The 72,089-nt window shown below is 40.1% G+C and overlaps 1 protein-coding gene across 1 annotated transcript; it reads right to left on the reverse strand.

Annotated features, from left to right (window-relative positions):
• Positions 1-5,222: 5,222 nt before the first annotated feature.
• SSPN (sarcospan) lies at positions 5,223-43,493 on the reverse strand. The gene is made up of 3 exons (XM_046684521.1): positions 43,167-43,493; positions 15,073-15,159; positions 5,223-9,237 (listed from the first exon to the last, which is right to left on the reverse strand). Exons 1-3 carry the CDS (start codon positions 43,443-43,445, stop codon positions 8,872-8,874), a joined length of 732 nt encoding a protein of 243 aa, XP_046540477.1. The 5' UTR covers positions 43,446-43,493; the 3' UTR covers positions 5,223-8,871.
• Between the last annotated feature and the right edge of the window lie 28,596 nt (positions 43,494-72,089).

The raw sequence follows: 72,089 nt of genomic DNA on the forward strand, positions 1-72,089 counted from the left end.
ACACAAAATATCAGCACAGCGAAATTTCTTACATGCTCAGTTTGGCTGCTGCTGTCCAGAGAGCCATGCGTTGAACTTGGTGGCCTGGTACATGATACGGAGGCGTTAACGGAAGTGGCAGGGGCAGCTGTAGCAAGGGCAGAGAGTCCCTCACCTCCTCTCTCCGTGGTGCCCAGGACACTTCACAAGGCAGCTGGAGATGACTGCACTTCACCAAGTTCAGGGACCCTTTCTGAAGGCTTTGCTGTGCACTCACATGTCACTGAGCACGAAAAGAAATGTGCCTCCACCTGAAACTAATCACGTAGCTGGTCCCAGATGAGCAAACGTCTGCTGCAGAAAGAAAGAAGTAAGAGTCTTGCGGGATCCTTGAAAGACTATAAGGTCCGTGGGGAAGAGAGAACAGGCTGGAGCAGGTTGTCCCCCACTCTCTCTCCAGCTCCTCTCCCCAGGGCTGCTCTGGCAGCAGAACCAGATGGAAATGTCACCTAATGCGGAGTGTTTTATTCATCCTGGTCTACACCCCTGCCTTACACAGTGAAAGCTCCTTGGCAACACTGTGCAGAGGTTCTTTTCGTTTTTAATTGAATCCTAAGAGGTATATATTTTTTTTCTAGAGGTGCCAGCTTAAAGTAATTACTAGAATTCCCAACAGGGCTAATCAGAGATTCATAGAAAATAAAGATGGAGGAGAAGACCTTACCCGGTGGGTTTCTCCCATTCTGCTCAGAAGGCTCTTGCAGTCCAGGGCAGCCATCACAGTCCTTGGATTGTGGGCTATTAATAGGAGCCTTGAAATAAATCTCTGCCTAGAGAGATAAACTGAGTTCACTGCCTGGGTATCTTTCCCCTAGTGACCAGACACCTTCCATTTTCATCAGCTGTTTATCAAAATCAGATTAGTAAAAGAATAGTCAGATCAGAATTGTTGGTGCCTGTCTCAATCTTGAATTACCAATGACTTTCATGTGCTGCTTGACCAAAGTACTGTGACCTATAGATGAACTAGTCTTTGTATTTCCTGCTCCTTGTCCTGAACTTAGAATTCCCCAAAGACCACAGTCATTAAGTCTCGTCGTTCATTATTGATCTAAGTAAGATAGGTGAGGCTCGCTCCTGGGGGCTGTGGGTATGTGGGTAATAGATTCTATCTTTGTGATAAGTCATAAGTCACTAATGGGTTATTTTGAGCTCTTGCAAGTGGAAGACAATGGAGCATTTAGTAGGTTGTGCAGTTACGTAAGACATCTCTCTCCAAACAAAGAGGAGGCAGGACACCCAGCCAAAGGATTGAGCACAGGAGGCTGTGTGGTCTGGTGGTTCCAGGGAGAGACGTGGGGCCAGGGCTTCCTGGGTTCAGCTACCAGCCGAGACTCTGACTCAGGGGGAGCAGAGCCAAGTCGCTTGGCTTGAGACAGATAGACTGTGAAACCGAGGAGAGAGAAAACCGCAGGTCTGTGCTCAAGGACTCTGGGGGAAAAGCACATTTTGGAAATTAGAAAAAAAGATCACCCTGTTAAGTTACAATTTGGGACTTTTTCAACAAGAAATGAGCATTTTTCTTTCTTATTGCCTGACACGTCCTCCTCTGGGCAGCAACGTGAAGCCAAGCCAGTCTCTGAGGGTGTTCTGTGTGGGATGAATAGAGAAGCCTGGGGGTCTAAGCAAAGTTAGTCAACCTTGGTGAGTTGTCAGTAATGCTCAGGGAGCTGGGCACTGGGGGCAAAGAGGTTCTGCATGAATTCTTCCCTTTCTTACTCATTCTGCCTTCCATAATAAAATGCCCTCTCAAATCGTGGGAGGAAAAACCCCTTCCCTCAGACTTCTGGATGCTTCCCTTCAACCAATTTGAGCAGAGATTTGCTCAGCTGTAACCAGCAGCCTGTTCAGCTGCAGACCCACACATGCTCCCCAGCCGCAGCCAGGGCTGGGGTTGAAGGGAACTGTTCTCCAAATCCCGCCAGCTCTGAAACTACAAATCTTCTGACCAGACAGAGTACTTGGCTCCCTCCAGGGTTGGGTTTGAAGGACCACTGGTTAGGTCTCCCCTCCCTGGCATCATGCCTCACTTCTCTGGACCTGCAAAGTTTCTGATCTTTAGGAATACCTTATTAAAATGAAAACAATATTTATAGGGATCTCTGTATTTAAGGCTTTAACTCCCAGCACCTGAGTTAATAATACCTTAGTCTGGGACAGGAGATGAAGGAGGGGCAGGTTTTGCTCTGGAATGAGGTATGGTGGGGAGTAGACTCTTCTCTGGAAGAGTAGAAAGAGCCCAGGAGAGAGATAGATAAATCATAGAAGTGGACGTGGCCTTCTTGGTCATTTTACACACACCTGTCTGGAAAGACTTTAAAATCTGGTGGTGGGAAGATATGAGCATTGTATCGGGATGTCTGCTCTTATTCCAACCCAGGCTAGGCCAAACGGAATTCTGGTTTTCATTTGTGGTCACCTGACCCAGCCCCTAAACAGATTCATGGTGTCGCTCCTCCCTGCATTTACCTGAGCACATGTTCCCAGCCATTGGTTAAATAGCCAAGCTCAATGTCCCACATCCTAAGCCTCTCTAGGTTAAAATAAAGAGCTCTCTCTCTCTCTCTTTTCAATTGTATAACCACCTTTTGGCCACTTTTGTTGCAATCTAAAAAGAAAATTTAATAAGAAATTGTTTACTCTTGCCCATAAAGGTACCTGAGAGAACATTGCCTATTTTGTAAGAGTACATGAATTATATCCTGAATGAAAGAATTAAAAATAATCCACTGAAGTTAGTGACAACTCTACTCACATACTCTTCAAACTCTGGTTCCTTTATATTTGACGATTCGCTATGGCCAGCACACCTCTCTCAGGCCTCCCTTGGGTAACCCATGGTCTAATAAACACACACCTAGGAAGATGCAGGACCCCACTGGGGATGGATTTCATGAGATTACAGGTATCTTCCCTGGTCACAAGTGCCACTGCCCCCTGTGGTCCTTGAGAGTCATCCTCTTGTTCTTTACAATCCCACTTGGTCAGGCAAAGACAACACAGTGAGTTTCTGGGCAGAAGGGTGTGGATAGGAAGTCAAACAGAGTAAATGGAACCCGCCCCCACCCCCAACGGCGAGAGAGGCGTAGTCCAAGGTCTCCAGGTTCAGAGACCCCAAACTGCCCACTGACATCTCATTGCTCAGCCCCCTCCCCAGGTGTTATCTTAGCCTCCTCCACAATTCCTGGCAGCAGCAGGTGGGCCTGGGTCCCATCTCAGGGACATCTGCCTCCTTCTCCAGCAGGCTTCCATGTGGACGAGGAAGAAGCAGCACAGGTCTCACAAGTGAGTCTTCAGGCCTTCTTATCCCCCAGTCAGAGAGTCTCAGCAAACAGAAGACTTTGTCTCTCAGTTGAAATCTTTATATTTGGATTATTACCCTAGTATCTATATTTTCCCAAGAATAACAGATGAGTCTATGTCCCACATCCCTTTGATTAAAGGATCTTTCTGATGACCTTCCCAAAGAAAAGAGTCTTCCTCTAAGAACCCATACTTTGGAAGGGATCAGTAAACATATATAAATATTTGTTGGAAAGAAATAAAAGGATGAATTGTTGTTCCAACCTGGTATCCTCATATATTCGTTTTATTTTCTTTTGCTTACAATCTGAATTTTTAAAAAATACAATAGCCAATATGAGCCTACACTTCATAAAGGCTAACTTATAAAAGATATGAATGTGTTAAATGAAAAAGTAATTTATAATAATTTATCATGAACTATAAAGATAGATAGACTCTATCAAGGGAAAAAGTAGATTTCCAGCTGTATAATTTCAATAATTAAATTTGCCACAAATTTAAAGATTCATGTAAGTGTTTTCATCCTGGTTACTTCCAGCCTGGAAAATGAAGCTCCATTTGGTATTTTCGGACTATGCTCAAAAATAAACCTTTTTATGATTCTTGAATGAGAATCAGTGCCCCGCAAAGTCAAGCATACTAAAGGTGCTTGATAGTTTTTAAATAAATGGGGAGTTGTACATTACAACCTAATATACAGCGGACTGATAATGTATCAAAGCCCAATAAAGTTTTATTAAAGTTGGTGGTAAACATGCATCTATGACATTATATTAGAAGTGATATGAAAATCGGGAGAAATGTCTCAGTTTCCACTTCTGCCTGGGAGAAGAACTGAGAGAAGATGGCCACATTCAAGAAACATCCAGATGGCTCTAAACAGGGATCCAGCCAGCACACACTTCTGTATGCTATCATCAATGAATTGGTGCTGTCCTATCTAAAAACAGAATTTCTGTTTGAGGCTCATTTGATAATGTTTCTGGTTTATAAAAAGGAAATCATAGAGGGGTCAGCAAAGCAGAGCTACTTTTCTGGTTGGATGTGGGGACAGGAGCCTGCATCAATGCGAAGTGTCCAGGCTGTGTAGAACCCACCTAAGAAAGGAAGAAGCAAAGGTTTATGATGCTTCCTCTATGAGCCAGTCTCTTTGCTAAGCGCTATTTCACTTAACCTTCCTGTGATGCTGTGAGGCAGTTAGGTTTTCCTCCACTTTACAAATGAGGAAACTAAAGACTAAATGGTTTGTCCAAAGTCACTTGGCCAGAAAGTGGCAGTCAGATTTCCAACCATAGGACTCACAGCCTTAACCCAAGGATAAGAAATCCAGTTCAGACCATGGTCCTAAATCCTTATCCCTTTCCTTTCGCATTCTACAAGCTTTTCTAACTAAATTAAAGAAAAAAGAACCACTGCATCTTACAGTATGATCAACTATTTAAATTGCCTCAGAGTTGGTAAGAAGGAGTCCTTGCATTCAGACTTGAAATGAAATAGGCCGTCTGTTTTTCTACACAATTAGATGTAGAATATGATTGAACATGTGACACTCAACATGTGTCCCATTCTCTAGGCCAAGCTTTCCTTGAAATTAATACGTATAAATTAAGACTCAGCATTCCAAGTACTTTTTGCAAGATTTTTTTCCAGCTCGAGCTCTCTTTGCCTGGGGAGGATTTACAACCTTGACTCCTCTGACGGGTGCAGTGCACCAACATAGAGACAGTCCCTGGAACAAAGGAGTAAAGATGAAAATGAGCTCTCCTCTATTCCAAAACCAGATTTTTGAAGTAAACACTAATCTGAGAGATTTTATGTATACCAGTCCATGTGCAACATACCATCACTTTAAAGCACATCCAAACACGGTGTTTTCAGAGATTATAAGAATTTTATTGACAAAGAAAATCTGCATTATACGCATCCCCTTTAAAAACAACCACCTCAAACACGGAGGAAACACTTTGTTCTCGATTCACGGTATCATCAATGCCAGAAGAATGAAATTGCAACACCAAAGTACAGACCAATATTTTTGACAATGAAATGATTTCTCAATATTATTTCAGATAGTAAAGTGCTAGAAAATTAGAAGAAATGAATCAAGGTATTTATTTCACAGGCTGAACTACTGAGCCTTCATCCAAATGAATGTTTCCACCGTGGCTCAATAAATTTGGCCATCAGCTCTTTTTAACACCATCCCAAATATACAGTATACGTCTAAAAACACGATAGAGTTCTTCGAGTATGGTGAGAACCAAGAGTCAGCGCGATTTACAGAAATTTATGGCCACATAGCAATAGTTCAGAGACAAACGCTAGAAAATATAAACGTTTGCTTCATGGTAGTATACGATTGGTTTTTCAGGGCATCTTGTAAATTCCTTTCCGATTATCCTTAAATAACCACTCCACTGTTGTCCCTCAGAATCTCCCTGGTAGACCCTCTACCTCCCGCCCTTTACTATAAATCTATAAACATATTCCAGATATACTGCAGCGCAAGAATATCAAAAGATTCTGATGTTCTGGACACAAATAGAAAACACACATACAATGGGCTCTCACTGTCAGAACAACACATTAACGTGTGCAGCTGGAAACCCCTCAAAAGAGATCATACAGACTTTTAATCCAAAGAGGGAAAAAAGTTAGGCCTGTTCCTTGACTACAGTTTCTAGGGCCTGGTGTAGCTATATTTTTAGGCTTGGCTCCAAGGAGCTGCCTACACAAATTTGGATGGAGCAAGGGAGGCACAGATGGTGGTCACGTGGAGGCACAGACCGATCGAGTGGGCTCGGTTACAAAGTCTGTACATTTAGGCTGCTGTATTCCTCCTATTTCAAGTACTGCCAAGTCCCGGCTGTTCCCCCTCTTTCCGAAGTCTTGATTCATGTAGTTCTCCTGAAGGAGGTGGAAGAGGAGGAGGATTGCGCAAATCTGACTGCTTTATGGTTTCGAGGAGACAGTCACCATCTTGGCTCCTTGTCAGATTTAAAGTGTAACATTTTGCTAAGTGTAAATCTGTGTGTCTGTTCCTTTTCTGTTGCCGTTATTGTAACTTCAATATTTGCAAAACACAAACTCAAAATACTTCAAATCCAGCCCAAAGCAGTTTGTTATTCATGCAACACAATTCTTATGTGTATCAATACACAGCGAGTCTGCAGAACAGGAATCTTTTGTTTCTTTCCCATTTTTCTGTTCCTTCTTTCACTTAGGATTTTTTTCTTTCTTTGGAGATTTAAGACTGATTCAGTTACACAGTAGCAAAATCCCCATTTTATATATTGCATGTATATATAGACATAAACTGATTATTATCACCATGTCTGTTCTTATTGGTTGCATTATTTTAAAAAAGGAAGCACGTAAGCTAAAGTTATTCTACCACTTGACATACCCTGTGAATTGCTTGTAAAGCATAAAGCACCTTAGAGATGTGTAGAATTTCAATTTTCTAATATAAAAATCTGTAGCATTTACTATAAAAAGTTGTTAAAGGTATTCAGCGTGTGTTTCTAGTAGCGCCTGATTCATAGTAATTAGCATTAAAGCACTAGTTTCTCATTCTTTAAAGAACAGCCTACAACCTTTCAGATTTTCAGTCATTTTCTTCTTTATGTAGGAAACTGGCAAAATCAAAATGGATTCAGTTATTGGGATTTGTTTTTTTTTTTTAATGGGGCACAAAGTATTTTTCAGGTCATCATCAGGATGTCTGGTGTTCTGTCAATGTAATTTTTGTTTGTGATCAAAACTGCCCCAGAGTCTTATCCACTAAGCATTCCAGTGTGCCTTCTTGGCCTGAGCCAATATGTAGGAAGGACACTTTTAAAGCAAGACAATACATAAAAAGATTTTACCATCTGTTAATCAGGTGTTTTATCTGGAGGACACAAAAGATATTTACAATCCTCCAATTAAATGACTTCGCGTTATCCCTTTTATTTGGGTATGTGTAGAAATTGACACTATTATCATAATCAATGGAATTATTCATCTATCTTCTAAGGCAAGGAAGAAAATGATTTTCTTTTAGGGTAGAATTTCATGATTAGTAAAGCATATCAATAGGCAATGTGGAGAGGCAAATCGAGTTCAATTATCTTGAATTTCTGCTTTCAACAGAGGATACTAATAGAGAAAGTTCTTGATAACATTTTCGCTGCATGAATTTGCATTCTAAGCTCCTTCCTTAAAACATTGATATTGTTCAAAATTTAATAATAAAAACAATAAGAGAGAAAAGACTCCTACCATAGGGTATGTGTGCTTTTTAAAGTTAAAGTCACCTAAAAACAAAACAGTACAAAACTACCCCCCGAGTCAACGGGCATATGCTCGAATCAGGACTTCAAAACATTAGTTGAAGTCTGTAGGTTGAATGTGCATACAAATCAATAATAGGATTACATATCAGATACAGTTTCATGAATGGAACACATCAGCATTACCCAATCTTTCTCAAAAGTACTTAGCTGCCAAGAGAGAGACTTCACAACATATCACAAATGTGCTATTTGTATAAACGTTTCCCATTACATATGCTCTTGTTTTCACTTAAATGAGTATTTTTAACCTGAGCTATTATTAAAAAAAAATTTTTTTCTCCCTTGTAAAGCTTGGCTTTCAGAAGAAAGAATCTTTACGCCTCCTCTCTTGTGAGAGTAATTTCTCCTAATACCGACAGTGCTACACAAGCACAGCCAGGGCTCATTAAATAGACTTCTGAGCATAATTATAATTAACAATTAGCTAGAAATTAGTTTTAATGATTTGTTTTAGATGATAGAATAGAAGCATAATGTAATTATTCTTAAACCTTCTACATCATTAAGAATACAGCTACCACCAACTTCCAATTATTGAGAAGCAGACAATCATCCAAAGCATTAAGCAAGTGATCTACTTACAGAGCCAATAACGGGAGCTGAGGAGAAAAGGCCCCCGCCCCACCCAGGCGTTTATAATTATTTAGCCTTTTGCAAAGTCTCTTCCTTTTCCACTTTGCTCCTTTAAGCTGTCTCATGCCTTGAAGACACGTCTACCAGGGAAAATAAAGTCAACCTGGCTGTCCAGAAATTCCCCAAAACATACTGAGGATAATGGTGGGAGGTGGGAAGGCCTGGGAAAGACTACAGAATTTAGCAAGTGGGCCTGGAACACCAATTCACACCATCAAACTGGGCTAACAGGAAAGAAGATTATATCAGTAACGGATAAAATGAATGTTAGGAATAAACTCCAGACTGTGAAGATAGATGTATGCCATTCTTTCCCTCTTCAGTGTCCTTTGAATATCTCAAAGTCAATTTGGACCTTATTTTCCCCATAAGAATTTTTGAAAATACTATAGAAATGCTCTTTCATTTCCTGAAAAATATAAAAATATTCATTTAGAATGGTGAATATTAATTATTGTCAAAAGTTTTATTTTCTTTCTTCCTTTTCTTTCTCTCTCTCTTTTTCTTGAACCTCAGCTAGTTAGTGTGTTTTCTCTCCCACCTTTGAGAAAGAATGTTAGACTGTTTGCTGCTGGCCTTCGGAAGTTGTTAGGGAGCATATCCTGTCACCCACATAAAAGACCTGGTACCTGTGTTTCCACATCACAAAGCAGGCCAACAAGCACACAAGGCTGCAGACCACGTTAAGAATCATCTGGATGAGTAAGAACAGTTTGAAAGTGCCAGTGATGCTGGCACAGTCAGTCACATCCTGGTACACAAAGGTCCTGCTGAATGTCTCTGAGGAGAACAGTTTGCACTGGCAGGAGTTGAGTGCGGTTTCACAGGTAAACCGTGTGAGCTGCGAATAGTGGTGGGCAGCAAACGCCACAGCCAGCACACAGACCGTCAAGCCGAGGGTGCTCAGCAAAAAGTACAACAGCTGCAAGAAAATAGAAGAAAACCTTGCCAGTTACAAACAACATTGGATGGCTATTGACAAAGCTAATTAATAGAAGCTGTTTTTCTTCTCTCCCAGGAAGTTCCCTGATGAAGGGACTGTCTCATCAGAAATGTAATACCAAAGACAGGGAAATGGTTCCATGTTTATGTGTTAGTGAGCAATCCTTAAACCCTGTTCATATTTTCATTTGCCATATAGATGTTGCGTGCTTTTCATGAATTGAACCAACAATACTAGCTTGATGGTGGGATATTTGTGTTTGGATGTAGCAAGCTGCTTAGATGAATCCCAAACACAAGAGAGCCAGCCCTGAAAAGCATGCTGGGCTTATTTTGACCTCGAGAACTGCTGATACAAAGACTGAAACGAGACTAGGAAGTAAAGAACAAGTTTCTGCAATGTAAACACTCTTTTGGCCAAAATTGGCAACAACTGGTCAACCAGCAACATGGGTTAATAAAAAAGACTATGTTCAATGTAGTAGCTGCCAAACTGTGTCCAGGAATGCCAGAATCACCAGTAAGAAGCTGCTGGGAGAAAAACAAATATGGCTGCCAAAGGTAGACGACTTGATGTCAGCTTCATCACCTACAAGTCTCATCCGAAATCCAACTATGCTCATGTAGTTCCATGTAGTTCCTGAGCATGCAAATAAACTCTAAATGGTTCCTCAGCCACCAAGGTTCTGAACGCTGTCGGCCTTTGAATGGCAAAGTTTGGTTAAAGTTCTAACTCTGCTGCTAAACAACCATGGAATTTCAGAACAATTTAGACATTTAGCCTACACCTGAAATACTTTGATTAAAAATTGTGAGTGCTCGTTGACATGGCCACAATCTAAACCATCCTACAGAGCAAGAAATGTTCTTGTGATTGGGCTCATCTACTGGAAATGTTTCTCTTCATGGTCTTGCCACTGGGGGGGTCTAGATAAGGAAGAGAGTCCCCAGCTGTTGGGACCAGTGTATTGAACCCCGTTCTTAGTGCAAGATTTATATTACCACAGTCAAAAGTTGCTCATAGAGCAGTTCTGGTGAATGTGAACTCCCCAAACTAAGATTAGTTCCAGTCATGGCCAGGTTCAGATTAAAGCAGCTCTGAAAAGATTATGCCCTTTCCCTACCTCCAACTATAGGTAATTCAAAATAAAAACATACATGCAAAATTACGAAATATATGCACAAAGCTCCTCCAAATTTGTGATTTTCTACACAGTGACAATTTCAGTGTTTTCAAGTCTTAAATATAGAATAATTAAAAATTTATTTTTTCTTTCATGAGTGTAGTGTGTGTGTGTGTGTGTGTGTGCTGGTGCCCTAAGCATGTGCTGGTTTGCCTGGAAGCTTGGCTGAGCACAGGAAGAGAGTGGAACTGGTTAAAGGCATTTTGTCTTAATATGGGCGGACAACAAAGGAGTGAATGTATTCTTTAGATCTTCTCATCAAAGATATCTTCAACACACACACTATTTTTCATTTTCAAATAATTTGAAAGATTGTCAAATATAACCCAAGTGGCTTCGTCTGTGAAACAGTTTATTGAAACATCTTATATCTCAGGAATATAACAGGGATAACACATTCAACATGTTTAGTCTCCCTTGGAGGAAGGGAACGAGATAAATACAAAGCGGAACACTTACAAAATTTAAAAAGGAAATATTTAATTTGTGATTTGAATGCAGCACCTTGGTCCTGTCTCCCAAACTTTCTGTGGCCGTATTTAAACTGTAGTGTTTAGGCTAAAAAGTATGGTCTTATTTTGTGGGGCCATTGGGGCAGAATATTTGAAATATTCTGGGTTGTTCTGAAGTATTCAGGCTTGACAATTGACTTCAAACTCTTGATGCCAAGAGCCAAATTAAATTGTGCTGTCTGTGTTGTGCATGTGTGGCCATTGTGGCTTCATTTCAGTGCAGGCAGCGTAGAACTGGGAGCTATTTGCTCTGGGAACATGAATACATTGGTGACTTTACCAGCAGGGAAGGCCCAAATTAAGGGATAATTTCTCACCTGAGAGTCATCTGCTTAGTAGAATGGCTCCAATTGGAGTTTTCTCTGCACATTTTATTGCCATCAGCAGATGGATAACCCTCCTACCTCCAACACACACCCCCACACATCCTTAGATAGCAGATTTCTATAACATTTGTCAGGGCAATATCTTGAAGCAATCTTTAAATAATCTTTAAATAATTCAAATAGGTGCAAAAAGTATTAATCTCTCTAATCATCACAAAAATCCATTTGCTTAAATGAGAATTTTGTCTATTTTTAAAAGATGACCTTTTGTCACAGAGATCCAAAGATTTGCCCAAGATTGTTTAACAAATAGAAGGGTATTGGTTAGGAACATGGACCCGGAGCCAGACTCCCTGAAGTGGAACCTTCTTTCTCCCCTCATTGGCTATGGACCTTGGATGAATTAATCAATCCCACGTGTACCTCCATTTTTTCATCTTCAAACTCGGAATGATGATCATAATAGCACCTACTTCATAGGATTATTACAAGGATCAAAAGAGTTGATATCTGTTGGGCTTAGAATAGTGCCTGGCACATAGTAGCACTATTTAAGTATTTCTGAAATAAATAAACAAATGAGTAGAGATGGAAAGAGCTGCCAGTTCTCAGGACTCTTAGATTATCAATTCTGCTGGCTTTGTCTTATTCTCTGTCATGTGGGAGTAACAATGCATACTTGGCTTGTAGAAAGGATGTAAACATTTACAGAAACACAGTGATTGCTCAGTGTTAATTGAGCATCTTAAATATGCTAGAAGCCAAAGAGAGCACAAACAAAAGCCATACCCCTTTGCTCCTCTGAATACCGGTACCTTTTCATTGGCGCATATCTCATGCATTGTGATTCTGCTTCTCCCACTCCGTGAAAGCATAAACAGGAGTGAGCCACAGAATCAAGTTTCTTAGCCATTTTAAGACATAAATATATACTTGATCCCCCAAAGCCTGTGGGCTACATCTGCAGCGTTGTAGGATTTTTCCTTCGCTGCTTTTAACTCATCTGACAGCAACAAGCTTCTGGGTTAGAATCTGTAATTTAAAATCAAGTGGCTTGTTTTACCTACATGGCACGAATAAACTATCAATGAAAGAGTTTACGATGACCTTGGGAAGGCGAGCAAATATATCTTGATAAAAGTACGGCTCGGGAGGCGTTTGTCTCGCCTGTGTCAGCCCGAACGTCTGGCGCTGGGCAGCGGGCGGGCAGAGGCGCGGTGGCCCCAGCGCTTATGCAACTGCAGCGCCCAGACGCTGCTCCGCTCGCTCGCTGCCTCTAATTGGTACCCAGCTGCAGCTTCAACCTTCGGTGACTTCGGGAGGAGGGCGGTTCGGCTTCGTTTTAATTACCTTCCCCGGTGGCAGGAATGGTAAGGCCCCTCTGCAGCGCACCGCGCAGGAGGAGACGGCAGCAGCAGCCCAGGGGCCTCCTGGATGAGGGCACGAGGCAATCGCGCCTTAAATGCCCTCATGGGGAATGTGTTCTGGAGTGTTTCTGCCAGCACATGAGCCCGACATGTTTCTGAAAATCATCAAAGTGAGCCCCGATAAAGCAGGGCCACAGGGAAAGGCAGGCGGCCCAATTCGAGGGCGAATGGCCCCCCAGGTTCAGGAGCGAGTCCAGGGAGAAAGAAGGAACGCGCTGGTGCTGTGGAAGGCCTGCCAAAGGGCCGCCGCAGAAGACCACGCTAACTTGAGATGAAAAGACAAGTCTCCGTGGCTATTGTCTCTAAGAAAAAGGGAAGGGCGTGTGTGCGCAGACTACACTGAGACGCGGTCATCACCATCTGATTGCTTGCCCCTGGCTCTCTGGGCGATCAACAGGAGGAAATAAATTCTCAAAGAAAGCTTAGGCCCGGGTATCAGGACTGGGGCACTAAAAATGTGGTTATGCTAGTCAGAAACACCACATGAAGATGCATTTTATTCCTTCCCCCCCAAAATGGTGTGAGAAGCACAAGGGAAGTCTGCTGTAACCTGTTGTACCTTTGGAAAACCTGGAGATTGACTGAAGCTCATTTTTGACCTGAAGATAAAGTAGCGGGTATCTTACAGAGCGAGCAGCAAGCATCACTAAAGGTCACGTTCAGGAGACGAGAAAAGTGCCTCCTATTTGTCAATGTCTATCATAGGTGGGAAAAAAAGATAGTTAATGAGATCTTCCTAGTGGGGAATTCTCAACCTGGCTGACATTGGCAGTGACTTTTTTATTTTTATTTTTTTGCACTTGCTCCTTATTTTAAGTGCAGATGTTGAGATGGCTTGGGGGCCTCTGTGAAGCTGATGCTTTTGCCTCTGCTGTTTCCTGAGACCATCTTGGGGGGAAATGAGGGCATTTCACATGCATTGATGAATCTAGTTTAGAGCATTTTTTACCTGGTGAATGAAGTTCCTGTAATTTAACGGGCCATTTTTTATTAGGCTTTCTGCCTTTTTTTTTTTTTTAATCATCACCAAGCCTTGTGTTTAATCAGACCTCCAGGAAAAAAGTAAACACAGACTGATGTCTGCTCTATCCGGCCTTCTTTTAAGGAACACCCTCAGAGGGAAAAAGTAAAATTCCCAAATGTAGGTATATCCACCAAAATACTAACTCTACCATTTTTTAAAAAATAGCATCCATTAATTTTTTTAATTAGAAAAGTTATGTCTCATTAAGGAGAATGTTTCAAAATTAGAGAAAAAACTACAAAACACAGCTATAATCCCACCATTCACAGATAACTATCTTTTCTATGCACATAAGAGCTATTTTTTTCTTTTGTAGGATCGTATCATATATTTTGTGTAGGCAGTTTTTTTTTGCTAGTTAAAATAATGAGAATATTTGAATTTCATTAAATATTCCTTTACAACATGATTTAAAATATGTATACATAGCAGCACATTGCTTTTCTATGTCCATAGCTTCAATTATACTAGAATATGTTAACGTCTTACTTTCTGCATCTTTGTGATTTCCAGATACTTACTCTTATGCTTATGCTTCCTTGTTTTAGTGAATAAAGGAGTATCCAGTTTTTATGTGTTTTCTTGTAGAAGAAAAGTAAACAATGTGAGTGTACAAAAAAAAATTACAGAAAGCTTTTTGTTCTCTGCTACAGTAGTTAAAAGAAAATGTAGGAATTTGATTTCTACTAGCTCTGATTGCTGAGATGGGTGTTTGTCTCCCTAATCTCCGAAAGGGTGTGTCTGTGTTTCCTTTTGGAGTAGGTTCTACTGTGCAGTGAAAATGCTGTGCACTTGAGTTGGCTCCAACCAAACCACTGTCTCTAACAGAGAAAAAAATGTGCACATGAAACACACACTCGTGCTAAACCATGCGTATCCCAACCCCCACCCTTTGCCCTCAGACTCTTGGCACAGATGATTTGGATGCACCCAATGTTCTTTCTCTGTCTAAGCGATCCCGCCTACAAGAGGAAATATACTTAGACTGCTTCATTATTAAAATATTCTAAAAAACCCCCAAGATATGGAAGTGGGCACTGAAAGAAACACCTTTTCCCTGGCCAAGTGTTTTGCTGAACTGTTGAATTTTCAATATTCCTTTTAAGGGCATTGAAGGACAGACTTCATATGCTCCATGCCAACCCAGTTCATAGAAATTAAGACAAAAAAAAATCAGTGTTACCTTTGGAGTCTGGATGAATGCCTTCCTAAAACATTTTTTGGCCAGCCTAAAAATGCAATTTCTAGAATAGTCAGATATGCAACCCCTTAAAAAGCACTTCTTTATTTTATACTTGTGTTTCTATGCAATGATAAAAGAGAAAGAAAAATGACAACTTACTTTCATAGCAAACTGGATACATGTCCGTTCGTCAACTTGATATGAGACACAAAGCATAAACAAACCAAGATAGGCCACTAAGCAGACCTGCAATGGAGAACAGGGACGAAAAGATGTTATCAGGGCAAGTCGTGCATTCTAATGACATCAATCTCAGTGTCTTTCTCCAGTAACATCCTCGTTATCAGGGTGTTCATTTCATTTGCTTATCTTTATGTGCTCTTTTTTTCTCAGCTTGTGGAACAGAGTTTTAAAAATAGTAAAATCAATTTATTTCAATTTCATCAGTCCTTTTGATATGCCAGGTGCTATACAAGGCCCTTTAGAGTATACAAGGATGTATAATATTTCCCCCACCTCACTAAGTGTACAGTCCAGTGCAGGCCATGATAAGTACACACACTATTCTAGGGAAGGGCATTATACATCAAATGCTATTCAGAGAAGTACAAAAAGAGGAAGAAATAACCTTGAATACGGCAATTAAAAAAGGCATCACTAAAGAGCTGGATTTGGAATAGTCCTTGAAAGGGATGATGATAATAATAATGATCACTAACATTTACTGAATACTTACTTTGTTCGGGGGCCCTTCTAAGTAAGGGCTTTGCATGGATTTCCTCATGTAATCATCACAAAACCCTATGAAGCAGGTGCTATTATGATCCTCACATGACAAATGAGGAAACAGAAGCACGAAGCTAGTAAATAAATGGAACCAGCACCGAAACCAGGTAGCTTGGGTGAAAGAGCACCAGCAACAGCACAGAGGCAGGACTGTACATATTGTGTGGAAAGAGGAGTGAATATGTTCCTGTAGCTGAAATAACAAAATATAGAGCAGAAATGCTAGGTTGAAAATGTGGAGTTGTAGGGTTGATTTGGTAATTAGTGGGGCTCCCTTGAAACTTTTTTGAGCAGGGGAATGACACGATTCAAGAGCTGTTTCAGGAAAAGGAGCAGCGCTGTTGGGTGGGTCAGCAGTGAGAACATCAGGATATTATTTTACCAAGCAAAGCAAGATTAATGTCTCAGGTGGGCCAGAGCTCAGATGGTGGCAGGCTAAGTAAGAGAAGGAGGCGGGGAGAAAAGGTGGAGCAAAACCAAATCTATACATCCTGGCTATTGCCTGAGTGACCAGAGAACACTGAAGAGGGAGAGAGAGAGCAATTACCAAGGTCTTGAGTGTCAGTGATGGAAGGAGAGGTGTTGTTCCTGATTGAAGGAAGGTGGGCAGGAGGAATGGGGACTTTGAGAGGAAAGATAACTCCACTGGTTAGTGAAACTGGACTTTCTTTTCTAGTGCACTGGAGTTTTTTAAACTGAGATTTAGAGCTTCCAATCTAGGCATATCCATTGACACTCAATTTTAGAAACCTTAAAATGCTGGTAAGGTCTACTTTAGGATAGAAAACACAAGCAATAGAATTGCAGTTTCTGATAAGCACAATTTTCCTAGAGACAGATGTTGAAAGGGTGACTGAGAGTCACCTAGCAAGTCATGAAATGACTGGTTTGGTAATAGTCATATTCCTCCCGCTAGGGCCAGCTTCAAACCATCAGCCATCCCTGGGACGGTGGGAGAGCTGTTTACTTGCAAAGCCGATAGCGCACATTAAGGTACCACCTCTATCCTAGTCTCCCCTTGACCATAAAATCAGTGAGTTTCTTATGCCTTCCTGGGTTCCCAAGCTGAGGGTTGTTCAGATTTCTACTGGGCTGTGAAACCAAAAGCCAAACCTTCTTTTAGTACAGCCTGTTTGCAGGGTTTTCCATCATTAGGACTGGCTGCATGGTCTAATAGCCGTGGATGACATTCCCGGTGGAGAGACACAGCATTAAACGTGTGAGCAAGGCATGGACTGGAGAGGTCTGGGGAGGACACAAAGCAGGGAGGACCCAGGGAGGCAGCTTTCAGCAGAGGGACTGGCAGATGCGGAAGTAATGACCTTGAAGTCATTTATGTAGCTCACAATGTGGCTGACATTTCCAAGTCAGGGATGAATTTCTTTCTCATAGCTCATTTTTTAAAAATATCTAATTGAGGTATAAATTTGATAGGGCCTGCAGGGGCTTACCATGTCTGTAAATTCTTTACAGAACTGAAACAATGGAAGAAGGACCTCCTTTTTTGTTTATTGGCGACAAACCAGATGGAGGCTTCTAAACCTGCTTCTCCGGGGATTGTTAGATCCCTAAGCACGTGCCTGGGCTCCCTTGTTAGTGTCTGTCTGCAGGTGCACAGGGTTGGGCTCTCTCCCGCATAACTGTCTTTGTCTCTGGAGGCCGCTGTGCTGAAGTTGGCAATTGCCAAGATTTTCCTCTTTGTCTTTGTGAGACACATTCCAATAATCAGGCCTAACTGACCAGCATCTTTAAAATCTGACTCTGTGCCTTGCTTGAACAAATTTTCCCACTTCAGGAGTATCTACTTATTTGTAGCCTTAATTTGGCCTGGTTTCCAGCAAGAATTTGCACAGGTACATCTGACCTCAGTCTAGAGCATTTCATTTTGTCAATTGACAGAAATTTTTTGAAGACATACAATAGCCAGACCCTGTGCAAAGCTCTGGAAACTGAGAAGTGAAAAGACAGAGTCTCAGCCTTCAAGGAGCCCTCAGTCCAGTGGGGAAAGAGAGGAGAGTGAAGTTACAAGACCGTGTAAATACTAGGACCATGTCTGCTGTAATACACAGAAGGGGTGATTAACCCAAAGGTGACTTGGAGAAACTTCCTGGAGGAAGATTGGTTTTGAAGGATAAGCAGAAATTAGCTAGGAGAACGATGTGAGGAAGGGTAGAGAGAGTACCAGTGGGTACAAAAGCATGGAGAAATGCAGAGTAAACATGAAAGATCCCTATAGCTCCAGCACAGAGGATGAAAGAAGAAAAGGAAAAAAAATGTGCTTGTAGAGATGGACAGGAAGTAGGTCACAAAGATCTTTTATTTCAATCTAGTACATTTGAAGCAAGGGAATGATGTGGTCAACTTTGCCTTTTAGAAGGGCCCTTCTGGCTGTCTAGAATGGATTGGGACGACCAGCTAGGAGGCTGTTCTTCATTTACAGAGAAAAGAAGAGTACCTGAGCTTAGGTAGCGGCAGGGATAGAGAATTAGTGCGTTTGAGTGAGAGGAAGGAAGCAGAATCCATAGGCTCTACGGACACACTAGAAGGAGAGGGAGGGGTCAGCAAGGTGCTCAGCTACCTGACTTGAGCTGCCAGGTGGATAGTGTTGACGTTTAAGGAGACACAAGATACAAGAGGAAGAGCAGAATGGGAGTGGAAAATGATGATGCCCACATGGACTCAAAGCTCAGCCATGTGGACCCAAAACTCAGGAAAGAGGTCTGCGCTGGAGATAAGCACTTGTTAGTCATCAGCATATGACGCAACTGAAACCGTTGGAAATACTGTACCATCTGAGAGAGTCTAGCGAAAACAGAAAAGGGCCAAGGAAACTACCCAGCTGTGAAGAACCTTTGAATCTTCTGAAGAGAAAGCATCTTAAATATACTTCTTATAATTTTGGTTGTACACCGTGACGTGTCTAAAGATGAAACTGATCATCCTTTTGGATTTTTGAAAATTTTACTTCTAGGTCCTTGTATATGGTATTTGCTATAAAGCCTGAATCAATTCAATGTATTTTAATTTCTTGGCCTTCTAATAGACGTAGACTCAGGGGTTGGCGGGGGGGGGGGGGGGGCTTCATTTTCTTGCCTACAGCTTTGCATGTTAGAACAATACTTCTTTATCAGAGAGTTTATTGGTGTTGAGCGTAAGGACCTTCTAGAAGAGTAGTATTTATTAAATACTTAAAACTGAAGGCTTTATGGCCATGGGGAGGAAACCAGATTTCTCATGCCAGACTAAGGGTCTTGTTTCCTGAGCTGGCAGGACGTGGCCGCGCCAGGAAGACAGGGTGTTCTGGCTTCCCAGTAAGGGAAGGGAGAGTTCATGTTAATGAGCAGTGAGACCCGCCAGGCCTATCTGGAACAACATTCCTGGATTCTGGGCCAGAGCTTCCATTAGATATGGTGAGGTGAGGCCCATGGCACCGGAAAAAGGCAGTTATGTAAAATTTTCAAGAAGGCACCCTTGGACCAGACACCCAGGCCTGGGGTGGACAGTGGTGTCACTGTGCACAAAGCCAAGTAAGAACTGAGTGGCATTGGGACAACGAGTGATGGAAGAGCAGCTAGCCTTTAAGAGCTTGTTAAGACTTAGTTCATATTTGGATGGATAATTATGTTGATAAGAAAAGCCTGAAATGACTTTTTTTTAATAGAAAAAAGAAAAAGACAACTACCATCATTTTTGACCTGTTTGTGGATGTGTGTTTCTACAATTTATTTAGCATAAAGAGAAAACCCAAGTCCTGAATTCTGCATTCTGTCTAAACATATTCTTTGTCTGCTTAGAGTAAAGACTGCATTTTCTCCTGTGAGTTAGAAAGTTAAACAGAGTTGAAATCTTCTCTGAATGTTAAATCCTTTTCTAGATGTACGAGTCCTGAGTCTTGTCACACATCGTCTTTGTTTTTGTTATTCAGCCTATGGTAGCTACAGTGGTACCTTTTGAGGGTTGGTATTATGAATAAAAGGTGAATGCCGGACCAGTGTCTTGGAGATTTACCTACATATTATTTTTTCCCTTTTCATTTTGGTACAGCTAGAAGGTATCACCCTAAAACATTTTGTGAGAATGTGAATTATTGGTATTTACTTCTCTCTGTGTCATACGTATTTATATTCTGGTCTTGTGACATTCACACAACCTCCCATTTATTTGTTTTCTTCTTTTTGTTGTCAACAGAGCTGCTTGACAGGGCTATCTGGGGAATACAACCTTCTCCTGTCAAATGCCTTTCAAGGTTTCTCTCCTTCCATGCCCCCATTTCATTTGTGTACCTGAAATGTGACTCTATTTCTTTAAGTTAACCAACTTTCACCTTTGTATTTAAAGAGCTTTAATTCAGTCAATATAGTAACAAGATGAACTCTCTTCTCATGTTTGCACAGCCAATCAATCAAGAAGAGATTTTGCAGAACTGTAAATGTTTCTCTGGATATTTCTTAAGAGAATTTCTATGGATTTTCATCTATTTAATAGAATTTAAGGTAGAAGATTAGAAATCATTTTCAACAAATGATAAATATATTGCAGTCTGTCAACTAAATGCAGTCTCACTCAGGAGACTTGCTGATTAACACATACTGTACCAGAGATTTAAACAATATACAAAAGAACATTTCACGAGGATCTGTTAAAGGATGTTTATTGGACCAAGATTGCAGAAGGATGGGAGAGAATATTTTAGCATAACTTAAGCATTTTTACTGGATTCTCATTGCTAGTGCCTTATGGGAAGACAAAGTCGAAGCCAGTGGTTCAGAATCGCTTGGAGGGCTTGGTAAAAACCGGCTCCACCCCCAGAATCTCTGATCCAATAGGTCTGGGCTGGAGACTGAGAATTTGCATTTCTAAGAAATTCCCGGTAACGCTGATGCTGCTGGTCCTGAGGTCACACTTTGAGGACCACTAGTCTAAGCTGAAAACATAGTCTTCTAAATGCTGATGCCTGGCGTGGGGCTTATCTGAACGGCTAGGGGTGATAAACTAGAGTGATACACTGACAAGCGGAGTTTCCTATAGAAGGGTTGCTTATTGTAAGTAATAATGAGATGTAACAACAATAGTTTCCCCATAAAGAAATTTAGTCTTTACTACGTAGGAGTCCTTAAAATTGGAGAGAAAAACCCTTTGTCTTTATTGCTACTTAAATACAACCTCATTCCAGAGCCTGTAGCCCCAGTGTCTGGCTGGTGGTTTGGGAAGCATCTCTATATCATCAATGAGTGTGATGTAGCACTCTGCTCCTGTTGACAGGCATCACTCACTCCCACTCCAAGCCAAAGCAAAGCAATCACCTCCAGAATGGGACCACCCCTACAGTGATGTGTTGGTAAATGTTTAAAAATCAGCTGCAGGGGCCAGGGCTGCTGTTTGTAGCACTTGCTAATTTCCATGGTGTAAATACTTCTATCATGGCTGATTTCAAGCTACCAAGGTGAGGTCACTGAGTGCAGAGTTGGAAAGAGAGATGCACAACCAGCTTTCACAAGCCCATCAGAGATGCTCTAGCACACCCTTGCACCTCTACCACCTTTTCTGCCTCCTCTGAGTTCCTTCTCTTACAGAATGATCTGGTTACCAAGTGGGATTAGTTTATAACTACACAAGAGTGAAGTTTGGCACATTCCTCTTTACTTATTGGAAAGACTAGTTTGGAATCCCTGAAACTAAGCTATGGAAGCAGTATAAAGATGCAAGGGAGAGAGCCAGGGAAAATCCTAATTTGTGGACATGGAGTGAGAATTGTTACAATGTAATCACTGAGATCCCGTTATTAATGGCCACGCCAATCCAGGTATCACTCCCCAACTGAGTTTGGTTCAACAACCTTTATTGCAGTAGGCACTGGGAATATGAAGAAGAATAAGATATGGTCTTTTCCCTTTAGAAATTTACAGTTTAATTCCACTTTGCAAAGGAACTGATGCACAAGAAAATTAGTTGCTATGGGTAATGTCATTTGACCAGTGTAGGCCAGGTGTGAAAATGAGCAGCCAATAGAAGCTCATACAAATCCTTCCTTACTGATCGCTGAAAAACCTTCATCCTTTCTATAATGGAAGGGACATTGAATCAACTATATTTTTTTCTGCTGTGTATATATATCTAATTTTTTTGCTGTGGAAGAGTTACCCTGAGCTAACACTTGTGCCAATCTTCTTTTATTTTGTATGTGAGTCACCACCACAGCATGGCCACTGATAGACCAGTGATGCAGGTCTGTGTCTGGGAACTAAACCTGGGCTGCCAAAGCAGAGCCCACTGAACTTAACCATTAGGCCATGGGGCCAGCCCCTGCAGGGTTTTTGCTATTGTTTTTGGAAGACTGGCCCTGACCTAACATCTCTTGCCAATCTGCGTCTTTTTGCTTGAGGAAGACTGTCACTGAGCTAACCCTCCGTGCCAAGCTTCCTCCATTTTTTATGTGGGATGTCACCACAGCATGGTTTGATGACTGGTGTGTAGGTCTGTGTCCAGGATCTGAACCCGCACATCTGGGCTGCCAAAGCAGATTGTGGTAAACTTAACCAGTATACCACAGGGCAGGTGCCTGTGTATTACTTTCTTTAAGACAATAAGTTTTTGGTGTTAATCAAATAGTACTTAAATATAATAGAATTACGGAGTTACCCCCTTCCCACATTTACTATTTTTTAATTATATTTTTAGGTAAAAGCAAGAGAAAAGGACTCAGAAATACATTTTCCCTTAATTCAATGAAGTAACAAAGGTGAAAACAACACTCAAAAGTATGAAACATTGAGTAACAGTTCATTCAACAAGCGGTAACTGCTTATTTAGTTCTGTTAAAATGAAGTATAGAGGGGCCAGCCCCGGTGTCTAGTGGTTAAGTTCAGCACACTCCACTTCAGCAGCCCAGGTTCGGTTCCTGGGCACAGACCTACACCACTTGTCAGTAGCCGTGTGGCAGCCGGCCACATACAAAATAGAGGAAAACTGGTGACAGATGTTAGCTGAGGGCAAATCTTCCTCAGCAAAAAAAGAGGAGGATTGGCAACAGATGTTAGTTAGCTCAGGGCAAATCTTCCTCAGCAAAAAAACTAAAAATGAAATGGAGTATAGAGCCATAATTATAGGTAGAGAAACATTGCTGCCTAGTGAAAAACTGTGGGTTTTAGAGTTTCACTCTTGACTCTATTACTTTACTAGCTAAATGATATTGAAAAAAAATTGTTTATTTCTTCTTAGCCTCAGTTTTCTTAACTACGAAATGGAGACAATACTGCCTTCTTTTGATGGTTAATCCAAGGATTAATGATAATATAAATAGAGTGACCAGGATTATCCTAACATAGCTGGAGAATAACTGTAGTGATTAATCTCATTGTTATTATTGCAGTTACAGAAGTTTATTAGAGTAGATCAAATATATTTAAGCACTCATTAATGTATTACCAACTTAACCATATTTGGAACTGGTACACATGTATTATCTTGGTTACAAACATCACACAGTCTACTTTGTGTTAGCACCAGGGGATACTTGGCATGATCTTTATATTTACATAAGGAAAACTAATTACCAAGTCTAGAGGGTTTGACATTTTAATGCTAATATTGAGCAGTTTTATATACCAGGCATTAAACTAAGCACTCTATGTAAATTATCCCATTTGGTCTTCACAAAAATCCTGTGAGGTAGTTGCTATTATTAGCTCTATTTTATAGATGAGGAAACTAAAGCCCAGAAAGGTTTTATGCTCAAAGTCACATAGCAAGTACAGAGCAGAGAGCCGTACCTTCCAGAGTACGGCTGGCTCTTAACCGTTACCTAGCCTGGCTGCCTCCCTGGTGGAATCTTTCCAGCACTGTAAGTGAAGTGAAAACTGCAGAGATTTGGGGAAGAGTCCACCATTTGCTCCTCTCTTGTGCTGAAGGGCATGAAGCCCCATTCCTGTGGCATAGTGTAAAGAACTGTCTTTGAGATCCACACACCTGTCCAAGCTGGGAGAAGGTGACACAGTCTTTGAGACTCAGCATCATCATGTAGAAAATGGAGAAAATAATACTTTATAATTTGTTTGAAGGATCATAAGAAATGTGCCTGGAATTGTAGGTATTATTTTTTCCATCTCATATGATCTCAAACTGTGCCAGTATAACTTACTTTGCAATTTGAGCTGAAATAAACAATATACGGAAACGTAACCCTCTATCATATCCTAGAAATAATCTCATTCTGTTCATTTAGTAAATATTCACTGGGTACCTATCATGTGCCAGATACTCTTTGGGGCTCTAGAGGCATCACCGTAAACAGAAGAGACAAAAATCGCTGCCTTGATAGGGTCGATGCTTTAAAGTGGAGAAGCAGACCATAAACACGTAATTAAGTAGATATATAATATGTCAGTTGTTGAGAACACAGCACTTATCATCAAAGTTTCTTTTTCCAACAAACATGACATATAGTAATTAGAAAAATACAAACAATAAATCCTTAAAGTGATATATTCCCCAAGAAAATGATTTGGTAATGCCCAACAACCCCTTAAAAAGAGATGGTATACTCACAGTTGTTTCCTATGAGACCCTCCCGGTTCTGTTGTTTCGACACCATGTATCCACTTTAAGTTATCTAAGACCTCACGGGCTCCATAAAAGATAATATATACATGCCCCCAGAGAAGAGGCGACACAGGGTAACTGCACAAAGTTTTACATTAAAATGGGCCACATATGTAAAGACGGACAGCGACGCAGTCTATCTTAGCTCTGGATCTGAGAGATCTGGATTCAAAACCCACCTCGACCACTTTCTAGCTTTTGGTCTTGGACAAGTTAACCTCTTCAAGCCTCAGTTTCATCATCTGTGGGATGATAACAGCAATGCCCACTTCACAAATTTGCTGTAAGGATTATGTAAAACACCATATGTAAAGGGCTTAGTATAGTACCCAGCACATATGTAGCAGTCAAAACATATCGGTCAAATAAATAAATAAGTCCATTCATTTCGTGACTTGGGCTACTCTTGCTTTCATAGCAAGGCCCTACTTTTCAAAAATCTTCCTAACAATGTTGATGTAAATACTTTGCCAATATGTAAGAGATACAAAGCTTCCTTTTCTGCTTCTTTTCCTTTCTGCTACAAGCCTGTTTATTATCTACTACCAGGAAATACAAACCTTAGTAACCATGCCAAGCTGTATATGTTTCTTTGATTATACTTTTGTGGTTTTACAAAGATAAGCATTTAATTTCTGAATAAAACGCTGTTAAGCTAAAAAATATTTTCTGTCTGGATAACAGATCCAAAATTAATATTCCTTTTTCTTAAAAAAAAGAAAAATTGTTTTAGTCAAACTTAGGGCACAGATATTAATGGGAAATCCCAAAAGTGATAGGCATGTAAATAAATATAAAGATTCAAAATCAACCAAAGAGGTTATGGCAGAATTGAACATCAAAATGAGGCGGGAAACTGTAACTATTTATCTCTAAACACTACAGACATTAATGTACAGGCATTAAAACCCAGAACACTAATTATAATTTTGAAAAAATGTTTTTTCTTGTTTTTTATTAAATGAAGCTCAAAGTAGTAGCTTCTTTTCCACTACAAACAACACTATAGCTGGAAACAATTTTTTTATAGCTAGCAAGTATTGTTAAGGAGGGTTTTATTTGGCCTATCATATATCAGGAAGATGTTCAAGGCCTTTTCATTTGCCTTAGGATTCTACAACCCCAGAGCTTCACTCTTTTACTCTTTTTATATATATATATCTTTTCGTTAGAGTAAAAGCTGCCAATGGAGAGCTCTAGCACAGAAATCCTCTCTTCATCTAAGGGCTAAGTTTCACCTGGCCCAGGCAGTTTGAGTTATGACACACAATCCCCATCTGTGCATTTCACATCTTTTTTGGTGAGGGGGTTGGGGGGAACAATTTGTAATATTTACTTTGCAAAAATGACCAAGGAGATTATTCTTAAAAGAAGCTAGTAGAGATCCAGAACAATATTTCTCAGGAAAAAGGCAATTCTAGATGACCAGTTCTATCAAAGAAATTATTTCTTTTCAGGGTCTAAAGAGAATAGACACTTGTTCAACCACACCTAAGTATAGCCCATCTGTAACATCCACTCAATCTTTTTCTCCCCCTTTATTATTACAATTGTCCTTTTGCCTGAGGAGTTGATATCTGACAGATCTATGTCTGAATTACTATTAATGCATAGGCTTTTCATATATGAGTGTGAAAATACATTAAAATTGAACAAAATAAATGATTTATGTGCTAATTAATTAAATTGAAAAAAGCAGGCCTGTCATCACCTAGAACTTTGCTAAATCCACATCTCTTTGGAAAATGAATTCTAAAAAATAAAATTTCTCAGAATTTATGATGCAATTCTTAAGAAAATTATTGTTCATGCAATTGCCAGCAATGAGAGTGGATTCACCTGCTCCATTGTGATAAGAGCTCTGATTGGTTAGTAAAAAGTATGGAGTATTAAGAAGCACTTACACACTAGGCTGAAGTCTTTTGTATGGTAAGATCATCCTTTCTAATTCAAAGTGGCGGGTTTTATTATGATTTGAAACTATCTGATAACCAGATTATTATATACCAGATATAAATATATACCATATATATAATACCAGATATATGTATATCTTTGATTTGTTTAAACCAATGTTGTGTTGTAATTTGTATTGCTGTGTGGTTTAGCCCGATCTGTTGTACAAGCACAGAAAGAGTGAGAAGGAAAATGCACTTGTTAAGTGATTGCACTAATTTCTCAGCACACCTTGTGCTTTGCAGATCTTCACTTGTATCTCCTATGTTGCTTTATAAGATATTAGATAACTATCCTGATGGAATTAACAAAAAGGAGTTAGAACTTGTGACCAGCAGCTGGATGAATGGAGCACGAATCCCCGAAATCCTATGGATATAGTGTACTTTCATTGATGTTCCTGCCAAAGTAAGGCTGGAAAGAAAGATAGGGAGATCGAGAGATGTGCCAGCACAAAGTTGTTACAATTCATAAGTTCCAAAAACCTTGCTTGAAAATGATTGCAAATAGCTCCTCATTTTAAACCAGTGAATCCCACAGCTGAGTGTTTCATCAATTCACAGAACACTGAGAAGAAAAACCTGACAAATAGTCTAGTGTATGACTTATCATGAAGACATTCAAGTAGAATCTCTCAGTTTGGGTCTTATTTTAAGATTATAACAGATTTGTGTTTCTATGTTAAGATTCATATTATATAGGAACTGCTGGGAATTTTTGCAATTTCTTTCTCAAGACTGAATAAGCACAAACAACAGAATTGTGAAGCAATAAAGTTGGTTGTGGATGAAAACTAGGCTTCATAGTCATGGGACATGAATTGTGCCTTTGACCTAAAACATCTTTTACTTCTTTATCCTCCTGGTATAGTACTCCTCCTTCAACCATTTTGAATCCAATAATATTCATTCTTCAAACTCTGTTCAAGGAGATCCTCCATCGAGAAAGGGTACTTTTTAGGCATCACCCACTTTGTATACATTATCTCATTTATTCCCTAAAACAATGCAATAAGTAAAAAATATTACCCCATTTTATAGAAAATTGTGACTCAGAGAATTTAAGAAACTTACAAGTTGATCCAAGAAGATTTTTAAAAGCATCAAGAGGTTTTATTTTTGCATAATATTAAAGACTAAATTATATGAAGCCCTTCTCCCTATAAAACAATTTAAAATGCTCTGAGCTTCTACAGGCAAGAGATGGAGCTAAAACCATGGCACACAGGTAGGCCCCTCAGATAGCTACGCCCTTACATGGCTAGATAACAATTAACCCCCAGCACTGAAAATCATCAAGAAAATTGTTTTGTCTCAGGTGATGGCGGGTGGAGGTTTTGAGGGTTTTCTACTACTTATATGGTCCTGAGATCTTTTCAGATGGAAAGTAACAAAGAACAGATCCTGAAAAAAAACCTCTGGTTTTTTCCAACAAAAAATATTGTAAGTGAGAGAGAGACAGAATGAGGTGGGGGAGGGGAATAGAAAGGAAAGAGAAAGGGTGAATCTTTGAGTAAAGGAGATGTAAGAAAAATACGAACCAATTGCAGTGTACAGATCTTTTTGGGAAACTTTGAAGAAATATTCATGAGTTAATCATGGATATTTGAACACTGATTTGATCCTATTAAGAAATTGCTAACTTGTTAAGCATGATTGGTATTTTGATTATTTTCAGTCTTCATCTTTGACTTACATACTGAAATATTTATGGATGAAATGATATGATATCTGGGGTTTACTTCAAAATGATTCAGTGTGTGGTGTGTGGGTGTGGAGGGACTATAGGAGCAGACAAATGAAGCAAGACTGATCATGAATTAATAATTACTGAAGCTGAGTGATGGCAACATAGGAGTTTACTATACTATTTTACTGACTTTTGTGTATGCTTGAAATTTTCCGTAATAAATAGATTAAGAAAAAAGGGTGGTTCTAGGTTCTTGATGCCATTGGGACAACTGCCAAGACAAAACCATCTAAAAGTGTTACACCTTCAAATAGGCCACACCAATTATCACATACAAAGCCTCTTGGAATAGGAACTCACAAATCAGTTATAGCAAACACATGAGGAATCAATTCATTAGTGAAGGCCATCACTTGTGTGCATGTAAGCATGTCTAAGAATTATACTCTGTCTGAGAATTAGAGCCACATTAATTTCAAATAATGGAACTAATGAATAGAGCCTATAAAAAAGTAACATTCAAAATAATTAAAGACACAAAAGAAGGAATGGAAAATATGAATAAAGAACAGGGCACTTTAAAAAACACCAGGGATATATTTAAAAGCCATCAATAACAACAAAATAGAAGCTCTAGGGGCCAGCCCAGTGGAGTAGTGGTTAAGTTCATACTCTCCACTTCAGTGGCCTAGGGTTTGCAGGTTTGGATACCAGGCATGGACCTATACACTGCTTATCAAACCATGCTGTGGCAGGCATCCCACATATAAAGTAGAGGAAGATGGGCACAGATGTTAGCTCAGGGCTAATCTTCCTCAAAAAAAAAAAAAAAAAAAAGGAAGTTCTAAAAATGAAAAATAAAATCATTGGAATTAAAAACTCAATGGATAAGTAATAGGCAGACTAAACTCAAATGAAAAGAGGACTAGTGAACTAGAAGATTGATCTGAGGAAACAATCCAAATACAGCACAGAGAGGTAAAGAGAGATGAAACACAATACAGAGGTTAAGAAACAGGGAAGATAAAAGAAGGTCTAAAATACATCTGATAGCAGTTCCAGACAAAAGACTTAAGAGAAGAGAGAGACAATATTTGAAAAAATAAATAATGATCTAAATTTTTCCAGAATTGTTGAAAGGCACAAAAATCTTAGATTCAGGAAACATAACAAGTACCCAGTAGGATAAATTAAAAGGTGAACCCACATTTAGATACATTGCAGCTGTGATACTGTGATTTACAATAAAAAATATACATTTGGTTTTTATCCAGTTTCTGGCACAGAACTCCTAAAACCCTAGAAATTTCCCAAGTGACCAGAGTGATAAAAGTATCTTTTATTATGTTAATGAGGTGACTTTTGGACAAAAGGATGGAGGCTGGTTGCCAGGAGAACGAACCATGTGATTAGAGGGTTGGAACTTTCAGTTCCACCCACTGACCTCTGAGGAGGGGGGAGGGGCTAGAGGTTGAGTTCAATCACCAATGGCCAATGATCTAATCAATCAAGCCTATGTAAGGAAGCCTTCATAAAAACCCAAAAGGACTGGGTTAGGAGAGCTTCTAAGTTGGTGAACATGTGGAGGTGCTGGGAGAGAGAGGTGCACCTGGAGAGGGCATGGAAGCTCCACACCTCTTCTCACATACCTTACCCTATGCATTTCTTGCATCTGGCTGTTCCTGAGTTATAGCCTTCTATAATAAACCAGTAATCTAGTAAATAAAATGTTTCTCTGAGTTCTCTGAGCTCTAAGATATTAATCAAACCCAAGGAGGGGGTCGTGGGAACTTCTGATTTATAGCCAGTGGGTCAGAAGTACAGGTGATAACCTGAGCTTTCAACTGGTGTCTGAAGTGGGAGGGAGAGGCAGTCTGGTAGGACGGAACCCTTAATCTTTGGGATCCGATGCCATCTCCACGTAGAGAGTGTAGAATTGGGCTGAATTGTAGGATACCTTGCTGGTGTCAGAGAATTGCTTGCTGGTGTGAGGAAACCCCGCTCCCAAACCACATTGGAATTGTGATCAGGAGACATAGTAGTAGTTAATCTGTAGAACATCAAAAACAAAGCAAAAATCTGAAAAGCAATCAGAGAAAAGGGACATGTTACCTCTAAAGAAACAACAATCAGACATCAAGCAGACATCTTAGCAATAACAGAAGTCAGAAGATAATGGAATAATATTTTCCAAAAAATGAGAGAAAATAGCTGCCAACCTAAGACTAGGGGAATATTTTATAATCATTAACTTGCACATAGCTACTAAGTAGACTAAAAATGTTAAATGAAAATGGGCAGAATTGTAAGGAGAAATAAACAAATTCACATAATATTGAGAAATCTGAACACACCTCTCTCAGTAATCTTTAGATCAAGCCAAAAAATACTAGTAAGGATGAGGAAGATTAAACAACATGATTAAGAACCTTGATTTTTAAGTTGAATATAGAACCCTAAACTCCAAAATGAAAGAATCCACATTTTTCCCAAGCATAAATGAAATGTTTATAAAAATTAATCACATACTAGGCCACAAAGTAAGTCTCATAAAATATCAAAGAATTGGTAGCATGAAGAACACATGAACTGAGCACAAAGCAATTAAGTTGAAATCAATAATCAAAAAATAACCCAAAAAAGGCATTAGAGAAGACCCAAATAGATGGAGAGAGATTCTATGCCTATGTATAGAAAGTACAAATCCCATGAAAATACCAAAAGTATTTTTCTTGGAACTTGAAAAACCAATTCTAAAATATACAGTTGACCCTCTGTATCCACGGGTTCCCCACCCACAGATTCAACCAACGGTGGATCGAAAGGCCTACAATGATTGCGTCTGTACTGAACACGTACAGACTTTTTCTTACCATTCTTCCCTAAACAATACAGGATAACAACTACTTACATAGCATTTACATTGGATTAGGTATTATAAGCAATCTAGAGATGATTGAAAGTATATGGGGAGATATATGTAGGTTCTATGCAAATACTACACCATTTTATAAAGAGACTTGTGCATCTCTGGATTTTAGTATCCGAAGTCCAGGTATCCGGGGAGACCTGGAACCAATCCCCCTCGGATATCGAGGGACGATTGTAAATGGAAGAGAATATGACTAAGATTCGTCAAGACAATTTTGAAGAATAATAAGACGGGGGTGGGAGGGATGGGGGTGGGCTGCTTATGCCATCATCTCTGTAACAAGAAGTATTATAGTGCTACTTTAATTTAGACAATGTGGTATCTGAACAGTGATAAACAAAGAAAACAGTGGAATTGAAGAGAATCACAGACACAATCCTCAAATCTAATATGGAAACTTGATGATAAATGGACACAGCAGATCAGTGTGGAAAGGACCAATCATTTATGGTATGAAAACAACTAACACTCCATATGAGAAAAAATGAAATACAGACACTACCTCACATCATATGCAAAAAGTTAGACCACTTACAGATATAAATACAAAAGGAAACCTTCGACATTTTCAGAAAATGATATGGCAGATATCTTTTTGGCCCTGGAGTAGGGAGAGTTTTCCTTAAAATACATCAAAGCATATACCATAAAAGTATCTGATAAATACAAACACACTAAAATTATGTCTTTTTTACAACACAGGACGAAAAAAGCAAAAGAGAGAGTACCAACTAGGAGAAGATATGTGCAGGAGTTGAAACCACAAGCTTAAGTAATAAAGATAACAAATCTTATAAATCAATTAGTAAAAGATGAACAACTCCTAGAAAATATTTTTTGAATAAATGATAGAAAATAAGATAAAATGGCCAACAAACATATAATGTATGTTCCTGCAGTAGTGTTTAGAAAAACATAAAACAAGATACTGCACACAAATAAAATAGGCAAAAATTAAAATTGTGTGCCAGTAACTAACGTTAGCAAGTATGTAGATCAGTGGGAATGCTGAAGTAGCGTTGGTAGGAGGGCAAATTAGTACAACTTTGGGTTTGTGGTACTGATTTGGCAACATCTGCTAAGCGGAAGACCCTATATCTTATGACCCAATAATTCCGTTTCTGGGAACATGCCCTAAAGAAACTGAAATACATGCAAAGGGAGCCACGGAACAGTGTCCATTGCAACACTGTTTGCAATTGCAAAAAAAAAAACCTTTTTTGAAAACAACCAAAATTTTCATCAGCAGAATGAATAATTGTTGTATATTTCTATAGTGAAATACAGTAAAGCAAAAATGAATGAATGGTACCCATGTACTATTGTGAATAAATCACAAAATAATGTTGAGCAAAAATATTATACTACCATTTATATAAAATGTAAAACATATAAAACACAATTAGTTATTGGTTATGGATATATACATATAAAAAAGTATGAAAACATAGACAGCCATGACAAATATCAAATTCAGGATAGTATATACCTCTGCAGAAGGAGGGTGGGGACGGAGAACGTGATTGAGAAAGGAAACAGGCAACTTCAATGTATCGTAATGTTTTCTTTCTTAAAATCTAACACATTTATGACAAAATGTTAAAACTTGACAAACCTGGGCATAAGTAGGTGGGGGTTTTTTTATTATTATTATTGTCTATATGCTATTACAGACTTGAAAATTTTCATGATTAAAAAATAATGATAGAACTGCCCATACTTGTTCAAACCCACACAAAAATGAAAATAAAAATCATAATCAAAAGTTTTGAAAATAGCTACAAAGTGGTAGAGACAGGGTTCCACCCATATTTCTTTTTCCCAAAGCTGGAACCCCTCCTACAATTTCAAGCCCCCTCTCCTTGCCTTTTCTGATGCCCCCAGGCAAGTTAATCACACTCTTCTCTGTACTACCTTCTCCAGGGCACCTCCTTAGCACTTGGGTTTTTAAGCTGCATTGTAGTTAGCTGTACGTGTGTGTCCTCTCCCAGACACTGAGCTCCCGGGGGCACTGTACCTGGCACAGAGAAAGACAAAGGGAGGGGCTGCATGTGGCAGAGTGGTTAAGTTCCCGCACTCTTCTTCAGTGGCCCAGGGTTTCACTGGTTCGGATCCTGGGCGTGGACATGGCACTGCTCACCAGGCCATGCTGAGGCGGTGTCCCACATGCCACAACCAGAGGCATACAACCATGTACTGGGGGGCTTTGGGGAGAACAAGAGAAAAAGAAAGATGAAGAAGATTGGCAAGAGTTGCTGGCTCAGGTGCTGCTCTTTGAAAACATAAAAGAAAAGAAAGACAAAGGGAGACCGGCTAAGGTGTGAAAAGTTTCTATTTTACTAGTAAGGATTCTTTTATAGGCTTCTGTTCTGTTGCTTTTCCACCACCTAACTCACTCTTGTGGTGATTTATCAGAAACAATTGACAAATTCTATAAATACCTACTTTTGCAAAATAATCCATTTTCAAAGAATGTAAGAGAAACAAAGACTGTGTTCCAGCATTTCTCGTGAATCAACAGGAGGGGGAGAATGATTACATCTTTGTGGGAAAAATAAACAACCTACAGCTCATGGGTTTCACTTTGGGATTTTTTAAGTCTTCAGAAGGAAAGGAATCTTGTAAACATGGATTTAGCCTACTCCAGCCATATAGTTAAGTAGGTTCTCAAATTAGGTCCCACTTCAGAAATGATTGCAGAGATAATTCCACATTGATACCCCTGGGTTCATATATCTGAAGTAGTACACTAAATAAAAATATATGAACTAGTAAAGCATATAGAAATGATGCAGTAAATCAATATAAAACTATATAACATTTTAACAGGAGCATAAATGACAGAACCATCCTGTTCAACCTTAAAAAATATCAAGTGGCTTTTCTAATTGATAGCACTTTTTACAAAAATGAAAAAGAAACAGGGTATAATGGAATGTTAAGTAATATATAGCAATATTACTTCTCCTTTGAAAAGTGTTTTGTCCTCTTCAACAGGAGGAGGTCAGTGTCCCCAAGCAGCCTGTGGCCTCTCCAGAATTTCTGCTCTTCCCTACCATGGCAACATGGGTTAGCTAGACACTGAGCTTTTTGTGATGTGTGTGTGAGGACCGAGAGAAGGGGAGCGAGGCTCCGGGGAGGTCTCGAGGTGGAAAAATTTGTGACGCACAAGATTCGGTGACTGAGTGAGAATTATTTATCGAGGGTTCTATAACACAATAGTTACGGTCACCTTATGTTAATTTTAAAAATTATATTTGGTCTCAGAGCCCTTAACTCAGATCGAAACCCTTTCATAGGCGCCCCACACTACTTTTTCATGAAAAGATTAGGAGAGGACACCAACCTGCGTGGGTTTGGTCCTCGTGTTTCGGAATCTGACTAGCTGAGAGCATGAGAGAAATGCATGAACTTAATGAACATGTAACGTGTTTACTAAAATGGTCGATTCTGTCTTTCATCTGTACGCAGTCACGGAGAAATTATTTTTCATTGATTATAATGTGTTCGCCTTCTGGAGTCCTGGTTGTTCCTGTCGCTGCCTTGGACGGTTCACCTTTCAGGAGGTAGGGATGGTCATTCTGCCTTCTGCTCCCTAACTGAGCAGCACCTCCACCTTCCAACAGAAACAGAGAAGACTGAAATGCCGTTTCCCTTATCTTGGAAAAGGCCTCCTTCCGAGCTTTCCTGGCACAGCTAAATGTGAGATAAGGCTCAGCCTGAGCCTAATGGCCTGTTATGTGTGCCACACCTGATACTTTAGAAGGAACCTGGTGTTATTTTTCTCAGCCTAAGTAATAAAGCTAAAATTCTCTCCCTAGTCAGAGTCTGGTTAACACATTAGCAATTCCCCCTCTTTTCTTGTCACCTGTTATTATCTTCCACACGAGAAAGAGAGAGAGAGAGAGGCCTTGATAATAACCTATCTTAAAGGGGTTTTTAATGACTCGTTACAATGAATGCTGAATCCAACACTTTCAAAACAACAGTTGAGTGCGATGCCACTGCAACAGCATCCTCAAGGTTTCTCGCCGCCTCTCCCAGCCCCACGGCACTCCCAGCCAGTGGGGAGTTGTTCATTTCTGCAACAACAGAAGCAGGCCCAACAGAACTTCTTCAGCAGACTCTGAAAATACTTATTTGTGAACAAACCCTTTGCTTTCTAATGTCCTGTCACTTACTGGCCTTTTGCCAGCACCCAGGAAAGCACTGAAACACGCACCTTCACGACTGGGTTAGGCAGGGAATACGGTTCTCACCACATTAGATCAGAGAGCGTCAACTTTATTTTTTCATTTATTTTATTTTTTGAGGAAGATTGGCCCTGAGCTCACATCCGTGCACATCTTCCTCCATTTTATATGTGGGACGCCTGCCATAGCATGGCTTCATAAGTGGTCCGTACGTCCGCACCTGGGATCTGAACCAGCAAAGCCCGGGCTGCTGAAGCCCAGTGTGCAAACTTTATCGCTATACCACCAGGCCAGGCCCAGAGAGCATCAACTTTAAATATACTTGAAAATCAAACCAGAGATATTACAGGATGCCTCTAGAACAACAGCCATGGCTATTGTTTGCTACTCATTTTGGAACTAGGATTGAACCCCTTGTTGAAAGGTGGCATATTGGACAGTCTCAGTCGGTCCTCTTTTGTCTTTCCCTCTGGGATGGTTTGAGTTTGTGCAGTACTTGATAAAGTAAAGCAGAGCCTAGGTCCAGATTTCTACCCTGGATGAACAGGATCATACGGGAAGCCCTTAAATGTATGCCAAACGTGGAGGGATCGATCAAGGAGGTGCAGCTCCTACTAGAGCCTGTTATATCATGAGGCCCAAAGAGGGAACACTCCAGGGTTTTATTCTGACCCATTCCACAGAACAAAGAGCATTAATCTAATTTTCAGAATCACCATCAAAAATGAAAACGGCTGCATATTATAAAAAAAGACCTTAGAAGTTGCTTTCCTTAAGTTCTAGAAACTCCAAACATGAGATCACTGCCCTTCAGAGGACAGCAAGCTCATCTAATTGCTGAAAATCTGAGCATCGCCCAATGGCACTGCTCAGCCAACCTCCCTCATTTCCTTGCCTCGGAAGCCAAGGTGTCATTTAGCTAGATCCTGACAGCGAGACACTCCCGCAGCAGTAAAGGAAGGCTGGGATTTACTAAATGGTGGTTCCTAAGCCTTAAAGAGCTAATGCAGCAAATGAAATGCCTAAGTTATCCTTAGAACTGTGTTCACTAGCTGAATCGCCTTGATTTTATTTTTAAAGAAATTTGACAAAAGAAGCAATCTGTAAACACATTGAAAACAACCTCCTCCTTATGTTTCACTGCTGGCATGAGCACAAAGCCACGCCACCGCGTTGCACCGTCACGTGTCAGTTTACCAGCTCGGAATTCTCATCAGAAACATTCAGACTTCTGGCTGTTCCATGAAAGCCAGAGGGCCTTCATGGATAAGCTGAGAAACAAGCTTAAGAATCACTGAGGTGGTTGTACGAATTTATATCCCTCCCTGAAAGTGCTATGTACTGAATTGTGTCCCCCCCGCAAATTCACCTTTAAGCCCTAACTCCCAATGTGACTGAATTTGGAGACAGGGCTTTTAGGAGGTAATTAAAGTTAAATGAGGTCATTAGGGTGGAGTCCTAATCCTACAGGACTGGTGGCCTTATAAGAACAGGAAGAGAGAGAGATCTCTCGCTCTTTCCAGGCACAAGCATGGAGGAAATTCCCGTGCGCACACAGGGAGAAAGCAGCCATCTGCAATCCAGGAAGAAAGGCCTCACCAGAACCCTACCAGGCTGGAGCAGACGAAGACAGAAAGAAAAATGCATTTTAGTTATTGCCATATGTGTAGGTGTACACACATGAATTTTAAAATTAACCAGGGTGATTGAGTGAGCTGCCTCGCTCAGGCATCTGACAGTTACTCCTGCCAAGTTTTATCTCAATACACTGAGATCTGAAGCAGCATCCAAACCATTTGAAAGAGGATACGCCTCTGAAACAGGCTTTTATATAGTTTATGCTATAAATACTGTTCCCAACATCCATTTTATAAAAGAAGTTCACCTTCAGCTTATGAACTCACTGTAATAAACCTGGACTTGAATATTCACAGCAAGTAATAGCTACAGGGTTAAAAGATGACATCCTGAGGTCCCATCCAGCTCTGGATTTTGATGGGCTCTTTTGATCAGCATTTCTCTAGTGTGCCAGGATCTAGGCCCTAAAAATGAACTGTATTTTGCAGTGAAATGATATCTAATGAAAGTTTAATAATTAGATTCCATTCCTGTCTACACAACACAGAAATCTGTATACTGACCTCTTCACATACCCTGTGTGTATCCTCTAATGTTGATGCTAACCCTTCAGGAAACAACACAGGAAAGTAGATCCAGTTAAAGAACACCCTAAACAGAAATGTCCTGGGCAAGGCTAATGGCAAGAAAAAGTCTAGAACATCCATTTCCTCAGGCCAGATTGAAAGTGGACACCATATTGGCAATCTACAAAACTGCTGGACCTACTGTTAGGAAAATCTATGCCATTGCTTTCTTTGTAGAAGGTAAGATTGATAATATTGACATCCAGCATTCAGCCACTTCAATTCTAATTTGTTCTAATTAGGAGAATGCATAATAAGTCAAATGACCTCTTCTTCCTCTTTTTTTTTAATCCTGCAGTCATTTTACAAGATGAAATAACACATCTCAGTAATGCCAAGCTGTGTTCTGAATATTTCTGGAACCCAAGAGCCCAAAATGAAGTAATAAAACATTTCTTATTATTGTCTCTTAGTTCTTTCAAATGTTATTAATAAACTTAAATTTGTCTGTATTGGAAAACACAACCATATGTCATTTCTCAAACCATAGTTTAAAAATGGGATACACGAGTTCAACCAGAATCTCTGATAATGCCAAGTATGGAATAGACAGAGTCCAATTCAACACATACTGGGTACCCATTATGTGTCAAGGGATACAGAGAGGCCCCATGGACATATACTTAAAGACAACAAATTGCTTTATTTTTTATTTGATTATCCCCAAATTCTACATATGTTATTACTATTATAAAAAATAAAAACAAATGATAATTGACATCTCAAAAGTTTCTAGAGATTAGCTTTCTGAATTGAATATATCAACATTACAAGATTAAAAAATATCAGGACCACCCCATCTCCTCCTCATTTTAAAAAGAGAAAGAAGATTCAGGGATGACTTCCTCATCATATAAGCACTCCCTTGGCCTTTGCATCTCTGGCTTCGTATAAGGCTAACAGTAGAAGTGAAAATATATTTCTCCTAATGATTCTGAGCATCTAAAGATTTCCTTCAATCTTGACCTTCCTTATTCTTTATTCTATATTCTTAAAATTGTTACAGGAAACATGTCACCAAATTCTTGAATATTCCCTTTTATGTTCATACAGTTATTAAAATTAATTTCTTTTGCCAAATTAATCAAATTACATTCCAATTTTATAGTTATAGGAGAACTTCATGTACCTATAAGATATTTTTCCTACCATTATTTATTATACATACTTACTGGAGATTAAGTTAGGCCATGTAATTATCACTCCTCAGTTCCTAACAATCCTGTGACAGTTGCTATAATAAAAATTATTCCCCAGTGGTATCAGACGTGCAACATTAGATTTTGAATCATAGCAAAGTCCTGATACGAAAAATAATGCAATAGTGTGCAATATATTCCTAAAAATATAATTCCAGATTAAATTTCTCAAATGTCAATATACCTATGGAGAAAATTGACACTTTTAGCTTCTTGACTTGTTTTAGGGTCTATCCAAAACCCCAACGCCAAACCTCCCTCACTTCCAGTTTCTCTTCATAAATCCATGATCAAATCATTTAGCCAAATCATCATATCTCAGTTTCGTTACTTACAAATTGTGGATAATAACAGTATCTGTTCCTTCCTTTCTATATGTCATATATCTACTTGTGAATTTCAGGGTATATTCTGTTTTAAAATAAATAACCACCAATTTCCCTTCCATTAAGTCATGAATTAAAAATAGATTTTTAAAATCTGAATACACCTGGATTTTGAATTCCTTAGAGTAAGTTAACATATGAAAACTGTTATTGAAATTCTTGACAGGACTCTTAATCATTACAGATTCATATGATGAATTTTATGAATGACATTAAGGAAAGGAAAGATTCTTCCTTCCTTTAAAGCCCTTTCCTTAAACTTTCTAATGTGATTAATGTAGTATATAGCTCAGGATTTTTATTCCAGCTGGGTGGGGTATGAGAGCAATGGAGAGAGAGTGAGGAAAGCCAAAAACCACAATAAGACAAAGAAATTCCCACTTTCTATGGGAATAATCCCTACAAGGGCCAAGAGACTAACACTAAACCCCCACTGGGGATGAGAGGTAAGAGTTTGCTCTTAAATTGACTTCAGAGTAGAGATGCCAAAGCAAATAAATCAGTTTAAGTGAAATACTTTGAAAGGTAAATGGGCTTTAAAAATATTTGTGTAGGTTAAATTTTCTAATCAGAAGTATTCATTACTGTCAGATATGATAATGGCACATGTCCATCAGGATCTCTGGAGATCTGCTCCTAGTATATGCTTCATTATTTTTAGACTAATGCCTAGTGTGGTGGACAACCCCAACAAATGTTACTGAATGAAGAAAAATAAGCCAAAGTTCAAACATGTTATGCTTCACGTGAACCAAAACTATATTCGAGTACGAAGTAAGTAAAGGCCCCAAAGTTCTTAGATTCCTTCAATCCATACACATTTGTCATCAATAAGAATTCTGGAATGACAAGCAAACTTGAATGCCTATTTGACCCAGCCACTCAAGCCATTAATAGAGCAAAACTCAAAGCAAACTCCTATTTCGTAGGATCCCCTGCCCCTGGCCAAGTTCATCCTCAAAGCCCCTGCTTGACTTTGTATCTTCATTACAGTGTGACCCTCGAGCCCTTTATAAAGAATTTTGAGAGAAGAATGGCACTTTTACAGGTTATGGAGTCTCTATAGTGACTCCATTCTTTTTTTTTTATTTTACAGGAATCTTTTGTAACTGAAGAACTAAGACTTCAGTCATCTCTCTGATAGAGGGTGAGGGGAGTCATACTTATGGATAGTAAGAAATAACCTGTTTTCCTAAAATTCCACTGGACATATATCTCTGATCGTAGATCACTAAGGACTTTCAGTCTAGAACCAGAGGTTTGCTGAAGATTCATCAAGTCACCCAGACTCTAGTCAACAAGAACTTACCTAAGTGGATTTATCCATATACTCAGATTCTATTATGGGAATGGCGAGGCCCAAATCCCAAGATAATAGGATAGTAACCCTTGTAAAATGAAGTAAGTAGCATACAGTAAGAGGCAATCAGTATAGAGAGAAACAGAAAAGCGAAGCATGTAGACTGTTGATGGGGTCAGTGCATCAGTCCGGGGCCCCCCTTGAATTCAGCCTCAATTCTGGAAGCAGGTTTGACTCTCCCTCAGCCCCAGGGAGTGACCTGTACTGCCTTGGTTTAAAGGATTGCCCTTAAACAGGGCAAACGTTTCAGTATTCCTAGGGGACATACCAGACCAGAATGACTCCATATTCCTGGATAAAATGACCCTGAGGAGGCCCCTTTCATCCAAGTTAATTTGTATAAACCTCCAGAGAGATCCAGAAAGTACTGAACTAATCTAATATCACTCAGATTGCTAATAGTGACATGGCTGAGAAGAAAAAAAGGTGAGATGGCTGGCCAAACTGATACCTCTTTCAGGGTTCAAACTGGTCTGAAAAACATTTCAAGTCCAAAATGGCTGTTCTGCAAGACTAGAGATAAAATAGAGCCACTTCTAATTTGAAGAGTGACACCACCAATGATCGTTTCACTAATTGCTAATAAAAAGAGCTAACTCACTGAATGCTTACCATTAGCCAGCACTGTTCTAAGTATTAGAATGTGTGTTAACTAAATCCTCAGGACAACCCTAAGTGGTGGGAATGATTATTACCATTCTGAATTCAGAGAGGTTCAGTAACTCGCCCAAAGTTACTCAGGGAATAATGGCCTAGCTGGTGCTCAGCACCAGGTCCAGTGGTGCTAGACCACAGCACTTCCCCACCCTGCCTCCCTGTCTTCTCCGTTCCCTGAAAGCTTGAAAGAATGCCCCAGGACCCGCCACAGACAGCTTCATGAGGACAACACGCACAGTGTTGATGGGAGACAGCGACACACTGCCTGCAGCTTTGGCCCAGCTGGGATGAGGGCATTTCCTCACCTGGCTCCTCAGAGACCCTCCTCACTTGGCTCAGGGCATCTCCACTATCTGCTCTGCTCTACACATATTCTCTGTTGAAAGAAAACTTCAGATCACAGGATCATCAGTACAGATATCACTACAAGCAAACCTCCAAGTGCATCCTACACCATAAACTAGAAAACTGGAAAGAACAGAGACCTGCTATAGATAAGGCTCTTTGTACCACACCCAGGGACCTTCCAGGGCCACTGGGAGCCTGTGACGCTCCTCACAGGAGCTCAGGAAATTTCAGAGTTGCTCAGTTCACAAAATTTCAGAGTTGCGTGATTTGTATGTTCATGACTTAAACATGAAGACAAATTTTTTCCTATCTAATTTGCTTTTTGGGTACTGTGTTTTTTTAAAGTTGAAATAAAGAAACTAAAGAAAACAAATTCGCAAATGAAATTCCAAACCATTGAATGAAGGAATTTCATTCCTTTTTTTCTTTTAATTTGCCTAGGCTTAAAGGACAGACATTTTTTCCATCTTGACAGTCATTGAGGTGACTAAAATACCCAGTATAACTTAGTGAAAAGCTATTTTTAAAATCACTTGATTTAGAAAACCCCAATCATGATAATTTCATGGGAATTTGTAGTACACAAATTAAAAGTTTTAAATTACTCTGCAAGAATTTGTGAGTTCAAATAATCTTAATTAGAAAATACCTGCCTTGCTGCATATGCATCAGGTCTTTTTTACATCTGCCCTGATTCAAAATTATTTTGAGGGTGGTTTCATGAGTTACAGGTCCTGTGGTCAGTAATAGCAGTAATGGTGCAATATGAGACCCGGAGCCAGAAGTGTCGATTCTAGTCTTGCCCAATGCCACTACTTTTAATCTCTGGGCCTTGAGAATGTCATTTAACTTCGCTTAGCCTATTTCCTCAGGTCCAAAGAGTAATTACAGGTCCCACCTCAAAGTGTTGTTTGGTGGATCAAATGAAATAATGCACATGAAAGAGGTTTTCGTAAGCCACAAGGCACTATAACATAAAACTACAATGCAAACTAAATGTGGTGGCAAGTTGGCTCAGGGAGGAAAATGCAGATGTAGTCTGGTGCAAAAAGGAATCAACCTGGCTGATTTGCCAACCTGGCCAACTCATGACCCTGGGTGAGTCTGCCCTTGGGTCTCTCCTTTGAGAAACGGAATGATAAACTATCTCATAAGAATCATGTGGGGATTAGAAATAATATATGGAAGGCCTCGAGCAGGACAGGTACACTGTAGGCGCTCATAAATGCACCCATTTCACATGTAAGAATCCAATTAACTAAGCCAAATAGGCTGTGTGTTTCAACACTTACAACAGCTGAGCAGTGTTCTGCTTAAAACAGTACATCCAATAGCAGACTCCCAAATATACTTCTGCTATGGCCAGTACCCCGGGTTTATCCCACTTCAGGCTCCAGTGGATTATGGCTGTGCTGGCCGTATTCGCATTTCCTGCCTTAGACCATTATCTTATAAAACTTGAACCTTAAATGTAAAAAATAAAATGAATACTATCCAACGTGGCAGCTCCAAGTACAAGCTTTTCCCTAACCTGCTTTTACTAGATGAACTTACTTCACTTTTTGTTCCTTATTTAGGGACAAGGGTGGGGTCCAGGGACTAGGATAAGAAAAAAGCCAAAGAAAATCTGTGCTGTTATGGAGGATGTTCAATTTAACCAAAAATAAGCAGACTTTGACTCGCCTCCCCAGCTCCAGCGCGTTCGAGTCAGGCCCATTTGGAGGCGTTGGGAGCAACAACAAGCAGGAGGGGGGGGCGAGTCCTACCGCGCCCAGCCCTGCCCCGGGCACAGGGAGTGTGGCAGGCCCCAGTCCCCAAGCAGAGCGTGAGTTAGAGGAGTGGAGCTGGGGAAGGGGGCGCATGCAGTTGGGTTAGTCTTAACTCCACCATGCGGATTTGCATTCCTGTTTGGCAAACGCTTAGGCAAAACAGACTTGATGCTTACAATGATCCCAGCCCAAAATGGAGTGTCTCTGACTAGCAGGGAGGAGCTGATGCTCGCCATGAGAAAGCCCACCACGGTCACGGCGATGCCCAGGGCCAGCTGCAGCAGGGCGGGCAGCAGTGGGAACCGGCAGCCGCAGCACGTCCGGGCCTCCTCCTCCCCGCACTCCTTGGGGGCCCCCTTGCCCTTCTTCGGCCCCATGTCGTCGGGCCCGGCGGCGTCCGCGGCCGGCGGCCCCCCCTGCTTCTTCTGGCCGCGGGGCTGCCGGTCCTTGCCCATGGCCGCCGCCCGGGTAGCTGCGCGTGCAGCGCGAGGGCCCGAGCGCGGCGGGGGCGGGCCGAGCCGGCCCCGGGCTTCGGATTACGGAGGCTGAACAAATATGGAAAACATTTGGAGCCGACTCGCCGAGCCTCCAAAGGCCACAGGGAGCCCGGAGCAGAGGGGGAGCCGAGGGGGGTCGCCAACTGCCAACGCGCCGGCCCCAGCGCCTGCTGGCCCTGCGGGCAGGGTTTGCCCAGTGCCCGCAGGAGCCGGCGGGGTCCCTTAGCCTCCTGAAGCTTGTGCACTGTAGACAGGCTGCGTGTGTGCGTGTGTCTCTGTGTGTGTGGTGTCTGTTTTCCTCACTCAAAACCCCAGGATGTTTTTGTTTTTGTTTTCCGAGAGGTGCAATGCAAGGTGATGAATGTTGAAATCATTTGAGTTTAATTAATAGACAATTTAAATCCAAAATAGGCATTGCTGGGCTCCAAGCTGTGAAGTCATTTCCAGAAGTTAAATTGTTCTTATTTTCCAGCAAAAGCATAGGCTCTTCTCTTTTTAAGTTTTGCAACCCAGCTGACAAATAAAGGCATTTTTCCCGTTGAGGCATTTGCTTTTGAAATAACTGTTTATAGAGATGCTGGGCTAATTGTGAACTCTCACATGTATTTGTTTTTCAAGGATCTTTTAATCGTTTATATGGAGTCCCCAGCCAGTCTTCACTAATTCCACAGTAGTGCCTGGGGGATTATCATTCACCCTTGGACATGGACAATTTAACTCAGTCCACATTGGAGATATTTTTAAAGCACCTACTGTGTGCTGCAGTATAAGGATGTTCAGGAGCGATTTGGTCCCTGCCCAAAGTCACAGAACAAATCAATAAAACCGACTCTTCTCCTTCCCACATACCCCTACTCAGTAGCACTTAGAGCAAATTTCAGTGAAACCACTAAGAAATGATCCCATCACTTTGGAGTATTTATATCTACTTTGGTGTGGTCATTTTAACATTCAGAAAGCTGTATTAAAAAATAATTGATGTTGCCAAGATGCTAGGATAGATAAAGCCCACTCCTAGATTGTTCACAATCAACTAGTTTAAACAAAGGCTAACTGCCTGCTGTGTTTCCTCAGAATTCTGAACTAATCATCAGCAGCACTCCTTGTAAATGGCCAAGTCCCCACGAACTTGGGCGTTCAGTGTTTTCCTTATACCTTCCTTTGGGATCAGCGAGAAAAACGTGGTCCATGGAACAAAAGTAGTAGCTTAAAAAGCAGAATCCAAACTGCACATTCCCGCGTTCCACCTGAAAGCCGGTGAAGCAGCGCTGTCTCTCACACCGGGGAGCAAAGGCGCTGAGGGGAGGTCATTGTCGGCTTTGGGGCCATTACACCATTAGGGTCTCTAGTGAGAACAGACAAATAAAAGCTGGTGTTACACCAAGCTGCCCACCTGACTTGGGCCTGATTGACAACAATCCAAATGACAAAACAGAACAATAGTTGGTTTTTCAACCTAATACACATTTCTAGGATGCTAATTGACTACATGGAATTAATTATTTGTTGTTGTGAATAATATAGCCACCAACTGCTGAGGATCTACTATTCTGAAGCAAGCACATGCGAGGTGCTTTACATACTAGACTGTTTCTCCTTCCAACCACCTTTTAATTCTAGTTTCTACTTTTAAAGATGAAAAAAATTGAGTATCAGAATTATTAAGTAACCACATTAATAAGCCACTGTCCTAGTCAGGGTTGGAGGTGAGGGAAACCAAATGTGAGCTCTTGTGGATTACCTGCTTTATTAATTGCTTCCTATAGGCAGGCAGAACCGGCCCTGGTGGTCTAGTCATTAAGATTCAGCGCTCTCACCACCACGGCCAGGGTTCCCTTCCCAGTCAGGGAACCACACCACCTGTCTATTGGTTGTCACACTGTGGTGGTGCTTGTTGCTGTGATGCTGAAAGCCATGCCACCAGGATTTCGAACACCAGCAGGGTCACCCATGGTGGACAGGTTTCAGCAGAGCTTCAAGACTAAGACAGACTAGGAAAAAGGACCTGGCCACCCACTTCCAAAAGAACTGTCTATGAAAACCCTATGAATAGCAGCAGAGTATTGGAGCCTTGTCTGATCTAGCACCAAGATGGTGCAAAACAGACCGGGTAGACTGGGCAGGGTTCTACTCTGATGAACACAGGGTCACTAGCAGTGCCATCAATTGGATGGCACTAACAACAAATATGCAAACAAGTGGATGGACTGCTTAAATTTTGATTTCAAAGTATAGCATCTATCACAGAATTAGCTAATAGAACCTAAAGCTACCTGCATACTTTATTAAAATATCTTGATTCACTACCATAATATATACAATAGTCAATGGAGACCGTTACTTCTATTACTAATTTATAACTAGATACAGGCTCTATTTGCTGACCATACTGCTGTGCTGTCATTATAGTTAGGAATAAAATATACCTCGCCCTTTCCTCAAAACCTTAAATTAGATGTAAGTTAGAATAGTTAAGCAAAATAATAGGATATTCCCATAGGTTTGTCTTCTAAGTTTCAGAACTCGTGTGGCTTATAGTTGTAAAAGAGTTGTACATAAATTCTTCTAATAAAGGCTTACCTTTAATTGCCTAGCTGAGACAAGTTACAAATGAAACCAGGAGCAGTGAACAACAGCCCAGATAAATTGTAATCCTTTTAGTCTGATTACAACTGCCCACTTCAATTTTCAGCTTCCAGACAAGGCAGTCGTATAGGGAATCTTACATCCGCTCAAATTCCCGACTGCATGCTTGAATCTGTGTCTGAGGGACCTCATCTTTGGCAATACCACAAGTCTGATGAGGATGGTATTTTTGCATAATTGATACAGAAAAGCAGAAACAGAGAAGATGGTGAAAAAGTAGTCCAAGGTTTAACGATAGAGAGTAACCAGGCTAAGTGGGATCAGAGGGTCCTTAAGGACACAAAGAAAGCTCCTCCCTTAATATGTCCTTTCCACGGAGAAAAATCACCATTTCCAGCTCGTCACATAGTTTAACAGAAAGGAACAGGGTTTTTTTTTTTCATATTCATAAATTATAATATCTGTTTTATAGGTTAAGCAATAATCTCTTCAGATATTTATATTACCGGGGAAGAAAGGCAAAGTAGAAACAAAGTGTTTTTGGAAACTCTGTTGGCTGCTCCCATAACTCAAAACTGACAGAGACTATAAATTAGAAATTGCGGGGGAGAGGTTAATATATGGTTTTGGATTATTTTGATCCTCTAGGGAAAATAACAAAATTAAGCTTAGTATCTCTATCTTTGCTGTATCTCAAATTCAACATTATTTGGAAGTGTTTATACTTCAGAAGTTCAGAACCAGGAAGATGATAACTAGTTTTTTCTTTTCCTCTCTCTCTCTCTCTTTTTTTGGTGAGGAAGATTGGCTCTGAGCTAACATCTGTTGCCAATTTTCCTCTTTTTACTTGAGGAAGATTGTCCCTGAGCTAACATCTGTGCCAATCTTCCTCTATTTTGTATGTAGGATGCCGCCACAGCATGGCTTGATGAGCAGTATATAGGTCCACGCCCAGGATCTGAACCCAGGAACCCCAGGCCACTGAAGTGGAGCACGTGAACTTAACCACTACAGCACGGGCTGGCTCTGATAACTCTTTAAAACTAGTGTCATTAACAAAATGTCCTTAGGAAATCCAACTAGAAATAATCTCTAAACCAACATATTTCTGAACACATGATCTTAGATTCACCAGGAACAAAAAAGATTTCATAGATAAATTATTACAGTACCCATGTCTGTGTCAAGTGTCTTTAATATGTAAGGAAATACATCAAAAAACATTCAATTAGATTTGATTTAAAGGAGCCTCAAATACTCTACAGAGAACAACTGAGAATTCATTTAGATATGCTGCACAATTGGCCTGTATGTCTAACTGGGTCCCATACAAAAAATGACCCTAGGAATACTGCTGATCCATTTGTGTGTGTGTGTGTGTGTGTGTGTGTATACAATAAATAAAAGAAACTTCCTGTTTGTTCCTATGTTATTTATTTCTATGTCATTAAATTCTAAAGACACATTCTAAATGCGTCTTTTGGTTCAATTTTTTTTTCAAAAGAATTGACCCATTTATGATCTTTGCATGGCAGTTTGTATTTTCAAGTTAAATGTCATATGGGCAGTGTACTCATATGGGAAAGTGATGATTTTCTCATTCTACCATGTCTGTAGAGATGATAACTATAAATCATTTCCTAATGCAGTCCACCTCTTTATACGTTTTTACTTATAATGATATCAAATTTTTCTACATGTAATTTTTTTATTGAAGTAACATTGGTTTACAACATTATACGAATTTCAGGCATACAACATTATATGTTTTGATCTCTGTGTAGGTTACATCCTGTTCACCACCCAAAGACTAATTACCATCCATCACCACACGCATACGCCTAGTCACCCCTTTCGACCTCCTCCCTCCCCCTTTCCCCTCTGGTAACCACCAATCCAATCTGTTTCTCTGTGTTTGTTTGTCATTGTTTTTATCTTCGACTTATGAGTGAGGTCATACAGTGTTTGACTTTCTCCCTCTGACTTATTTCACTTAGCACAATACCCTCAAGTTCCACCCATGTTGTCAAAATGGCCGAATATCATCATTTTGTATGGCTGAGTAGTATTCCATTGTCTACATGTAATTTTGTTCACGTAGTTTTGTCCACGTAATTTTGATGTTTCCATTCAAATGATGAAATAGAAATAACTAAATTTATTTCAAGAAACGGAGAAAAATGGTTAAACAAATTGTGGTATATTCATACCATGGAATACTACTTGCCAATAAGAAGGAATGAACTATCAATATAGGCAATGACTTGAATGAATTTCATTAACAGTGTGCTGAGAGAAAGACACCACACACAAAATAATACATACTATATAATTCAATTTATATAAAAATTTTTAAAAAGGCAAAACTAACCTTTCATAATTGAATTTAAAAAGTGATTGTGAGGGGCTGGCCCAGTGGCATAGTGGTTAAATTTCCATGTTCTGCTTCAGGCACCTGGGGTTCGCAGGTTCGGATCCTGGGCAGAGACCTAGCACCACTTGTCAAGCCACTCTGTCATGGCATCCCACATAAAGGAGAGGAAGCTTGGCACAAATGTTAGCTCAGTGACAGTCTTTCTCAAGCAAAAAGAGGAAGACTGGCAACAGGTGCTAACATCTCAGGGCCAATCTTCCTGACCCCCCCCAAAAAAAGTGATTGTGGAGTTGGGACGAAAAAATCAACTAGAAAGGAATAAGAGGGGACTTTTTGGGATATTGAAAGTCTTCCATATCTTGGTTTGGGTGGTGGTTACCTGGGCACAAACAATTGTGAAAACATTGAACAACACTTAAGACCTGTGCATGTTATAGTATGCAATGGTATCTCAATTTTTGAAACGTAATAATAAGAAAAATACAGGGAGTCATTGTATATCCATCAGTAGTAACAATTGAAGGAGTTGGGATTTTTTAATTTAAATTATCTTATCAAACTCTCTTAATTTCTCTCTTGCCTTTCTGACTCCTCTGTATTAATTATCTATTGCTGCATAATAAATCATCCCAAAACTTAGTCGTTTGAAAGAACAATTTATTATTTCATGGTTTCTGTGGGTCAGATATTCAAATAGGGCACAGCAGAGATGGTTCGTTTCTTCACGTTATCTGAGGTCTCAGCTGAAAGACTTTGAGATTGGGGCCAGGAATCATCTGAAGTTTTGACTGAGGCAGGAGGATCTGCTTTCAAGGTGGCTCACTCATCCGGCTGGCAAGTTTGTTCCTTTCCACATGGCCTCTTCATGCATTGGCCTCTCCACAGGGCTGTTTGAGGATCATCACAACATGGTGGCTGCTTTCAACCAGAACGAGAGATTCAGAGACTGAGAGAACAGGGTAAAATCTATCCTTTTCATGACACAGCCTCAGAAGTCACTTAGCAACACATGAGCCACATTCTATTATTTAGGAGGGAGTCACGAAGTCCAGCCCACATTCAAGGGGACAAGAATTAAGATCCGTCTAGTGAGAGGAAGAGTATCAAAGAATCAAAGAGTATTGAAGACATATTTCTTCATGGCCTGTACTTCCTTTGCTGATCTCCTAAATGCTGGTATTCCTCAGGGATCCTTTCTCCGTCCTCTTTCTTCTTACACTACGCATTCCATGGCTTCACTGAAGACGCCGAAATCTATCTGTGGAGGCCTAGACTTCTGTCCCTAGTTCTAGCTTTGCAAATGTCAATACCTACTCACATCCCCCATTGGAATGTCTCAAGTGAAACTTAAACTCACTCTGTCCTTGAACTCCAGAGAGAAATCAAGCAAGATAAACATAAAGTGTCCAGAGACTTTAGTGGCAAGATAGTCATTGGTTGGCTTTGCCAAGAGCAATCCCATATAGCAGTTTCAACACTCCAGTGAGTTTAAGTGTGAGTGGAAGGTGACAAAGGGGGAGAAAACGTGTAAAGTATTTATGGAAAACCTCAGCTGTGAAGGGAAGGAAAGAGAAAAAGCTGTAGCTAAAGGGATAATACAAAGTCGGGGGAAAGTTCGCCTTTCTTTTTGGACAATTGATCAGATAAATTCCTTGAGGTGGGAGAATTAGTCAGAAGCAAAGCCCCTTCACAGGCTGAGATAGGAGGAAAGAATGTAAAACGAGATAAAACGCAGTTAAGTTTGCAGGGGTGGGAGGAAGGCAGTTGAGAGAATTCATATCTTCTGGCCTCTTCTAGGATATGTACACAATGAAGGTTGTATCAATATTTTTCTTCTAAATGATGCAGATTTTAGATATAGAGCCATTCTACTTCTATATCCTATCCCACAGCACATTTTATTGCTCTATCTTGTAAATATAGATAAGTTTTAAGGAAACTACGTCATTTTCTGAAAAATTTCCCTAAAAGAACAAAAACATAATTTTCTGTAAATCACAATAAGAATAATGTCTGGAATGTCCGGAATATTTTTATAGGTTACAAAGTTAAATATTATCTCTTTAAATCTAACCAAAACTCTACCAAGTCGGGATTTCTTGAGCGGTTAAGTGACTTGCTTAAGACTACATTTTTCCTTCTTGTTCTAAGTCCAGTGCTTTTTCTATTTCTGTTTTAGCTAAATGACTTGGGTTTTTTTTAGCTTTATTGAAGTATAATTGATATACCAAAAATTGCACAAATTTAATGTATACATCCTGCTAAATTGGATGTTTTGTTGTATAGAGAAACTGCATTAGTACATTGCACATATAGGCAATCATACATGTTAAGAGCATACAGTTCTATGTGCACAGATATGACTGCCAAGTCCTGGGGTAGCAAGACAGAAACTTTCTAGAGTCTGGACTATAAGCACCAGGAGGGTAGATACCAGGCTTTCTTAATCACCGTTGGTCCCACAGTACTCAGCACAGTACAAAGGACATTGTACAGTTTTAATAAATATTTATAAATCCTAAATAGTCATACAATTTACATGCAAGATTCATCTGGATTCATATATTCCTGACATAAACAATATTTCCTTAAAATCCTAGAACTGCATAGTTTGTATGTAAATTTTTATTTTTGTTTTAAGAGTCATCTTTGGGAATAATTCAACCAAGACACTTTGGATGAGTTATAATGAGGTTTTCCCTTTTTTTCCAGCTTTATTGAGAAATAATTGACATACATTGCTGTATAAGTTTAAGGTGTACAGCATGATGGTTTGATTTACATATATTGTGAAATGATTACCACAGCAGGCTCAGTTAACATCCATCTTCTCATATAGATACAATAAAAAGAAAAGAAAGAAGAAAAGAATAAAGGAAAAAATTTTCTCCTTGTGATCAGAACTCTTAGGATTTATTCTCTTAACAGGTTTCCTATATATCATACAGCAGCATTAGCTGTCATCATCATGTTGTACATTACTTCCCTAGTACTTATTTATCTTGTAACCCAAAGTTTGTACCTTTTGACCACTTTCCTCCAATCTCCCCTAAATGATAACATTAAAAACACCACAAAGTCATTTAAAATATCCTATGTGTTATAAACAAACTATACAATTTCCACTTTGACCACTAATCTTCCTCCTTGTTAGAATGAGTCTCTGACTCTAAGCCAGATTGACATATTTTATCATTTTTATAAGATACAGTTTTCCATAGACTCCATATCCAGTCATCACCACCTTCAAAGACATCTTTGGCCCCCAGACAAATCCATGGAGGCCATGTTCTTTTTCTCTGACCATTCTTCTGCGAATTCTCTCTCATTTTTATGCAGCTGTGAGTGCAAACACTGGACTCAGCTGCCTGTGTTCCCATTGGCTCTAATTCTTACCAGCTGTGTGGCATGGACAAGTTCCTTCACCTCTCCCAGCCTCCATTTCCTCTCTGTAAAATGTGAATATTACAAGTACTTACCTCACAAGCTTGCTATGAAGTGCAAATACAATAGTTCATGAAAATACGGAGAACATTTCCTGGTATGGGTAAGTAAGAATTGTTAGCGATTATCCTAGCCCTGCCCTCTTTTCTTATTCACCTTTCCCTTGCTATACATTATCTTTCTGTGCAATTTCTCTGGCAATTCTGTCCTCCTCGTTTCTTGTCTTGTTCTACACTTTCCACAGAAAGTATGACTCCCCCGGTTCTTCTTGTATACTCTCTGCCTGATATCTTTGAAGTTTTGGCTACTGAATTAGTACTTTGTTTCACATTATAATTTTATTTTTCCTCACCACCACCCTCTGTACTCCTACCCAACTCTGTAATTGGGACTTTTCCAGAATGACCCCTAGAGAAAGGTGATACATCCCTCCTTTCTTCTAGTGTTTTCTATTTCTTTAGAGCACCCCCCCATTTGAACTTTACCTCACCTACTACTTCAGAGAAGTGACTAACTCAAAGGCTGCTTGTCACCCACCCCAGCCAGTCATAAAAGGACTGCCATTTTATTTATAATCTTTTGCTATGTAACTTTGTGAAGGTTACATCAAAATAAGTAGAAAATTTACACTTGATTTCCCCAATTGGTTTTCAAATTATTTCACAGAAGTTACTGAACTGCTGGCACTTCAAAAACAATGTTTTGATCATCTAACATTAAGCTATATTAGTTAAGACTTCACAGAAAAAAATTCACATTTCTCAAATATACTCCTAAATTATCACATGTGGTATGGTGGATGTCATTGTTTTGGGCCTAAAATCACTCTTTGTGTTGGGGAATGATTCCTTACCCACTCCCAACATGGCCTTGTGGGACTGCTGCCCACCCCGTGACCACAGAAGTGGGCCTTTGGACCTGGTCTGGCCAACTGTAGCATCCCTGTCCCTACCCTTGGTTTAAGGGTCAGGCACATGAAAGACAAACCAAAGCAGGATGGATCAGAATCCTCCCATCAGGCGTGAGATAAGGGGATGCTGGGGCGGGGTGCAGTCCTCTCTTCCTTTTGGAAGGGGGGCTGCCAATTGTAGGGTTTCTTTCCCACAACTTGCAGGGAGTATTTTCATGACAGGTGAGAATAAGGCCAATAGGCAAAGAGAAATAAAGGCTAGAAGAGCCCAAAAATAGGGAAGGTTTGATGACATCGTTTAAACCTCAGTAAATGATTATGCCTGAAGCAAGCTCATCTTTGAACATCCCAAGGCAGGAGATTGCCTTGTTCACCACTGCATCATCATTCTTGGCATACAGGAGGCGTTCAATCAATATTTGTTGAATGGTTAAATAAATAAACAAGTCAATAGATATTCCTTTTGTTTGAATGAGTTTTTTCTATCCCTTGAAACTGAAGGTACCCTGACTAATGCACCCACCCAGGTGAATCTCAGGATTGCCCTTGAGCATCCTCATCTCTACAATAATAGACCTTCAGTAGCATAAGAAAAACATATAGAAGTGACAAGTGAGCCATGAGTTCATTTCCAACAAGATAGGAATAGTAAAACAACAGATTTTTTTTCTGTCAAATTGTGTAGGAAGATATGAAGCCATTGTAGGGCAGGACAGACATTTTATAAGGTGTCTATTTACGATACTTTTGCAATTTGACATGTGGGGAAATGCCAAGTGCTCTTTTATGATCTACACCACCTTTAGCTTAGGAGTATTTGTACTAATAGAGCATCATGCTCAACTAGTTAATGCTACTTGAAACTTTTGTTGCTCTTTTATTAGCCTGAATCATAAAATTAAGTCGTATGTTAACAGGTGCTCATGCGTGCTGGTTTTTAGCAGGGGTGCAGGTAAGAATCACCTATACGGCATTTTAAACGTGGTTTTTTTTACATTTCTGATTTATTTGTGTTTGGGGTAGATTCTGGGCATTCAGTATATTTGAGATGTACTCTTGTGATTAAGTACGACTCTAAAAACCTGCCCAGAACACGCCCCAAGCTAAGCTCAACACCCTTGCCATCCCTTACAGCAATAGGAAACTCCTTTTCCAAAGATGCACTGTAATTTTTCATTTTGTTTCTTCTTGGTAACTCCATCTCAGTAGTGAGCTGCCTGTGCAACATGTTTTCTTTCTTTCCTTTTTTTTTTTTTAAAGATTGGCACCTGCACTAACATCTGTTGCCAATCTTCTTTTTTTTTCTTCTTTTCCCCAAAGCTCCCCCGGTACACAGTTGTAGATTCTAGTTGTGAGTGCCTCTGGTTGTGCTATATGGGATGCCACCTCAGCACAGCCTGATGAGTGGGGCCATGTCTGTACCCAGGATCCGAGCCAGCGAAATCCTGGCCCCCAGAGAAGAGCACGTGAACTTAACCACTTGGCCACGGGGCTGGCCCCGCAACATTCTTTCTTGACAGAGTAAACATTTTCATCCAGTAAACATTTATTGAGTGCTTAGTTTTATCACGTAACTTGGTAGGCACTGATGGTAAAAAGGCAGGGTCCTGGCCTCAAGGAGCTCAAACCCAAGCGGAGGGAGACGGACACATAAACAGAGAAGTGTAATAAAGTGTTGCATGTGCAAGGATAGAATCATGTGTAAGGCACAGCAAGGTGTAGAGGTCAAAGTGACTCCATTACAGAGTGTCACAATCTAAGGGGCACAGACCGAGTAGTTGGGAAATGTGTGGCATGGCAGAATGGTCATTCATGCCTTGTGGTTATTTATCTATGAGGTGACTCTGGAATGTGTCGGGTCAGGTGTACTGGTTCAGAATTACCACGGCACCCAACCAATGGCTCCTCCCCTATGCCTAGTCCTCGGCATAGTCCTTCCTAGTTTCACTTTATTGCCCCTCTGCCCCAGGGTAGTAAGGTATAATCAGTCCAAGACAAGGGGAGGAGGGACAGATTGACTCTAAACGCCCAACTCTATTGCCAGCCCCTGGTGGCCTGCTCTCTGTCAGCTCCCCTGAACACTGAAGAACCGAGGTCTGGCTGGAGTCCCTGAAGTCTCTCCCTGTCAATCATTAGCAACTTTCTTCAACATCTGTTTTTTACTTAGTAACATTTTTTGTTCATGAACAATCTGGGGTATTTTTTCAATATCATGCTTTTTTTTTTTTTTAAAGCTTGCTGTTGTCTTTTTTTTTTTTTAAGATTGGCGCCTGAGCTAACAACTCTTGCCAATCTTTTTCTTCTTCTTCTTCTTTTTCTCCCCAAAGTCCCCCAGGACATAGTTGTGTGTTCTAGTTGTGAGTGCCTCTCGTTGTGTCATGCGGGATGCCACCTCAGCATGGCCTGGTGAGCAGTGCCATGTCGGCACCCAGGATCCGAACTGTCGAAACCCCGGGCCGCCGAAGTGGAGCGTGAACTTAACCACTCAGCCACGGGGCCGACCCCTCGTGTATTATTTTGAAGTTCATGTATTATTTCAAGTTCTGTTCCTAAAATCCTATGATTCATATTTTAAATCAAAATGATTTAACCTTCTTGTACACCCTGTTCGGAGAGAGCAGGGGAAGCAACACAAGAGAAGAAATGGAAGGAAATGTGAAATGTTTATTGAAGCAAGTTGCTTGAGGTTTAATAAGAATGAAACTAGCACTTAGAAAAAACTTATCAAAATGTTAAAAGCGGTTGCTTGGGGGCAGTGGGACACAAATGATATTTCCCTCTTCTTCTGATTTTTCTGTTGTCCCCTCATGGGCACATTACATTATAATGTAAAACAAACAAACAAAAAGCCCTTAGTTTTTGAAAGAAACTCACTTCAACTGTTCCATGGTGCTCCCTCCCTCTTTATGAGATAAAATGTTTCCATTTTATTTACTAAGTTTTATAGCAATCTTTCCTCTGTGGATGCTCATCTAGAAGAGAAATGAATTACGCCATGTAAATGTTCTATATATTGACCAATGATGGTCTTTGGTCAGATTTCCAGCTTATGCTAACTTCCAAAGTGACAACTGACTTGGCACTCTTCTCCAATATCCAAAGAGAGATTCTACAGCCCTGGTCACAGGTCAGACATCCTCTGTTTACATACAAAGTCTACACAAAGGTCCATCTCAAGCTCCTCCTCTCTGTGAAGATTTTCTCAAACGTCCAGGCCATTGAACTATTTCTTTTTGGAACTTCTATTGCATTATATGTATCACATAAGTTTTATTTATATGATCTGTCATTGTTTCATCTGATAGTCTTCACTTAGAAAGCATTATTGCTTACCTACTATGTGCTAGAAACTGTTAGCACTAAGGAGAACGCGTAGGATGGATTTCAGAAAATAGACATTTAGAAGAGAGTGTAATACACAATAGCAATTTATAAAAATGCACAATGCTTCGCAAATCCAGAAAGGGAGTAACTTACTCTTTGCCCGTCCAGATTGTCATCTGCAAGCTATGGAGCAGCAATCTTCCCATCTTTCCACCCCACACCTTGACTGCCACCCCTAAGAAGTTGCCATGGGCGTGTTAGAGTCCAGTGCACCCACTGGCATAGTGGTTGGAAGTGGGGCAAGCTTGCTTGCTCCTTTTTTTCTTAAGTTTTCACCCATAATCAAAGGTAGCAGGCTGAGTCAGGGGCTACTTCTGTAGAAGGCTTATTTATGGGCTCCGGATGCTCTTATTTGATGACAGGTTTCTTTTTTCCAGTTTCTTCCTTCTGTGTGGCCATCTAGAGTGCAGTACGATTTGGGATGATGACCAAGAGTTGTGACAAGGCTCAGGATAGGTGCCTAACCTGGGCTTTGTGCTTCAGCTCAGAATCACAATGCAACCTGCAACGGTGTGTGGGTCCAAAGTCCAGCTAGCAACTTACCTCATTCCCTACGTGTTTATCTCCCTCGGGAAACTTATGAGGAAGGGTGACTGTTGTTTCGAGCGGATTTGAGTATTCTGAATACCCCTTTCATAATACTATCAACATCCTCCGCAATTTCTTACATTCGCCATTTTGGGTAGAGATTGGGTTTTACATTTATTTTATAGTCACCTAAACAGCAACCAGAGAATTAGGTACATAGTGGATGCTTAATTAAAAAGATATTACAACTTGGTAGATGGAGAAATTCTCTTTGGAGCAGATCTTTATATATCCATTGAATTTAGTTTCAATTATAAAATGCTGCTAATTTTTTTAAAAGAAAGTTTTGTGAAAAGAAGAGAGAGGTATAATATAGTAAGATAAAGGTAGAAATTGCTGAAAGTGTGAGGGGTCATAATGAGCCAGTGGTTCTCCTCCCTGGCTGTGTATCAGGATCACCCATGACGTTCTGTTTAAAAGCCTATGACCTAGACCTTTCTCTAGAGATTCTAATTCAGGAAGTGGGTTGGCATACAGCAACCGTACTTTTCAAAGGCTGCGTAGATGATCTTGATGCATGGCAAGAACTGTAAGCCACTGTCCCAAATTTTAAAAAGAAGGAAATCCAGGCACTAACGCATCTGAAATGAGCCTGGTCCTTCACCCTTGTCAATTAAAAAAAAAGTGAAATTTTTACTTAGTAAAGCTATAGGTGCTCAAACATTCCGAACTTTGGCAAGTTTCATCAAAGATGATTTAAGAGCTGCCCAAGATAATGCTTATCACTTATTGCTTGTGTAAACCTAGCTGTAATTTTCATTTTTTAAAAAATTGATAACAACTTAGGACAGAAATTTAGAGTCGGAGGTAATCAATGTCTCCACCCTTGTTATCCGCTCCCCATAATGAATGCTCAATAAGCCCCTAGTGAATGAGTGAATGAATGATGCTGCTTCCTCATTTTTACAGAGAAGGCTCAGATTAGTTTTGCCAATTGCCCACAGTCTCACTGCTGTGGCGAGTTGATGGCAGTGTCGGGACTGAAAACCAGGTTAGCCCTGTCATCGACTCCTCCCGTCCTGCTACATGCTTTGCTCACTTCCAAACAACTGTTGATTGTTCCAAAAGTTAAATCTGTCCTTCGAGAAGGCTATTAGCTTCCATATAGAGCATTAAAAATAATGGGCTGCACAGGGTTTAAAAGCAATTCTCAAAAAATAATTAACAAAAATACTTAGAGTGGCAGCAACACTACGTGAGTGAAATGGCTTCCAAAGGGACTGCTTTGAAAGGGACACATTTATTTCTTCATTTACATTCTAGTTTCTTAAAACTCAGTCTTTGATTGTACATTTCTAAGTTGCACAATGTTACCCTCCACTTACAGGTGTGCCAGTGAGAGGCATCAATGTGCCAAGTTTAGTTTACTAGTTTCCTTCCGGCCACTATCTCACTGGACAAGTTTGGCTCAGCACATCCTACAAAGCAAAAAAAAAAAAGGAAAGTTAACTAAACTTTGATCTGTAATTGGTGTCTCTGTTTTCAGATCATACATTTTTAGATAAGACTGCCAGATTGCCTACCTAACTGCCTTTTGTAAGCCGTCCTGTAGAACCAAGAGGAACTGTCGTTTTAGACGCCTTCTCACCACACCCCCTCGTTAAGCCGCCATTGAGAAAACACTTACAACAATGAGGCAGCTCATTGTTGTTGACCAATCTCCCTTCAACAATCAGAAGATTGGAGTAGGACTTTGGTCCTAAATAATAATTTTGTTTTACAATATAATTTTTGCTGCTATCATGTCTTCCAAGAGAAAATAACACAGAACTTGAGTCAACAAAGAAATGCATAAAATGAAAGTTTTCTCTGCTATATTGAGAACAGCTTCTTTGGATAAAAGAGAAAAATGAGTACTAAATTCTAAGACAGGAAAAAGATTTTTAGAGAAATTTCTGTTTTTTACTGATACGACCAAAGTGAGAAAATAGAGCCTCTTTAAACAAAAGTAAAACTTGTGTGAGATTCGGTGCCATGTAAGAGAATCATTCTGCTTTCTGTTAAGCTTACTTCTCACCCGAGAACAATATCTTCCCCAGAGCACAGCCAAACCACCAAGGATTATGCCGTGTACATCAGCGCATATATCTAAATGGACTGGCAGACAATAGCTGTTGTTTGCCTTCGGAAATTTTTAATTCTTCCCTTCCAAAGCTATAAATTCTGCTGAATATCGCTCCACTTTTATGCTGACCCTCACTATGCTCTATTCATGCAAACAACACTTGATAGATGTTGTAGCTTGGAGCTGAACTCAACATTTGTTGAGTCTCTAACTATGTACAAGATTCTGTATGAGTCTGGGGCAGATGAAAAGACAAATATCTGATTTCCACTCCTTTCCACTCAAAAGATTGATCTGAAGTCCTTTTCAAGTTTTTGTGTATCTTAAAATAAAGTTTCTTTCACCCCAGAATCTCTGGACTAGAACTGCTTAGCTATTAAATGATGAACTTTAAAGCTAAATTTTATTTTATTTTATTTTTTGAGGAAGATTAGCCCTGAACTAACAACCACCAATCCTCTTCTTTTTGCTGAGGAAGACTGGCCCTGAGCTAACATCCGTGCCCAGCTTCCTCTACTTTATATGTGGGACGCCTACCACAGCACGGCTTGACAAGCAGTGCCATGTCTGCAGCTGGGATCCAAAACAGCCAAGCCTGGGCTGCCGAAGCAGAACGTGCAAACTTAACCTAAAGCTAAATTTTAGATTGGGGGAAAATATGCTGTGTACCCAGAAAGCCCAGGAGACAGTTAAGTGGGAGAAATCGAATTTCTTAAATTTAGTGGTTTAGTTTATATTTTGTAGCATGAGACTTTGTATGTAGTTTTGTATGACAATGGGCCTTTGGGCTGGTGTGGGAGGTGAAGTAAAATGTCGTTCTCTTATTGTCACCCCTGACTAGGTCCTGCAAGCACCCTAGTGTCTAAAAGTGTCAGGACACTCTGTTCATTGTGTCAAGAAAAGAAACCTCGCCACTGTGCGCACGATCGTGTGAATGAATATTCAGCACCTCCAGCTCAGATTTGCTGCTAATGATCCAGATTCTGAATTTTCAAGGGCCAATTGTGTGGCCTCCTTCTTGCATGCTGCCTTTCTTTTTTAGCAGTTTCGTTACTTGTTCACACCTCTAGGAGAAGAAGTGGAGAAAGAAAATGAAACATAAATTCACCAACCTTTTTCAACAACATCCTTAATCTTGCCAAGTTCTCTGGTTCCAGGAGGGCTTGTGGGAGAGCATGGAGCACTCAGTGGAAGCTATCTTTTGCTGTGCCATCAGAAAACAAAACACGCATCCTCACATCAGGACAAAGTGAATCCTCTTCATATGAAAAGACAGTAACCTAACCTAAGTAAATATTTTACAATGGCACTGCAAAAAAAAAAAAAAAAAAAATCCTGGCTAGAATCAAGATCCAACCATCTGAAAGTTTCAATTACCCAAGTGCTCTGCACCAGCAGAGAGACTGCGACCCTGTACGTGGATGTTTGAGGGTTGTAGAGAACCTCAAGAATGGTACACAGCTGAATCAGATCTGCTGCCTTCTTAAACAGGTAGCCTTAAACCAAGAGGCATGAAATTTAGTTTGTTTGTTCTTGATGACTTTCACATAGTTTGCTGACACCATTTTGTAGAGCCTCTTAGGGGGCATTTGAAACTAAGGCTATAGAGTCAAGCCAGTGTTTCCGATGCTGTGTGAGTGCAGTCATGAGAAACTGCAAACACACCCATGCACAGCTTTTGTTTACTGGCGACAGTTTAAGAAACACAGAGCCCCCGTGCAAAACTGTGAAGGAGAGGGGATTTCTCTTGACTTAGGGCCACCTGGCTGTTGAATCCTCCTCTTTCCTGATGGTACAGCGTCCCCCTTGCCCGCCCCCCACATCACAGTGACTGGCTCTTGTCCCCAGCAAAACAGGAGAGGGCAATCCATCAGTGTGAGTGAGATCCAGGCCACATGTGACAAGCTTAATCTCTTCCACCCCTTCCCAACACCCTCAGTATGAAAGTGCAAACCCCTTAGCGTGACTCCCCTGCAGGCACCTCGGCCCTCATCTTCTCTTCTCTGTCCCATCTCCATGCCTGGAACACACCACCCCCTACTATGTCCCATTCAGCTGGTCTGATTTCCTACAGGAAGCCTGCCTTGACCCCCAGCCTTGGTCAGTTCTGCCTCTCAAGACCCCTTCTAGGGCAGCTGTGCTTCTCCTTTGAAAGTCCCCACATTGTTGTCGGTTCTTCAGTTCTTCAAATGATGTTCTGTTGCCTCCTGGGCTGTAAGCCTGTGTGTCTCTGAGCTCTTACCATACTGTTGCATCTCCAGCACAGAACCTGGCCCACAGCAAGTGCCAAATAAATATGTGATGAGTGAATGATTGAATGAATTAATCTAGTCCAGATATCTACACCAATATCATATCTTTAGAGAATCCTATATCTTTAAACTCCTCAGGAGGCCTTCAGGTTTTTACCCCAGACCAGCTGCTCCCACAGGGAGAACACACCAGGGGCATAACCAGGTCTAAGATGCTGGCTTTAAAATATACTGTTTGAACATCCTTATCTAGAGTTTGTCTTAATTCCAGGATTATATTTAGCAGAACTTTGATACCACTATAAGAATTTAGAGAGCCCTGCAAGATAGGGCCACCACTCATAGTCTCCCTTTCATTCATTACTGAATGTGATTCATATAACCCAATATTCTATGGCCAATCCAATACTTACAAGTCTTCTATCTATGAAAAGATTGAAAGACAGAGAGACTGAATAAATTATTTCATTGGAAAAATTCAGGTTGAATATCTAAATGAAAACAGAGAGAAAGAGACAGTGAGTTAAAAGAATTCCTACATCTGAAATACTTTAACAATTAAAAACAGGCCACCAGGGGCTGGCCTGGTGGTGCAGCAGTTGAGTGAGCACGTTCCGCTTCTCAGCGGCCTGGGGTTCGCCGGTTCGGATCCCGGGTGCAGACATGGCACTGCTTGGCAGAAGCCATGCTGTGGCAGGCATCCCATGTATAAAGTAGAGCAAGATGGGCATGGATATTAGCTCAGGGCTAGTCTTCCTCAGCAAAAAGAGGAGGATTGGTAGTAGTTAGCTCAGGGCTAGTGTTCCTCAGCAAAAAGGGGAGGATTGGTAGTAGTTAGCTCAGAGATAATCTTCCCCCCCCAAAAAAATTCAAAATGCATTTTTTATACTCAGAACATAATTCAATTTAAAAATCATGAAAATTGTAGCTCTTGTAATTTTTTAATTTTAAGAAATAAGCTCTGTGAATTATATAGAATTGTATTTCCCATGACAACTAACAGTTCAAGGAAACTGCCTCTTTGAAATGTAGGTTTGAAAGGCTGAGGTATCAGCTCTCTAAGACAGCTAAACTGAATATGCTGCTTATGATTGCCATCATTGTTTAAAAAAATGAAAATTCTCATAAGGACTACAAAAAATAAAGTTATCCAGATGGTAAGAGAAGGAAAAGACAAGCCATAGACTGGGACAAAATATTTGCACATCACATACTGATAAAAGACTTATACCCAGAATATATAAAGAACTCTCAAATTCAATAATAAAAAAGGGACAAATGATTGGGATAGACACTTCACAAAAGAATATATATGGATGGCAAATAAGCATCTGGAAAGATGTACAATATTATTAGTCCTTAGGAAAATGAAAATTAAAGCCACAATGAGATATCACTACACACTTATTAGAACAACTAAATTAAAAAGACTGAGCATTGCAAGTGTTGACAAGTACATGGAGGAACTAAAACTCTCATACATTGCTGGTAGGCATGCAAAATAGTATAAGCACTTTGGAAAAGAGTTTGGAAGTTTCTTAAGAAGTTAAATATACACCCGCCATATGACCCAGCCCAAGAGAAATGAAAGCTTATGTCCACACAAAGACGTGTATGCAAATGTTCACAGCACCTTTATTTGTAACAGCCCTAAAGTGGAAACAATCACATGGCGGAACTACAAAATAATTACTTCAAGAGTAAAAAGCCAGAAAGAAAAAGTACACATGGTGCTATGAAATCCTAGAAAATGCAAACTAATCTATAGAGGCAGAAAGCAGATCAGTGGTTTCCTGAAATACGGTAGGGGAAATGGGGAGGGGTAGGAGAGATGGATTACAAAGGGACAGGAGAAAATTTTGGAGGGTGATAGATATGATCATTATCTCGATTGTGGTGATGATTTCATAGATGTATACATATGTCAAAACGTATTAAATCGTACACTTTAAATATGTCCAATTCATTATATGTCAATCATACCTCAATAAAGCTGCTGAAAATGAAAAAAAATAGGTAGATGTGGTCAGTATTTGTAGTTTAAGTGGAGCCTGAAAAACAATCAATTTTTAACCAAGATGATATTCAAAGAGCAAGTGTGTATAATAAGTTAGTGATGACGCCCTGAAAAGTCTGAGTTTGACCTTCAAATAATGGCGGACATTTTTCGCGGCTACCGCAAGGAAGTTTCCTGATTTATTTTTACTTCATCTCTACTAAGTTGTAAACAAGGTGTATTTACTTTCTTGTGACCAATGAAACCCTGGCCATTTCCTCCCTAGGATGCTTTTAACCATGACAGTTCTGCTTTCCATGTCCTAGGATATTTCACTAAAAGAAATTCGTGAACTTAATACAGAAATTACATGTATCACATATTTCATTTGAATTTTCGAGATGGCTGAAAATGAATTTTTCCTTGTCTACCAGTTTTATGGTATTAAATAAATCTTCATTTCTTCATTCATCCTTGAAGACACCATTTAAGTTTAATCATCCACATACATGAGCCACAGTCAACATAATAACAAAAAGAAATAAGAGAAATGATCAGGGCAATATATTTTAATGTAGTGGGATTTAATTTCCAGATTTCTTGAAATATAAAATATGAAGATACAATAACTAGTTCGTCAATCCTTAAAATAGCTTCTTAAGAGAAATACCATGGACTTCTCATATAAGATAATGATTGAGCTTATGCATTTGCCTATCCTCCTTCCCAAGAGCCTATTGAAATGGCCATAAAGAAATAAAAAAGGGAGAAAAAAAAAGAATAAGCCTGTAAGAGTAAAGAGAAAGGGAAGGATCGTCAGCACAGGAAAGAGATCAAGAAATATCTGGATGTTGGGAAGAGGAAGGGGGCATGGTGAGGGGAGAAACAGCCCTGACTACCCCCAGAAGGAAGGGTTCCAGAGGCAGGATCCCAAGCAGAGCCCTAGGGAGGCCCTGGGCTCTGCATCTGCAGGTATTGAGGGCAAAGTTCAGAAGTGGACCTGAAAACTGGGGACTTAACTCAAGATCTCTTTAGAGAACAGTTGCACCCATCATCTCTATCTCCACCTCCACTCTTCAACGCAGAGCAACACCCTCACACGCCACCCTGACATTTATCCCCGTGCTCTTTTCTAAAGAAATGAAACAAACTGAGATTTGCCCCAGAGTAAAGTTTCTCCAATTCTGGAAGTTGGAAGTCACCAGAAGCCTGCCAATCATTATATCCTGTCCCATTGTCTAAGTATGAACGTCAACCAACGATCACAGAATGTAGAAGTAAAACCAATAGCACAAAACAGAAGGACCAAAATGAATAGCCCTAAAAGGAACAGGGAGAATTTGGGAACCAGAAGAGAAGTGGTTAAAATTTTGAATCAGTATCCTCAGGGCTGTCAATGAAGACATCACATCCATAAAATGAGAATTGGAAGCTATCAAAATAGTAGATTGGAGCAAGAAGTCAGATGATTCTGAGAGAGAGCTCTGTAAAGGAAGTAGATTCTTCACGGTATGATGATTGAAAAACAGGATATTTTTGAGGATATGCTGAAAACACATTTGTCTTTTAGGCTGGAAATCTCCTTTAAGTGGCACAAAGATCTCACCTGACTTTGAGCCTGTAGAGAAGAACCTACAGTGAACAGTATTTACAAAGTCACAGCAACGCATATGCTGTCCATTGATAGCTCAATCAACATATAGACACGATATAGGAAAAATAATTTGATACAGGATAAAAATTAACATTTTTATCACATTGACTTCGACAATGTGAAGTGTACACTGTCCAAAAGAGGGAAGCAGAAGAGAAGGAGTAAAGGTGGAGGGAATGCTAACAAAGTTGTATCCTCTTCTTTCATAGGATAGAGCCAAGAGACTGTCTCCAAAAATAGTGGAGGAAAAAAGGAAAAAAGGTACTGAGGCAGCAAGTAGAGACCTAATTATCTTATTTATATTTAAAATAACATATTAGCATCTAATTAGGGATAATGCAATTGAGCTGTATCCTCATCTTTCACAGCAGGGACCTTTTAGACACTGTCTAAAATTGCTAAGACACAGACGAGTAAGCCTATTACTTAGAGCTGTATTGGTAAAGACCCAAGGAACTGAAAGCAGCAATGCATAAGGGTAGATATTTACTTCTGGGGAGAAGTGATGGGTTACTGGCTAGGAGACTTTTTTCCCACAAAAAATCCTCCTGGAATATTTGGATTTTTTACCATGTACTTGAATTATTTTTATACACATTTTTAAAATTCTAAGGTGAGTATATATAGATCATACTGAAATAAGCAGGATCTATTACCCATCAAATACTATAAGAGACTCTCATGACTTGAGAATTTCACATACTCTATCTCATTTGATCTACACCTGGGGTGGGGGTGGGGTTAGGTGCTGCTATCCTTTTGCATCAGTGAGAAACCAAGATGTGGTGCATTTAGATGGCTTCCCCCATGCATATAGGTGATAAGAGGCAGAGGGAAAGTGAGCGGTAGTCTTCTGATGCCAACTCCAGTATTCTTTCCTCTGAACCAGCGGTCCTCAAAAGTTTGGTTTCAGCACTCCTCTATACTCTTAATTAAAATTATTGGGGCTGGCCCCATGGCCAAGTGGTTAAATTGGCGAACTCCGCTTCAGTGGCCCGGGGTTTTGCTGGTTCGGATCCTGGGCGCAGACATGGCACCGCTTGTCAGGCCATGTTGAAGTGGCATCTCACACGACACAACTAGAAGGACCCACAACTAAAACATACAACCATGTACTGGTGGAAGTTTGGGAGAAAGAGCAAAAAAAAATTATTAAGAAGCCCACAGACATTTTTTTATGTAGCTCTTATCTATTGATATGTACTGTAGTAAAAGTTGAAACTGAGACATTTTAAAATATTAATCCACTTAAAAACCAAATTAAAAACTCATATGGTAATATAAATATTTTAGTAAAAATAACTAGTTTCCAAAACAAAAAATAGTAAAAACAGGGGCATTGTTTTAAATATTTGTAAATCTCTGGATTGAGAGAAGACCGCTGGATTCTCATAACTGCCTCTGCATTCACGGTGTTGTGATGGCACCGATCAAGTTGCCCCTGGGAGGACTCCACTGTACACATAAAAAGGGCAAATGATATCAGTATAATTAAGGAAATAGCTTTGACTTTGTAAACCCTCTGAAAGGGTCTCAGGGACCTCTATGGGTCTCCAGACCATACTTTGGATTCCATTCCTTGAGGGAGCTCCCCAAGAAGAATTCAAAGTCTTCAGTGTTGTTCCCACAATTCATTTCTTGAACCTCAAGTTAGTTCTAATTTTATTATTTGTGTAATAGTTGTCGACAAATCCATCTCCTCTACCAAGCTGTAAACTCATCAGTGTTCCAGCCCCCACCTAGTGCCTAATACCTAGGGAATACTCAGTAAATGTGGAATAAATAAATAAATGAAGCCAAGAAATACACTACAGCAACTAAGGAAAAATAGTATGAACTACAGAGCTCTGAGAGAGATATAGGGTAACCAAACTAGAATATAGTGACATCATCAGGAAAAGAAACCAGTAAGTCAAGCTGAGTGGGTCTGAATCTCATCTCTGCCACTAATTAGCTTGATTTTTTATTTTTGAGCAAGATACTTAATCTCTCTATGTCTCAGTCTCCTCATCTGTAAAATAACTCTGCTTGCAGAGTTACTGTGATGAGGAAATGGGATAATTTATGCAAGTACACACAATGCTTGACCAATGATGAGCACTTATATTTATTACTACTTCTGTTGTTGAAAGGGCAAAGCTGTCGCTCTCTCCATCTCTCCCATTTGACTAAGAAGTGGGGCTAAAAAGGGAAACAATACCTAACTTGGAAGAGGAACTTACCCAATAAGCATTTATTCAGTGAATTCTGAAACATAAAATATCAGATGCTGAAGTGAAGCAAATTTCCTCTAGCTTACTTGGAACTAGCAAATCATAGACCACAGGGAAAAATTAGAGTAATGACAATAGATGATTAGAGAACAAGAGGTGAAGCATACAATTCAGGGATGTTTGTATAGATTTTTTATAGTGCTTTGACACTTTGAAAGGATTTCAATAGTGGTAATCAATCCACTTGTTTGGATCTTAGTAAATACATGAAGACCCTTAAAATAGCACTATATGAGCCAGACCCATGGCCTAGTGGTTAAGCGTGGTACGCTCCATTTTGGTGGCCCAGGTTCAGTTCCTGTGTGCAGACCTATACCATGCATTGGCAGCCATGCTGTGGTGGTGACCCACATACAAAATAGGGGACGATTGGCACAGATGTTGGCTCAGGGCAAATCTTCCACAGCAAAAAAATAAAATGAAAATAAAATAGCACTATATTCTGAAGTCTGCTCTTAAAGTCATTGGAGGAAGATGGTCTAATAACGGCTTAGGATAGTTCTTGCTTAGAGCAATTGGAAATAATGCCATACATTCTGAAGACAAGTTTCTTAGTTCAGCTTTATCATATATCTATTGAGTTACACTGAGAACAATTTATTACAGTCAACGCTCATTTAACTCCTAATTTCAATGACGTGTAGTAGTGCTGAATATTCATTCACACTGTGTACACCCAGATGGACAAAGAAATGCAGCTTCTTCATTTCATTATAACTTTTCAGATTTCCTCAAAAGTCCCCACATTGTTGGGGAATTGGAAAGTGTGGGGGTGGCCAGTGGGTACATATTTTGTTTAATCTGCAGATGTTAATCTTGTCCAATCATTTTCACTGTCTCTTCAGATAACTCTGTTTCTGCTTGGATGACTTCGCATTCAGAAGTTGGCTCTCTCCTCTGTTCCTCTCTAGAAACAGAGGAGGAAAGAGGGCTGAAGTTTCTGCATCCTTCCAGAAGCTTAGGGGAGATGCAGGGGGGCTGCTCTTTGGACTGGTGACTGCTGAGGTGTGACAGGTGCTATCAGGCTTTTGAAGGTGAAAACTTAGTTTCCAGCACTGGAGTCTGTGGTCCTGGTCACTTGCCTCTACGTCTTCACACCCTTTAGCCTCTCCTCTCTGTTCGTAAGCCTCTGCTGGTCTACAAGATCTTCTGCACCCCTGAGACCCCTCACTGGGGGTCCCCTTTAAGGTTGCATTTGTGAGCAGGAGGAAGCAGTTGCTCACCTCTCAATCCACATTGTCCTCCACTCCACGCCATCTCCCCCACACCATCTTGAATGTGCATCGAGCAAGGCTGGAGCTTTTTCTAGGAGCTACACCCTCTTCTATACTATCCTCAGAGAGGTAAGGCCCTAGTCCAAAGGCCCTTCAGCTTCCACATCCTATCTGGATGTTTCTAAAACCTTACTTCCTAAGCTTTCAACCTTACGTGGGATATAGGGGCAAGAGTTTGATACTGATCTCCTCAAACTCCTTGTCTTGCTTCCCTTGGACCAGAAGCAGCAGGCTGCAGCCTTTCTGCTTCCTCTGTGTCGTATCTTCTTTTCTCCTTAGTCAGCCATCCTCATAGCTTAGCTATCTTAAGGGGAAGGGCCATCCTCTCTGCACTGTGGAAGAAAATCTGTGATTCAAATTCTCTGCTTTGTCTTGATAGTTAAAGAAATTTAGAAAATTCTTTCTGGACAAAATCTGGCTTAAATGATTGTTGCCTCTTTTGAAAATCCTATTTTGATGTCAGAGGCTAAATACCAACTCTTCCTACCGCTTCGTATTCCTTCTGTAACATTCCTAAATCCTCTCAAGGCAAATGGGTGCTTCTGAAAGAATAAGAAAAATATATGAGAAAATCTCATTAATGTATCTCAAAAGTATCCCCCATTACAACTGATTGTGATTACTCCAAATCCAGGCAATTCTAAAGGACAGCATTAAGTTGCATATTAACTAACAGCCTTCCAACTACTTTTAAAAGGCTGAAACAAAGAGCAAAAAATTGTTAGTAGAAAGCAGAACCAATTCTCTGGGAGTTTCAAAACAAAAGAAATGCTTGCTGAATACAGGAATACTTTTCAAGAGTTCCCCTAGAATTCCATAATTCTAATCAGCCAAGTAGATAATTGATGTTGGGTGACACCATTTCCTTAAATTATTTTTTTTCAAAACTAGGTTCATAATCTCTCTTTAAAAAAATCTAGCTTTCTTTATCTTTTAATCTTGTTAATGATACCACATTTCTCCCAGCATGATAATCATCTTCAACCAATTTCATTCAAACCACATTGTCTATACAAATGGCAGGTACTGTGTTAGCCATTGTGGCATACAATGGGTCTAGGGCACAAACTCTGCCCCCACAAAATATCTATATAACGTCCTCTATCTAATCAATCACTAAGTCATATAGATTTTTCCTTTGAAATGTACCTCATGTTTTCCTCTTGTTCCTCTTTTCTACTGTCATCATCTCCTCATATCCGAGTCACAGCTATGGTAGTTCGATGACCCACCCGCTCCCGCCACCCTCCTCCTGCCACCCAGGACACAACACCATCATCAGTTATTTCTTGATCCCAATATTATTTGTGCTCAATAAACACTTGTTAGATTTAATTCAGTTTTCCAGTCCCCACAAAGACGTCTCTGACCAGCATAAGAACTGTATCCAGAGGAGAGAAGACTATCTATAATGTCAATATTATTTCATTCTTGTGGAGCAACCATCAGTTCTTGCCCTTTACTCCACTGTGTCATCCCACTACTGCCATGACAGGCTCACAACATGGTCTTAGTGGACCACTCTTTGGATCATTCTGGCATTTTTAAAACTTCTTTTCTTCATCTTTCTTTGGATGCCTTACATACAATATAATAATTTCTTAGTGCCCTTTTCTTCAGTGTTTTGTGTCAGTCACAAACTTAATCCTATGAATATATTGCCTTTGCTATTAATTTCATCCTCACGTGTCTTGAAATATTGAAAAAGCAATGTTAAGGAATGGTGACATTATTTTAAAGACTGCAATGTAATGTAATTAATGGTCATTTTCCTGTCTAGGGAGAGGGGGTCAGGAGCAAGGTGGACAGCATCCAGGCTCCAGGACCAAGCCAACTTCAGAGAACTCCTACTTCAACCTTGCTCAGGTGTGAGTTCTTAGGTCACTGTGAAGGACACAGAATACCACTTAAATCTCTTCAGAGAAAGAGTGGTGATTTGCTCAGATGATACAACTGTTGGTAAACAAGCTTGTTTGTATTTATTGAATGGAGGGAAAGTCTTTCATACCTACTGGCTGCCCGGGTTGGTGAGGGTAGAAAGCAGGGAAGATTTTAAAGGGAAGCCTGCTCTTTTCTGTCATAAAGAGAAACATGGTAAAGGAGGAGCTAAAGACTGAGAAATTGCTGGAGGAGAACAAGCTGCAGTCCCCAGTGTCAGGGTTCTTCTGCAAGGTGACGCAGGTTCAGTCCTGTGGAGAGCTGTTGACTATCCTTTGTGCGTTCTGATGCTTTTTCCAATCTTTTTCAATATGATTATTAATATATAAGTAACATACACATCATACAGAAAAAAATAAAAATAGAGATGAGAAAAAAAATAGGCAAAATTTATCACTTTTACCCAAACACTATAAATGCTTTCTAGGTTATTTTTTCTCTCATGCGTATGGTATAAACCTCAATAATATTCTATCCTCTGGTAAATATTTGTTGGCTAACTGAACTAATTGACTCATTAAAGGCTATAATCATACAGTCATACGAGTTTGTGCTCTGGTATTTTTTTCCACTTTAACAGCCATTTTAGTTTTCAATATTGGTAGATGGTTGTCGACTTCATTTTAAATGGTTTTGAAAAGTTGTGTTGAGTGGATATGCCACAATTTACTTAATAATATCTATATATTTGGGGAACATTTACATTCTTTTTCCAGTTTTTCTATTATAGATAACACTGCGATAACAAGCTTCTTCCACATTTTGTGGACTACTTCTTTTGGATAGATTCTTTAGATTAGGGGTAGGCAAACTTCTTCTATAAAGGGCCAGATACTAAATATTTTTGGCTGAGCAGGCCGTATGGTCTCTGTCTCAGCTACTCGGTTCTGCTGATATAGTAAAAAAGCAGCCATAAACAATACATAAAGGAATGAGCATGTCTATGTTCAAATAAAACTTGATATATGTGCAAGGAAATTTGAGTGTATTTAGTTTTTAATGGGTCATGGTGTGTTATTCTTTTTTGATTTTGTTTCAGTCATATAAAAGATGTAAAAATCATTCTTAGCCCACAAGCTGTACAAAAATAGGCAGCAGATTAGATATGGCCAGTTGGCCTACAGTTTGCTCTAGAGTCTAGGGATCATTGGGTCAAAGGATACACAATCAGCCAGGTCCTTGCTGGGAATTTTGATGGTTACCTTCAACCATATTTCTTGGTTCTTAAATCTCTGAGTTCAGGCACTTAAATAGCCAGTGTTTTCATCCTGGACCACATAATTATTAAAAGACTATGCAAAAGAACTACCCTTGCAGTTTATTACCTCTGGCCAGTAACAATTTTCTTAAAATCAACTTAGGATGACAAGACCATATGACAGGTCATCTGGTCCAACTTTCTGCCATGGCCATCTGAAGCAAGAAAAGCTCCAGATTAAAAGGTATCCAGGGGGCCAGCCCAGTGGCGTAGTGAATAAGTTCACGTGCTCTGCTTTGGCAGCCGAGGCTTCACAGGTTCAGATCCCAGGCGCGGACACAGCACCATTCGTCAAGTCTCTCTGTGGCAGCATCCGACATAAAATAGAGGAAGACTGGCATAGATCTTAGCTCAGCAATGATCTTCCTTAAGCGAAAAGAGGAAGATTCACAGCAGATGTTAGCTCAGGGCCAATCTTGCTCACACACACACCCAAAAAGGTGTCCAGAATGGGCACTCCAAGATTTCATTATCTAACCTTAATCTTCCCAATTCAAACAATATTTCATTCTAATTTTTCAGTTGAGCCTGGGAACACCTGGCCAGCTGCCACTGTCAAACACACAGACAATTATTAAGCTAATCCCTCTGCATTTCTTTCTCTAT

Source organism: Equus quagga, chromosome 1, assembly GCF_021613505.1.
Source record: "Equus quagga isolate Etosha38 chromosome 1, UCLA_HA_Equagga_1.0, whole genome shotgun sequence".
Lineage (NCBI taxonomy): Eukaryota > Metazoa > Chordata > Mammalia > Perissodactyla > Equidae > Equus > Equus quagga.

Coding starts and splice junctions, on each gene's coding strand:
- SSPN (XM_046684521.1), bottom strand. CDS start 43,445: ATGGGCAAGGACCGGCAGCCCCGCGGCCAGAAGAAGCAGGGGGGGCCG. Junction 15,160..43,166: donor CATTTTGGGCTGGGATCATT/GTAAGCATCAAG, acceptor TCTCCATTGCAG/GTCTGCTTAGTGGCCTATCT. Junction 9,238..15,072: donor GTATCCAGTTTGCTATGAAA/GTAAGTTGTCAT, acceptor ATTTTCTTGCAG/CTGTTGTACTTTTTGCTGAG.